Here is a 72,089-nt window from a genome sequence, read left to right as displayed (position 1 = left end):
ATTTAGTAAAGTGAATGATACAAAAACAGAAACCGCTACAGCTGTAATTCCACTTTGTATGACTCATCTGTTCAGTTATTCGACTTCACACTGAAATCGGATCCCAAACGCATTTTTAATTACCTAAATTACAATTTTGTTCGTCAGAACGTCGTCTATTTATTTAATTGTTACACTCCACACCCTAATCCGAAACTAATTGATCTCTGATTCCGTGAGAACATTAGTTCAAATAATATCGTCATTCCTTCACAACCTTTCCTATCCACACTACCTATTCTGCTCTATTGAAAGTCTCACAATTTATTCTTATCTCAAATCAATAACACCCATTTACCATTATAGTTCAACAAAAACAATAACAACAATATCAAAAAACAATAACGTCTACACTATACTGCCAGTCGGAAATAAGCTACGATAAAAAAAATTGACGTTAAAAGATCAGTTCGTAAAGACGGAATCATAAGTACTGAGAATGATGTGAAGTCGTGGCCAAAAAACTAATAGTCTTGAATTCTTACGCCTTTAAAAGATCTACACAACTAAATAGATATCTACATGTGGGTATACAAAATATAGTCACTTTTAAGAAAACTTTTTAAGTTGACTGTTATAAATAGAATGCAATATTTTGGGACTAACGGAATATGTAGAAATCATGGGGTGTGACAGTTGTGGTGATAGTACGCAATATTCATTTTAACAAGCCTGAATTGAAATAAGTAGTAGTCAAATTGAGATATGAATGATTGTTTCAAGTATTATTTAAATTCATAAATATTCACAAATGTAGTATTATATATTTTCTCTACATATATGTATATAGAAAATAATATTATGTACACAAAAAAAACTATATATGTGTATACATATATACAAATATAAATCTTGTTAGCATTTGTTTCAAAAAACAGAATAATGTTCGCTTTATAAGAATAAGATTTGAGTTCCATAACAAGTAATATAGATAACAATTTTCTATTACAAATAGAGAACAAAGTAGCTCAAATATAAAAGTTTATTGTTAATGTTTGTATGAAATTGTTTGTTATTCAAAAGTATAAACAAATAAAAAACATAAACAAATCGATTTGGTAAGCTAAAGTACATTTTGTTTAACGATCCGCTACAAAATAAAATAGTAATGCACACAATTCTGCTGTCAGAAATTATTTATACATAAATAAGTATCTAGAACTATGTATCTAATATGAGTATAAAATATACATATGAACATTGTGATATCTACTAAAAAGGGAATAGAAAGCGAGATAAAACACTATGTGTTATTTTAGGGTATAATATTTGAGTTTTGTGTTTATTTTTAATTTATTTTATGAAAATTTTTGACTTCAGAATTGCATTAAAACGTTTTTAGTTTCACGTGAAAAATACAAAAAAATTATTTTTGGTTTCTCTCTCTCTCTCTTAAAGAATAACTAATATCAAAAGTACATTTAAACCATTCAATATTTATATTTGTAGTAATATATTAGCATTCAGTATGCGCTAATTTAATTTTTTAAATTTTTCCTTTCTAAAGTGAATATCTGCCAAACTATAAATTTTCTGTTCTGAAAAACATTAATGAACCTTCAGTAGGAATTAGTAACTAAATACAGATTAGTAGATAGTTATAGTTTACTAATGAAAGAAGAGTACAATACAATACGCTTAGATATTAAGCATTGAGTGCAATATAATGGAGTTGACTATGAATCTTAAAGTTTTTTATGGATAATATTTAGTTTAATATAATGAAATAAGTCAATGCTATAGCAATTATAATATTTAATTATATTTCCATATAACAATTGCTTAATAGGACATATTTAATGTATCCATATGTGCTTTATTTAAACAACTTTCAATATATTTTTATTTCTAAAATGCTAGATTTCGTAAAAATTACTTAAACTTTAAAAAGTCTAGTCTCTAGCCTCTAAAATATCTTAAAATTCTTGGTGGAGTTAACCTACTTCTAAACTGTCGTTCAACTTTAAAATTAAAACTCAAATATTCTTATGTTGACTTAACTTGATGATTGATAAATGACTTCGAGTAACCAAAGCACCTTTTCACACTTCAACAAAGTGCAGTCAGTGTACAGCGTAGAAAGTTGGTGAATGTATTGCTCTTATCGCATGTCGAATAGTGACACTCCCATACCACAAATTCAATCATATTTTCTTCAGGTTTGTAACATGAAACTGAATAGTTATTAACCTTAACTCAAATATTATTCATTGGCATTCGTTATCAAAATAAACTAAAACTCAACTACTATTTACTTGACTATGCTGAGCAAGGGTCTTCAAAGGTAACTTTTTGGTATCAAAAATGGATTAGTACATACTGTACCTGACACAAAATTATTGATTGATATGTAGGTACTTAGGCCATTAAGTTGATTGCTATGTTTAAAGTGAAATTCGAGTTGATGAATGGAGTTTTTGATAATTGAAGTAAATTACTCAAATATGTTATTAACTTTAAATTAATACCTTTGAAATAAATTCCACCTCAGTTTTAGTTATAGTTTAAGCAGTTTTTAAGGGCTTATATTAAAACAATAAAATTTAAAAGTTAGTAAAATTTAAAATTAATATATAAAAGATTTTAGATAAAATGATTATTTATTGTTTAAATAAGCATTTCATTATAAAAATAATAAATATTTTTTAATTTATTATTTTTTATAAAGAGGTTTTTCGAACAGTATTGAACTACAACAAATATTCATTTTATATTATTTTAATTAATTGAATTTTTGGCTGATCATACAAGTGCTTCAAGTATTGCCAAATACCCATTATCAATGGTTTTGGAATTATTTCTTATAAATGAATATTCGTAAATAATTTTTTGAGACTGGAAATACCAGGAATCGAACTCGTGCCCTGCCAAATTTGAAGCTCAGAGTCAGCGCCCCTTAACCAACTGGCCCAAAGCCGTACTTGACTATTATATTCGCACATTATTCTTGAGTTTTGTTACTTTACTGTGAAAGTTTTATTAAAAATCCACTTGCTGTGTTTATATTAGAACGAAATCATAAACCAGCTGTACAATAATTGAATTAATTAATTATATTTTTATTATTTTTAGTTGAAAAAATAAAAAATTTTGTTTTTTAGTTGTTTGAAGAAATGAAACAAAAATCACATGAGAGGTTCCATTTTCATTATTTACGGAAAGAGTAACAAAAATTATTAAAAAAACTTGTTGATGCGGAAGGTCTTTGATATACATTCACACACTCTTAACTCTTTATGTATATCATCATATATACATATGAATAATACATAGGAGCTTTTACGGAGTTTCCATTTAATTATTTACTGAGTAGCAGCATATCAAAAAAAAGTCTAAATGAAAAAAACTTTAAAAAGTCTAAATATTTCTTAAAGATAGTTTTTCTAAGCAGTTGAAATGATTAATTTAATTTTAAATCCATTAAATACTAAGTACCAAAATGATATTTACTAAAAAAAGTGATTAATTTAAATCAAAACTTTTGTACATTTTTATTTATTTTATTTTAAGAAAACTGTTTTTGGAAAGTATTTCCCATCTATAAAACACTGTTTTCTAAAAGCAGGGTTTAAATTATCTATTTGTTTCTATTGGTAATCATAGGTATACTGACTGGCCACGATCTATTAGTGGTATCTATTAGTGCTACATACCATTTCTCGCACAAATGTAAGAAGTGCAAAGACCAAGGACTAAAAATGAGTTTAGAACATCTCTTCTGTTTATGTTAAGCGTTGTTTGAAAAGGTAAAACACATTTCAAGTATTAATATTGAAGTACTCTTTAGATTTGAAATAAGCGCCAGCACTCTACATAATACCTTCCATACTAGAGCAAAAATCATCAAATTGCTAAAAAGTAAATCGATCTAATCCAGAATAGAATTTATCGAAACCAAAGGATAGTTTTAGAAAAATCAATAATAAAGAAACTCACAAGTATGTAGCGTTATTAGATTAAAATAAATCTTACTACATAAAAAATAGTTTAAGTTCTGGAGATACTGGCTTTATAAATTAAACATATAAAATCAACTAAATGAACTGTTATAAACTTAATTTCTTTGATTAAATCTATGAATTTTAACACGTTTGTTTTCATACTTATTTTTATATTTCACACATATTTACTTATTTGATTAAACTAGATTTAATAATCAAATAATCACGACCGTGAACTGTTTTTAGCTCATCTTACACAAAAGTCATATATATAAAACCAGATAAAAATACAAATAAATAGCAGTTAATAACCAACAAACAATGATATTCTCTTTTCAAATTGCTAACAAAAGCAAAATGAGTACACATAATAAACCCAATTTAAAGCAATTTACTTTTGGTGACATAAATCCGAAATGTCGCTATGCAAATATTGTATCTCATGTCTGGTCGAAATCTGTAAAGACACCAACGCACCCACCAAACAATGAGTCACTTTGAAATTTCACTTTAACAAGAAAGTCAAAAGACTTTATTTTATTAATCTCCATCTCCGAAAGACTACGGACAGACCTGAACGGAAAACCAGTTAGACCAGCAATTTTGTTTGTCTGCGGACATAAATTATTTGAGCAGCTGAACCAAATCCATACAATAACAGCTGTGAACATATGATTTAAAAAGATACAAGTATTGTGCTGCCGATAGAGCGGATGACGATTGGATAGGTAAATTTTATTTTTTGGTAATTCAAGAAAATCGTAATAGGAAGAAAAGGGATGTTTACAACATGATTTTTTTTTATATTTGAAGTTTAATTATATATCATAGAATGTGTCACTATAACTAAATTAAGAATATGATAACCTTTATAATCTTTATTATGTTTTTATCAGTTTTTATAATTAGACGTATGTTAAAAATTGTTTAATTTACTCATTGACTCATTTACTCATTTTATGTAAAAGATACAATTTTAAACCCTCTCTTATCTTAAAACTATTTCTGACATATTTTTAGTCTGATATTGCCACTAAACTTAATATGTAATAATTTGATAAAAATATGTGAAACAAAATTTTAAATATTATTAAATCAGATATGTATTTGTATTTTATTAAAGTAAAAATACTTTATAGCGAACATTTATCTTCAGTCAGTTCAGTCGTTTAAGAGGGTTATCCGGTGCCAAGAAGACTTAAATTGTTCGAAATAAATTGATTGTGGAGAGTTTTCACTGTATTACAGCCACTGCCGATCTAATATGTTAAAAAGTTTTGATATAAAAAAGAAAATCAATGAGGCCATATAGGACATTATACATAATGTTTTTATACATATGTATTTGACGTGCTCTCATTCTGAAAATTGAAATGTAAATTATCTTTCTTATTCTGATTGACCCATCACCAAAAAGAATGTTGCAATAATGAATCCTGTTTAAATAGACCGGCATGTGAGCCAGTATAAGCCACTATATCAGGAACTAAAGATTGAACAGAGCACAGGTTTATACTATTTGCGTAAAGTTGCTAAAATAAGCTCGATGACTGAGTACCTTAAGAACGAATTAAGAACGACTGAACCTTTACCTTACATTGATATAATCTAACGATTCTACATTCAGCGGCTTCGCTGGCTTGATCATGTCAAGAGAATGAATGATGATACTGCAGTGTAAAAGGGTATTTGAAGCAATAGAGGTAAACCATGTTTGGGATGGATTAATTAAATTGAGGGAGCACTAACCGTACTTGATATATGAATCTGGAACGGCGCACAAACAGCAGACTCGACTGGTTAGAAAAGGAGAAGAGTAGAAACGTCAGTCCAAAACCACATAACGAGTTGTTAAGACCATATAATACAATTAATGCAATGTAATTTATGTTTACCTAAAAGTTGCTGTTAAATCACTTTAAATGTACTAAAATTTAAGTAAAGTTGTGCACTGACTGCTTGCATTAGTGCAGAGAAGGGTTTTAGTGTTCTGCAAGTCTATATAAGTTAAAATAGTGAAACATACTGAATTAAAGTAGTAGTTAGTTTTTTTTTAAATCAGAAGATTATAATTGAGTTGCATATTAAATATATATATTTTAACTATTTACTATTACTATTTACTGTCATGAATGGTTAAACATCAGTGTAATGCTAGATATTGTAGTATGCTGATGACATTGGAAGGATATTATCTATTCTGAACTACCATCAACTGCCCAAGAGATTGATTTTGATATTTAAAAGTACTATTAGCAACAAATGGGCTTTAAATTTGAAAGCGAAAAATACAAATAGCGAAATTGATACATAAAAAAGATTTTGAGGTTAATTTATAGAAGAAGAGGTCCATTTATATTTTAGTCCATTAGAAGAAAATGACCGATTTTGCTCAATAAGTCTTTATATATCTACTCTATACTCTTAATAGCTTATAGCAATATTATATTTTGTTTCAATCTCTACAAAACTTTCTTACTAGCGTAGAACTGAACTCAAAAAAGAACTGTGAATAACTGCTATCTCCAAGACCTAAAACTCTACAATAAAGTAATAATTGTTCTCAGCGGAAAATGCTGTATGTCGAAATAAACAATAAAATTTATTTTAAAATTCATATTCAATTTATAATTAAAATTTAATGTAACCCGATACACCGCATAGTGTAAACGTTAAAATATTTAACTTAATTCAAAAAACTATTTATTTACATGTTAAAACAAATAAGAGCTAATTGTTTAAAATATTTAAGGTCATAAGTTCTGTAGAAACTGATTTTATTAAAAATGTTACATTTAATTGAACGTAAAAATAAAAGTAAAAAAGATTTTTGCGCAGCACGTGTAAATAAAATAAAACATTGAATACAACAACAAGCAAATAATAATTAAATGATTAAAGCTCAGATACAAAATGAAACGAGCTCAGTCGGAAGGAAGTACGGTACACATTCGTACATACCTAAAGGAACAGAACAATTCAACTGCTACTCGAGCAGAAAACAATAACAAAACATAATTTCAATTTAATTACTTCATTATTTACGTACATAAATATTGAACAAGCAGAAAGTATCTGAGATACATTACAAACAGTCGAGACCTACAAACACTTATGCTTTTGTATGGAAATATGAAGTCTTAATTTGAGATTTTTATTTAATCATTTTTCATTTGAACAATTGAATGCAAATTTAGCACAATAACAAAATATTTTTGAGAATATGTAACACATGAATTTGTTCAGATACGAGTATACATATATGGACGGATGTGTATATGGCCCAACCACATCTTAAGCTGCTGCCCTGTTGCCCTGCATTTCTGAAATTGTGGAAGCCAACAATGTGCCACCATGTGAAGGTAATTAGGCCTTATGGCATGCCAGCAGCTGAACAAAAAACTCAAACAGAAACTTACTTCAGAGGCAATAAAATGCAATTTCATGTTGCTGCATTTAAATTGGAAACCCATTTTCTGTTGCATGAGTTCCGAATGTGGAGAGCAGGGCGCATGTTGCACGGTAAGCTTTTGTGCCCAATTTCGTTCCTAGTACCAGTAACAGTACCAACGTAATTCATTTTACTAGCTTATAGGCAAATTGTGAACTTAATTATAAATTTTCCAGAAATTATACACATAAAACGAATTATTAATACTTTTTTAATAGCATTTTGAGAAAATGAGGTCTAAGGTGCCTGGAGTCACCTTTAATATCGAATTTTATGTTTGCTGCATTCGAAATGATGGCAATGCCTTAAATGACTTTCGAGAGCGCAAACTTTATGACACATATTGATATAATTTACTTGATGAAGTACAAGTACTCTTACCGGTACATCTTGATGACCGGTTTGGAAGAGAAAAGGAAGGGCTATTGATACTTATGATATGTAGAAATATACTATGATACCTCGATACTCACATGAATAAGTAGAAAAATTGTGTCAGATTTGTAAAATAAAAGTAGCGAAGGGTGTGGACTGTAGAAACATATTATAACTTGGTACTTATGTACCAGAATAAAAGCACATAAAAAAGTTACCGGAATATTAAAAAAATGTAAAGAAGGGTTAATTTATAAATGTAAAAGAATTTTATTATGTTTAAATTCAAATATAATTGACAATTTTCAAACTTATTTTGAAAATATTTAATACAATAAACACTGATGATGGAGACTTGACAGTATCCCTGTACGATTAGCCGTAGAAGTCATTTGATTAAAAATTAAATGTTTAGCTTTAAAAATATCCTCAATATCACCTCTTTAGTATAATCGAAATAAAATTCTTGTTATAGAACATAAATAAACAAAGAATCACTGCAATAAAAATATATTAAAATAATGTTTATATAATTTATATTGTTGAAGGTTTTTGTGCCGACGTTTTTATAGAAAAAACTATATAAAATATATATAAAATAAAAAAACCAACCATCAGTTTTTTATTTAGGTTCATAAGTCTTCATCAACTTTGGAAGACAATAAGTCTTCAAATTTATTATTTATATATTTCAATAAAAAAAATTTTTGTCGAATTTGTCAAGCCAATTTGTCATAGAATAGAATGAATGGTTAGGAGTCTTATAATATATAGCATAGTATAATTAAACTTTTATAATTTTCAAATAAAAGACCACTAATTTTAAATAATTTGAATACTTCAGAATTGTATTAAATTATATTATATAATTATGATTCTATAATTGTTATGTAGAATTATTGTTGTATTAAGTAATTTTTTCATTAATAATGAATTAACAAAGAAGGTACCACCACTGAATTCTATTCGAAAACAAAGTAAATGACATTTCTTTAGCGTCTAATATACGTATTATAAAAAAAATCGTTTTAACATCCAGCAAAATTATATGGCATACCGAGATTATATGTCCAAAATGGGAAATAATAAAAAATGTTCACCATATATGAAGGAAAATAGAAAAAGAGCTGTTATAATACACCGCCCTGAAGAAAAAGTCACATAAATCACGATACTTCAGTAATATTTATATTAAAAATAGCTATGAAAATACAAAAAGTCGTTCATAGTCAACTATATAGACAACTTATGGACCTAAAACAATTGAATACTCAAAAAGAATATTAAAAAGAATAGTAGAAAGTAAAAAAGACGACTTATTAATGTAAATCGGAATAGATCATTGTCTTAATATTTCATTTAATTCCACGTAGACCTTATATTGAATATATTTTAGATAAAAAATAAGGCCATAAACAATCGTATACAAAAGAAGACACCTTATACTATAATTGAATTGCTCATTGTCCGAACATTGTTCGATATACCTCTATAAAAAATATATTATAGTGAATATATTACACACAAAAAAATTAACTTAAAATAATCGAATAGAAAAGGAGAATCGAAATCGGACCTTATCTTCATCGGACTTTTAGAATATATTTTTTATCGACCATATTATAGACAAGGAAATGAACCTAAAAACAATCGAATAGAAAAGAAGATATCTTAAACTAAATTGGAATCTCAAATTTTTTTTAAAGTCCGACATTTTTCTTAAATAGACATTATATTGGTTGAAGAGACCATTTAGATCCATTACGATACCTGATCAGAGTCTTATTACAATTAAAACATAGTTGTATTTGAATTTTATCTTGAACATATATAATAAGATAATTCGATCAACTAAATTGATTAACGTCAGATCTAAACGGTTTATATATAGAATTAAGAGTAAAAACATAGTTGTTTCGTTTATTATTATAAATCGAAATAATTAGTTCGATATAACTAGTTCGAACATCTATTTCGAAAAATATGTTTCGTCATATTTTAAGTATATTATTATAAAAGTGAATTGATTAAAGTTAATAACACTATTATATAAAGAAACTAGATAACCCGGCAAACGGTGTTTTGCCGTATAAATTATTTCTACTGGTTATTTTTTTTTTAAATAAATTATAATGAATGTATTGTAGGTGTGTGGGGATGGGTTCTATGATAGAAAGAGGAATTGAACCACTCGTTTTCTTAGTTCAATGTATTACATTGATATTTTTGCTGGATATAGACACCCTAATCACTTTAGCGGTATGAAATATACTTTACGACCTATTCTCATACCTACCAAATATACACAAAAAGTTTCATGACAATTGGTCAAGCCGTTTCGGAGGAGTTTAAACACAAACACCGTGACACAAGATTTTTATATATAAGATGATATGAAATTCGACTCACCTGATTTGATAAAACAGCTGCGTCCACATTCGGATTAATTCAAACGTTGATATTTGCTACTTTTTTCCATGAAGAAGAAGAAAAACAGCGCGTTTAGTTTCCAACTAAATTCGAACTTAAAATTTGTTTTAATTTTTTTTTTTTTTAGTTTTTGTTTTATTTGAAGTAAACACAATTTACACTTTTTGCTTTGTGCGTTTTTAATATAAAATTAGTACAATGAATTCGTATAACCGTTTAATCCATTTAAATTTTATTAATTGCTTTTTTAGAGCAACAAACTAAAACTATTTAGAATTTTTATTTAAACAAGATCATTAATTAATTAATTAATTTTAATATAAATAAAAACCATTTTGATTTTTCAAATACAGCACAATAAGAAAATACCGAAAAAAAAAATAATAAAAATACAAAACAACAAATACACATTAAAATATATTCTGAACTGTTGCAGGCACCACCGCATACACTTTTAAGAAGTTAAAAACAAAAACAAAACATTTGCAACAACAAAACATAGAGCGGTAACCTTGCAGCTTCCAGTTATGCGTGGCTGTTTGTCTGCTTTTGTTGGTTTAGTTGAGCAAGATTGTAATGTGCGCGTATGTATGTGTGTGTGTTCTGCTTTTTTCCCTGAAAAGGAGTTTCCATACTCTCTTCTTCCTTTTCTATGCGTTGAAAACGAGAGAGAAATTTGTTTAACAGAATGAAAATTTTTGATATTCAAAATTTGTGATCGGCCGGTAACATAAATGTTTTCTGTTAAATTTTATAAAATCATAATTTCAAAAACAAAACAGAACAACTTTAAATTTATTTAAAGAATACAAAAGAAACTGCAGGAGCATAATATATAAAAGAAGAAAAGGAAACTAGAAGGTATCAAATCTGTACACAGCAGGAGACAAGCAATTCAAAAGATTTACGTGCGGCCACTGACACACACCCAAACTCGTGTAGTAAAAGAAAAATCAATTAATAAATATGTTTTCACTTATATTAAACTTATAATTTTTAATAACAAATAAAAAAACATAAACATATACATAATAAACATAAATTTATTCAATAAAGCAATAACTGCTTTTTATATATTTTTGCGGAGAACGCACAATAAATAAACATTTTTTTAAAACACTGGTATTAATTGTAAACAAATTTTACAACTCACATTTAAGCAATTCAAAAACAGTATTAATAATTTTCTTTCAAAAATTCTTGTTTTTTTCTTTGCCACAACAAAACAAAATATTTTCAACTCGACGTCCGCTCTCGTTCTTAACCGACGGCGAACAAAACCCACTCTGACAATATGAAAATGAAACAAACGCAGAAACAAGAAAACTTAACGCAAGCATTACCAACATCAAGTAATGCACAAATAATAAACTTATTATGATAAATGAATTGTGACATGTACTAGCAATTATTATACTCGAATTTTGCATTAAACGCATGTAATAATTTATTAAATATGTTTTTATATCTACTAAATAAGTCTGTTTATGGAATTAACAACATTTAATTTTTAAATTTCCTACAAGTATAAAAACTCAAATTGAAAAATGTATTTCAAACAAAAGACAAATTTTTTAATATTATCAAAAATTATTATCAAAATTAATACGTTTTCAGGTGTTTCAATAAATTTTATAATAAAACTTTATACAATTTATATCAAAATGTTTGGTGTTGCTTCGCTGTTTGACAATTAAGATTCCGTCATGTAAATACTAATTCTCAATTGTGCACTTATTAGTAATTAAAGTTCGCTAAATTTAAAATATAATAAGGTCCAATTATAATAAGGGTAATTAAAGTATAATCCCTACTTCTCAAATAAAGTAATACTTCTCACTTTTAATAGATGTTATATAAAAAACGTGTATTCCAAGTAACATACACATTTATATATAAAAAAATTCTGTGTTTTTTATATTATTATTATTTTATATATAATAACATTTAAATATTTAAATGACTAACATTTGCGACTTGCATATTTACCTCAAATCTCACAGCTAGGTGGCGCGACTAAATTTTTTATTTATTATTAACAACAGTCATTGGAATCGCTATGACCAAAGAGTACTTTCTGGAGTATTCTTTTATTGCAAACTATTTGATTCTTTAGAGGTTTATAATTGCAAATCGTATATTAAAAAATGATTAATTTTTAATATAAATTAAAGTTTTATTAAATTTAAATACATTGAAATATATATAATATATAAAACTCATAAAGAATTTTCAGTTTGTTATACATTTCTCGATTTAATGAAAAAAAGGTTGCTAATGTTCACAAATGAGCTTTAAAGCGAACATATGAAAGTTAATTAAATTTCATAATTTTGTTCAAAATTGAGTACTAATGTGGTCCATTTTTATGATAAACTAATATAGATCAATGAAGTCAGTTAGTAATAATTTATATATAAAAAAGAAAAGACGGTACAAACATATAGTCACTAAACGTATTCTGATATTAGGATTTGGATACAATTAATTTAATGGCGTATAAAAAATGTAAAAGAAAGTTTAGAAAAAAACAAACAGAAGAACTCATTCATATATTTACCAAATTTTTAGAATAAACAGTCTTAGCACAAGCTTTTTCCAATATAATAATTAACATATACATCTTAAATTAAAAAAAAATTTGATTGGAATTTACTTGTCCACAACACTGTTTTTTATTAAGGTCGTGTGCCAGTTTGAGTAAATTGAAGTAGAGTAAATTGAAATTTATGTAAATATTTATATAAATATTTATTTATTTTTTGCACTTATTTATTATTTTTGGTTAAAAGATGTCAAATTTATTTATTTATTAAACATCTTATAAAATTTTCATAATATAACACCTAATTTTCCTAATTTTTATCTAATTTAACCTACTCAAAATTCTGGTAAATACCAACATTCCCTGCCATACCGACATAATTTACTTAAGTTTAAATGTACAGAATATATAGAAATTTCTAATAACAGAAATCCTCATATTGCAGTAGACCAATACAGTGTTTATGTTGGAAAAGCTACACAAAAACTTTACTCAAAGTAGTGGTAAAGTTCTTATAAATGACATAAAGGCTTAAGAGAGACATCTTTGCTGATACTGCTGAGTAATATAAGACCAGAGAACCATGCTTCGACGTTGCTGTAAGTAAAAATGACCTCGCAAAAAATTACCGACAATCTCGAAAAATACCATTAAAAACTAATAAACAGCTTAAGATGGTTCTTCTAAGCTGGGACGATCAGAAATTAAATTGTATAATCTTTGACTAGTAGATCCATTTTCTCATGGAGTGCAAGCTTTAAATAAATTAAACTTCTCTTTTCATTTATATTTTCATTGTCATAAAACAAATTTATTTATTTTTTATTTGTTGTAAATTTTTTAAAATATTTTTTAATTGTAACACAAATATATATATTATTCTTATATATTTTAAATAATGAAAAATAAATTTTTTTTTCAAAAATAATAATGAAATAATTAGAATATTTATAGAAATTTTTTGGTACTTCCGAAACAACTTACATTTTTATCTTAATGCAATTAGAGATACTATTTACATAATATTTATATTTTCTATATATATGTATATATATTTGTGTGTGTATGAAAATTTTAAAAAGCTATATAATGCATCTTTTCATATATATATATGTGTGGTATATATATGCATAAAATAGTTAATCGCATAGTCTAAGGTACTAAATTAATAGCTTCGAATATTTTAATTGATGACAATTGCTCTTTAACATTATATGAATTTATTTAATTATATAATTAACGTATTTTTGGTTTATAATTATAATTTTTATAATTATTCATTTTTTATAAATTTCCTTTATAAATTAATTCAATTCAACATTTGTTGTATTTATTGTTGTTAAGAACTATTTCAATTGAATTGCATGTCCAATATTATTTTTATGTATATTAATTTTCAAAAATAAATTTCAACATTTTTTTAACTATATTATGTATCGAAATATTTTAGTATATACTACTATTGATAACTTGTATTTTTCATAGTTTCACTTGATATTTCCTTGTTATATGTGTACGGTTTATCCATAAGCTACAAAATAATAATATTAATATTTTTAAAGAAATCAATATTTAAATCAAATCATAACTATTTTAAATATTAGATTTCGAGCCTGATAAAAAAAATAAATAGAATATATTTTACTCCCTTGAATTACTAGCTCTTAATTAAATAATATATAATTAATTAATTCATTAGATTTAATTTAATTTTTGAAAATAATTTCTTTCATAAACGTATAATAACGTCGGTTTACTAGCAGTTACCACCACTAGCACAGTGCTGGTTTTAAAAACAAAAATAAAGAAACATTAAAAGCAAAGACTTTTATTTTGTTTTTTTTTAACACAAAATTCCATTTTTAATAATATTAATAACTATACACTAAAACAGACAATTATTTTATTAATAAAATATACAGTTATTTATTTAATTTTTTTGAATTAACAATTAAATTTGGTTTCGTTTTTATATTAAATATATTTTAAAATTAAAAACTTTAAATATTTAATATGTTTTAAAAAAATTTGAGTTTGCCTAAAATATTTTATTTCATTTAAAAAATATATTTATATATATGTGTGTATATATATATACTATGCTTTTCATGATATCACTTAAAAAATAATGCTAGACATAGATTTACTTAAATAGTTTAGCATAGATCACTACAAATTGCAAAATAAAGCTTAAGTTATTTTGTAACAATATTTTGTTTAACTGTTTTGTTTTATTTTTAAATATATATATTTGTTAGTATTAATAAGTTATACAATTCTCATATATTTTAGCAAATTATAAGCTTAAATTAATGGCAAATTACTGACATATATAAAAATGAGTAAATATATTAAAATTAATATATTATATTTTGGCATATAATTATATTGCCAGAAATGTGTCTTCTTAATGAAATTTTATTGAATCAACAACTAATATACTTTATAGTCTATTATTATTATGTAATGGAATAAAACTTTGAAAGACTAGTTCTGATACGTTAAATTTTATATATTAAATTTGTACTATTGAAAGTATTTGTAGCACTCTCCAAATAGACTAATATACTAACAAATGAGAATTGTATAACTTATTACTTTTATTTTTTTATAAAAATATTTTATCTTACAAATTTTTTTTTTGTTTAACTAAATACAAACATTAAATTTTGAGCTTTTATGCAAATTATAATAAAGTAAAGAAGTGTACTATCAAAGAATTATTACAATTTTTGGCAGTATTTTTAATGCGTTTAAAGCCTAATACAGAATACAGAATAAAATAGCAAGTTCTGGATGATCCATTAATTTTTTAACTTCTGATTTCTTATTTTAGTGTGCACCAATTGAAAAATGTGATAAAGGTTTTTAAACATTAATATCTTATATCAAATACAATTAATTTATTATTTTAATTGTTTACAAATATTATTAATAAAAAGTGTTAATGTACTCGTTTGCACCAATATATACACTTCATTTGTATGAAGCTTTTGTAAAAAAACAAAATACTTTTTTATATTACACATTTCTGTATTAGACTATAAATAATTTCTTTAAAATTATAATTAACGAAATAATAAAAAAACTAACAATGTGATGTTTGAGTTTGATTCCAAATAAAGATACTTAAAATACAAACATTTTTATATCTATAAAAATTTACCAAGCGGCCTTTTGCTGAACATTACTTCAGTATAACAAAATGCGCTTATAAATTTAAGATTTATATAAAATTTCCTTTTATAAAATGCTACCAATTTTTAATAATTAATTTTTAGAAAATACGCATTAATTCCTTTAAAATTAATTGATTGCTTATTAAAATGTTAGCAATTAGATTTTAAACTAACTGCTTTCAATTTAAAAACGATCTTATTGTCTATTTAATCTATTAGAAAATATTAAATATTTTATTAACAAAATCGTAAATTCAAATAAAGCATTTGGCAAGCACTTTAATTTAAAAAATAAACTTATAATATTAAAAAATAGAAATTATGTTTAATCGACTAATAGGACAATAAATTAAACAAATTTTAAATTACGTTGTACAAAATCAGTTGTTTAGTTCTTTTTCTTCTAATAAATATAAAATAACTACGGCATGTTTTTTGATTAACTGCACTTAATTAAACATAAATAAATCTTTGTGAATTAATAACTTACAATAAATTTACAATGTACACAATATTTTTGTTTTCGATATAAATAATATTTCGCTTAACAGGTTTTTTTTTGTATTTATACTTTTAGTTACTGAACTATTTAAATTTTGCAACTTTTTCTAATATTAATTAATACAAATTATAAAATATATCAATACATTTAGTTGGTAAATTAATATAAAACTAACAAGCCTATAAGATTTAGCAACTACAGCTGCGCCAAAGAATCTGCACGCATTAGTGGTGATAGAGGACTGGTTGTTTTATGCCCACCTTCAATTTCATACTGTACATCTACAGATGCTCCTACATAATGAAAAATTAAAACATATTTACATGTTCAAAATATATTCCATTTTTGTTTGTTTTTATTTTTCTTTTTTTTTATAAAAAATATTTTATTTATATTGTAGTTGAACTCATACTTTTCTTTTCGCTAGGTGCTCTACTTAGATTCACATCTTTGCCTCTACCATCTGGTATAAATATTGCCACTAATATCGCCAAAACGACCATTAATGCGCCAAATAGAAACGGTGGCCCTGGAACCAGTTGCGCAAACTTAACATTGTTAGACGTATGATTCTGATTTGGTTCCGCACCAGCTGTGTTAATTTGATCGGTATTAAGATCCACATTAAATAAGTAAAATATTACACCAAACATAGCTGGGCCTAGACCGTTGCATAGACCACGCATGCCTGTTACCATGCCTTGAACAGCACCTAAAATGTAAAAATAAAAATTCGTTAAAATTATATACTTTAATTAAAAGAATAAGTCCATTACAAATTAGTTAAAAAGTATATAAAAATGCAAAGCAAGTGGAGCTAATGACGGTATCTTCAATAACCAGATCAAAGTCAAGTAACCAAGAGGCACAATATATCAAACTGGTCGCGTGCATAAGAGCCTTAGTCTAAACCGAAACCCCCAAACACCATTTACATTACCAAGAGGCACGCAAGAATAAAAAAGGCACAGGACACATTTATAGCAATAGGATATACCTGTTGTGTGAACTCCGCAGCTTCCAAATGTATCAAATGCTCCTTGTAAAGGAGCATTACCTGTTACTGCTTAAAGCCCAACCTTCGGTTACCATATCAATTTCATTATTCTATTCCATTACTGACTTTCGTCACTGGCAAGAAGAGTAAACTAACTGAGCATACATCGAAAGATAACTCAGTCGATCACATGAGATTTAACTCCAACGTTGTTGAATATTTTTTTTTCCTAACACCATTATTAATATGACAATAAAATATACCGACTTTAAAATAAATATATGTATAGTACAGTAGGTGTTTATACGAAAACCTTATTACATAATCGTGACCTAAGCAAGGTTTAGTAGACTATTTAAAAGTTACTTTATGATATCTTGGAAGTATCTTGGAAGTAAAATTTCAATATTCTAACTTATTTCACTACGCTATTAGCCAATATAGCATGGTTGTTGAGATATTGGGCTTTAAACTTGAAAACTTATAACATTGAATACACGAACGAAAAAAAAAATAAATATACCTAAAAAATCGAAATAACATCGAAATTAGATATATATTCATACGTTATGGTTTTTAAGGTTTTAGGAATTATTTTTTGTAATTTTATTACAAAAAATTATTAAGAATAAAGCGGTAATGGGTTAGATGTAGAATTGAAAGACCTTCTTCAAGGACTCTTACCTTCTTCTTACCCTGATTTTCTAGAAATTATATATGCCCTATCAAAACGTAGTTTTGGTAGTTAATTAATTTTTAATTTATAAAATAGCAAATATTTAAGTGCGCTTCCTCATTCAATATTATTATTTACCTTGTCGGTCAGCATTTGAATGTATGGATACAAAAGCACTTATAGCTGGATATGTTATGGAACCGAGTGCAGCTAACACACCTGCCGCCCACATCATCCTAAAAAAATTAATATATTTTGTTAAAAATTTTTTTAAAATATTTCTAAAATATATTTACCATTTTACATTACCAAATCCGTACCAAACTAATTGCAACATTTCTAAAACTAAACCTAAAATAATAGTGCGCTTTGGTCCAATAACACTACACGCAAAAGAAAATATGTTCTCAATGAGCTGACATCATTCCATTGCTATTATTTACAACTTACCGCATTAAGTAGCCCAATGTCACTTGTATAAAAATGCTGAGTATGCCGACGACAGCTATAAAAATTGCTACTTCCATTGTATTGAAACCCATTTTTAGTTTCAGATACACAAATATGCATGAATACTGACCGGCCTCTGGCAAGTAGGACAACAAAACTGTAACACACTGCATCAGAACGGTATGATCTGTGCCAACTTTACGTAACGCCTGCAGAATGCAAAATATACATTTTAGAAAAACAAACCAACATTATTGAAATTATTGAAATATGCAAATGGAAGTATGGTAAATTATTCTTAATTAAATGAACACCTACTGCAAATGGGTCAGCTTGCTCCCAACTAATTGGCGCACCCCACGATGATGGCCGCACTTTCTCTGGCAAGCTTTCCGGCACAGCAACCAGTATAAAGAAAACATCAAGCACTGCAATTGCTGTGGCAAGTGCAACCACCAAAGTATCACCATACGATTCCATTAGTGCAGCACCCAAAGCTGGTGAAATTACCTGAAATAACAAAATAACAACAAATACATAATATTTTGATGATGCCAATATTTTAGTTTCATTTCCTACCAAACTTGCAGCAAATGTAGCTGACACCAAACCATAAGCTTTTGAGCGTTCCTCAATTGTTGTAACATCAGCGACATATGCAAATACCACCGAAAAGGTCACTGCGAAGATGCCACTTATTGAGATCATAGCAAAAAACCACCATGTATTTATTGTCATAAGTGGTATGGGAGCACAGGTAAAAAATACTGTTATTAGTAGAAAAAACTTCCGACCCCAAATATCAGACAAAGCACCAATCAATGGCGCACTTAAAAATGATAGAATGCCTTTAATGCCCATAACTAGACCATTCATTAGAAACGTATGATCCGGAAAGGTTTGATTTAGAACCTGAAAAGGATAGGTAAACATTAAAAATAAAAAAAAACTAACTATTGATATTATTGGTATAATTCCAATAATTATCTAAATTAATAAAAAATTTTGGTATTAATAAATAATTCAATAATATCTTACAGAAATGACGGGCATTGTGAGTAGACCCCACGCGAAAAATTCTAAAAATATCACAACCAAAGCATGGTACACACTAGGCTCTCCAATACCAGAACTCTGTAAATAATTTTAATTAAATTAGTTAAAATTTAATGTAATAATGAACTATTAACAATATTAAACATGTTACATGTGATAATTAAATTACACCAATTGCGTTAGCTATTAAGAGTTATTATATCTGGTATATTTAACTTTTATATATACATAATTCGCTATTACACATACATTCGTTTAATATGTATTCGATTACCTTAAAAGTCCTATTTCGTCTAATTGATTTTTATATTATTATTATTATTTTATTAAAATATTATATATTATAATATTAAATATATTATTTTATTAAAATATTATATATTATAATATTATATATTTTATTATATTTTTTATATTATAGAAGCATAATATAATTTTACAAAAGGTGGCACTAGCAGACATTAAACTTTTGAGCTATTTAATTTTTGCGGAAGAGCCACACGCCAACGTCGAGCAAATATTATCTATAACTCAAGCCAGCGTTGTGGTGTTATCAAAAAAGGCGATCCATGTATGTATCCAAAAACACAGAAACATACTTCTAGGAAGTATGAGTATATTGCAATAGAAATATTCACAATATTTAATTCTCAAGATGATCACTTATACAATTCGGTAGTCCAGCACAGATACAATCGAATGTGTGGATTTTAGCGGTTATCTTCATCTATAAAATCTAAAAGGATAAGCCAATAACATAATTTTATTGACTTTCTTATTTATTAACTTTCTTTTATTAAGGAATGGTACATCTATTCTAAACAATTTATATAATTCTAGCAATTAGATAAAAATGTTTATGTAAAGAAATCTGTGTTAAAAACCAGATTAACTTTGTATTATTGTATAACCATATGGTGGGGTACTTTATGTTAAGTTAGTTGATGTATTATGATACTACGTGTATACCTATCGCTATTTGAGAAACCATTCAACAAAGCTAATAATTGTTTAGAGAGAGATACAATTAAAAGTTTAGTGAAGTGGAAGGAGATCGAAGTTCTCTCAGGAAGACCGCTAGGAAGCGGTTTTGATACCACATTCCTCCTAACCGAACCTTTTTCAATATTACAGTCTTAGAATCACGCGGTCCCACTGATGATTTCAAATATTTATTTAATATCTTTGTTGGAGAAATGGTGCAGTGAGTTATGGAATGGGCGCTTATATATGCTTAGGTTTAGATCTAAATAATCCTGTGTAATTAAACAACAGACATCTTCCGGTGCAGAAATTTTGAATATGCTATTCCTGTCATGACTGCAAGTCGTTATATTGTTCAGGATGTTTTGAAAATCCTTATGTTATATATTTCCAATTTGTATGGATTAAGTCAGTTAAGTATTACTTGACTATTGAACTATTATTGAAATAGGAACCTGGTTTTATTATTTCCTCTCAATATATAATATAAATTTATTATATTTTACATTGTTAATATATAAAAAATAATCCAAAAAACTAATCAGCTTGTATCATGTGATAAAATTAAACCAACAGCGTCACTGTTCCTCACTTAAAAAGCAAACTAATAAAACTGATTGCTTAAATTGGTTCAATATCACTGCCATCACATCCCAACTGAATAAAAATTTTTATTAAATTTTATTGAAAAAAGTTATTTTTAGTAATGTAAAAATATATATTCACTTTTAAGTGAACATTTCAAATTGATTTGAGCGTCAAAATCAAATTAAACGGAATAGAGATAGGCTCGAGCCAGACGCTCGGCAAAATCTGTAAATCAATTTTGGCTGAAGTACTCAGTGCAACATTTCATGGTGCATTGTCAACTGAGTAATTGCATTTTATTTGCATTGCATCATTTAGTTGCATTAGTGTAATTTATGCAAATTTTAAATTTCATTGGAACGTTTTAAGAAAATATTTAGAACAGATAACAGATAAAAGCAGTTATGAGATATATTAAGTTGAATCTTAAGTGATGATTATGTTGATGTGAAGCTCACATATGCGCGTAGAGCTTCAAACACAAATAATAATATGAGAATGTTCTATTCCTATACTGTATTAGAATACTCTAGTAATTAAGGAGAAAAAGAACTATATTCAAGAAATCTCATTAAATGTGAAATTAGTATATAAACATTTAGTCTTATTATTAGACTCGAATGTTAGAGTTCAATATACTAAAAAGTATGTTGTATACATAACTTAATAAAATCATGGTGCCTTTAGACACCTTTAATTCCATATATCCACAGACATAAGGACTGAAAATTATATATTTTATTGCAATAGTAAATCACTGTAAAGCAACACTTTCTAACATATAGATAATATTCCGAATATTCTACTACTTGAGATCAGAAACCTTTTATTTTTTTTTTTCACACATAGTTTTAAATTTTATCAGTATTTATTAAATATAGAAGGCATTCTACTTATAACATATAAGACACACTGGGTATTTAATTTTTACATGTACCACCTCAGAAGTATTTGATTATACAAGTATTTTTCGCCACCTCATAAGAGATTTGATGAGGAAACGATTACTTTATTATTATAATTATAAGAAAAAACAATGGTATTCCAAGATCAATGAAATTTATTGTTATCGCTGTAAAAATTCTTCTATTCTAACTCGGATAAATCTTAATGCATTGATAAATTTTATAATAGTCTATTTTTTAGATTAGAATACTGTATTTGTCATTTTCTGACAATCAATGAAAATTAATCCATTTTATATGATGTATTTTAGTCAATATTTCATAAAATCTATTGATATCATCAACCTCTTATTCCATCTTTGAAAAGCGGTAGTTAAAGGAAGTATAATAACATAAGAAACTAGTAGTTCATCTAAGTTCAGATGTATTGTGACTAATTGAAACTGGATACTATTTACTTAGGTCTTTCATATTTTCTTCTTCTTAGAATGAACTCTTTGAATTTCGTATTGGAGGAATGAACTGTTTTGGAATGAACCGGTTTGGAAACAGTTCAAAATTGATTATCTGTAAGTATAGCTGTTTAAATGTAGATCCACTTTGATAAGTGCAGATCTCTAAGAGAGGTTTGGTACCTATGAAAGGAGTTTTGCCAGGCTGATTTGCAAATGTCGAATGTCTTGTGTTAAGATATCTTGATAAGAAACGATAACATATAATTTGTGTTAGTCAACACAGGTTTGAAAGTCTTACAACTTCAAATTAAATTAAATTTAGTAATACAATATGGATTAATTATTTTATAGTTTTCTTCCAATATATCTATCCGAACAAATAATAATGCTAATATATTTATATTTAAAAGTAACATATCTAAAAGTAACATATCTATATGCCTCCGAGTGGAAGTGCTGACAATGGTCAGCACGCGCCTTTCGAACCTAACCTAACATATCTGACGATTTTTTCAAGTTTTATATCATTTGAAGCTAGGTAGGCGTACTCAAAATGGCGGTGAAGATGTGTTTGAGTCGTGACAACGTTAGAAAAACTATTTCTTTCGTATGAGCCCGGAGCAATAAAATCGTAATGTTGTAATAATTATAACTGTAACATCGTAATAATTATAATTATAATATGGTAAATACCATATTACACATATGATAATAATAATTATATTAAATCACGTAGTTGTAGGCTTACAATGGAATATAGCGATCATAGTAGAGATCAGCTCAGTCTGAGATCAGCATACAATATGAAATACTTAATATGGCTATCAGAATTTTAGTAAAGTAAGTTTTGATGTATTAAAATTCTGGATTTAGTTCTTCGAAATGAATTTAAACAAATAACTGAATATTTGAATATTAGTAACAGATATGATTTAAAAATGAAAAATTATTCATAATGTTTAATACGTATTATTTTTCTATGTATTTATAAAGCATAATTTCGTATAATGGCGATATAAGTTTAACAGATACGATAATACAATAATTATTAATTTATTTTATGGAACATTTCGTGTTGGACTCATAGGTTAATGTTAAACAAACGTTAAGCTAAAAAGTTATAACTGTAAAAGTAATTCAAAACAACTACTTTATCTGCTTTCCAATGCGATGTAATAAAAGAAAGTTTCTCTAACATCCTTGTAATGTTTCTTTTATTATTTTGCTGTTCATTAAATAAGAAAATTAACTGCAAAATATAATTGAGGGCCCATGTGGGAAAAACAAATAAGAAAAAATATAATTTACTAGTTTACGTATGCATATATTTGTATGCCTATATCTATATACGAATGTATCTACATATATGTGTGTATCTAAACAGTTTATTAAGATAGAAGCCATGTGGCCTACCACGTGTTGCTTGTTATATTAACTTCATAAGCAAATAAGCACATATGTATGTACATATATGCTGGTATAGATACCAGGGCAGATATGCTATATGAATAAAGAAAATTAGCTTGCTTGTATCTATTAGAGTAATTTTTTTTTTTTTGATTAAACCCTTGCCAAGTAACTTAGGTATAAATGGAGTGTTTCATGTGGTTTAATTAACATAATTAATTTGACAATACTCTTGCAACTACTAGTACATCTGTAAAATGTGTGAGATAATAAATTCACTTTTTAGATAAAAAACTTATCCTTAATAAAAACTAATTTATACTACATCATCTCTACGCTATTTTAAGGTAAAAGTTTATGATTTAAAGTACGAGAAGCTTGGATTCAGTGTACCCTAAAGATGACTATAGACTATACTATAAACTAGAATATAATTTTAATTTTTTTTCTGTCTTTATGAGATTGGAAAGTTAACAGACACGATTTTAGAAATGAAGAGGTTGAACATAGACATTCTTGGAATAAGCGAAACATGTTGGCCAGATTCCGGTGAAGTCATACCATGAAATTGTAACAAATTTAAGTTAAATATAGAGCAAAGTCAAAATATTTATTTAATTATATGATCATCGCCTACATTCGAAATCGAATTGGCGAATAAAGAAGAAGAAGAAGACATTATAATTTAAAAAGTTGTATATTATTTGAACAATAGAACAATTGACCCGTTTCAAAAATAAAAATAATAAAGTTATGTGGTTAATAAATATTCCTTGTAAAATATTATAAAATATATTAAAATGAATATTCACCTTAAATAATCTAGAAACATTTTGTAGCCAAGTAAATACAACATTTGTTGCTTGCAAGGTCTGCACTGAAGGTAACGATGCGGGATGTTGAGAACCAATAGAACGATAAGATGACGAAGATAAGTTGCGTTTATGTTTAGAAGATGAACCACTTCCTTCATCACTTCCAGTACGCGGGATATCCGATTGAAAGATCGCCGCTGTTGGATGTGAGTTAGCGAGTCTCTTCGCAACACGCGGACTAACCGATGGAATATTATCGATATCGATTTCAGTTGTTTCAGTCGCAATGGAACCAGATATATTGTCTTCAGTAATTGAACCGCCAGCAATATTTAATTGTATTTTGCTATTTTGTAGAGGCGAAAGGCGTTTAGCTTTTTGCGTTGTTAACGCCGATACAGCTGATAAGTCCGCAACATCAGCCGTTGTTGGCGTTGATGAACCCGTATCTGAGTCAATTGATGCATCTGTCGATTCATCAGGTTCATGATCTCTTATTGAAACGAATGGTACATTATAGGAACGTATTTTGTCGCCAGCTGTTTCACTGTTTGCTGAACGCATATAAAGTATCGTCGTGGTGGGGGCGGCAACACTTGTTTCAGTTATATTATCTGTTTCGCCTACAGCCAATGCACCTGCATGGGTTGTAGGCGTATTTGTTATGTTATTTGTCTTCGAACTGACATGAACAATGGGCAGAACATCGATAACTTCCTCATCTTCGGGCTCATCAATTTCAAAACTGGTATCACCATCATCTGCATATGAAGTTGTTGTTGGTTCTTCATCATTTGTGTTAATAATAATTTTATTATCGGACGGCGTGTTTGTGTTTGTAGTATTTTCTTCATTGGCTGTTGTATTAGGTTTCGTGGACATACCGTTGCAAAGGAAACGTTTCAAAAATGATTTGCTTTTTTGTGTACCAATAAGCTTTGATCTATTTTAGAATTTATTATAAGTTTTATATTTAACTAGCTTCTAATTTAATATACATCTAATAGGTTTCTGTTTCAATATTTCTAGAATTTCAATTTTTATGTTTAATTGCACACATTTGCTAACTTGATTTATCACATCACACTTTATATTACTCTTCTCTTATATCATATTTCTTACATTTAAGTTTATATAAATACATATTTTAGGTATTTTTTTTTTGTTTTTCTGTTTTTGTTTGGTAATGGTAACGTTTGAAACGGGAACTCGGTTGACTTTCTATTAAGCAATCACAGTTAAGGTAAGAAGCTTATTTTCCACTAAATTACGGTTCGCTGCAAAACGAGCAAAATATGTAATAAATTGGCTGGAATTTAGAATTTAACTTTGGTTTTATTGTATCTTTTTCGTAAGTACTTCGCATTTATGTTCTTGAATCAGTGACATATTTAATTTTCATTTTTAGCTATATGTATCTATGCTCTATTATTATTGTTGAATCATTAAGTAGTTAGGCACTTTCTAGATGTATGTTTGCTTGTGTACATATGTCATTCTTCATTTAAGTTTAAGTTTAAGTTTAAAAAGTAAAGCACGTTTAGCAATTATAAATGTTTATCAACTTTTTATCTGCTCTTAGCTCTTTTATCTGCTCTTAGAAAAAAAAACAATAGATACTTAGTTCACTTTTATTTAGCAAAGCAACAAACAATTAAACTTTAATTTTATTTTTATGTATGTGTGTGTGTTTATGTGTTGTTTATTTATTTAATTTGATGAGAATGAAATTGTTGAATATTAAATACAATTTTGAAGAATTAAATTCTTATCTCATTTCAATGACACAGTTCTTGTCTTTCAAACTATACTACTTCATGGTCAGTACCCTCGTTCGTGCTTGGAAAATCATTTTGTGTGGGTACGAAAGGATAAAGCATGAAGAAACGAAAAACGGAAGGCAATACTTAGACATGTTTGTAGGCTGGGCTGATATGGCTATGACACAGACATGTGTGTTGACTTAACATGGGTTCACTAAAACATCTACCATCCCAACCCCACTTTAAATAACCTTGACAGAAACTTATTTGAGCTACCTCAATCCTTTAAGAAACTTTTCATCCATTTTAATAAAAAATTTTCAACAGCATCTACTAAAGTAATTAAGTTGAACATTGAAAATTGATTCAAGTTCAAACAAAATAAATCAAATTCGTCTTCAAACTTGTATTAAATGTAAAATTTACAATTACAGTTGTTTTAAATTCTTATTAGATAGTTTTAAATGAAAACAAAGAGATTTACTTTATACGAACTTGAGATTCACTTGCATGCATACTTGAACAGTGATATATGCATATACAGTAATCCCCCCTATTATAACGCGGAACCAATCTAGCGCGTCATAGGGGTATTACCATATACGGGATATACACACGTGCAAAGGTACGCGAAGCTAATTATGAACTGTACAAATCCCCGCGTTATATGGGAGAATTCCCGCGTTATACGAAGGATTAAAATCGCGTAATATGAAAACGCGTTATAAGGGCACCGCGTTATAGGGGGATTACTTTATATTACAATAATAGTAAAAAGAAAATTAGGAAAACTAAGCACAAAAAGGTATAGAAGAAAAAAGTGTGAAAAAAAAACATTAGAAGAATAACGGATAAGAAAAAAATAGAAGAGAAAAGTAGAAGAAAAAAGAAGAAAAAAGAAAAAAAAAAAGAAGAAGAAATAAGAAGAAAAAAAAGAAGAAAAAAAATTAGAAGAAAAAGAAGATGAAAGTAGAAGAAAAAGAAAATAAAAATAGAAGAAAACGAATATAAAAGTAGAAGAAAAAGAAGAAAAAAGTAGAAGAAAAAGAAGAAAAAAGTAGAAGAAAAAGAAGAAAAAAGTAGATGATAAAAGTTAAACAAAAAGTAGAAGAAATGACGCTAAACAAAAAGAAGAAAAAAATAGATGAAATTAGTTTAATAAAAAGTAGAAGAAAACACGCTGAACAAAAAGAAGCAGTACAAAAAGAAGCCGAACAGAAAAAGTAGAAGAAAAAAGTAAAATAAAAACAGTAGAATACAAAAAGTAGAAGAAAAAAGTAGGTGAATTATAAAAGTACAGTTGAAACTACTATATATAAAAAGAGCTAATATATTTATATAACTGAAGTCAACAATAAGAATAGATCAAAGGTTTAAACTGCTGTGCGAAGTAGACCATGTTTGTTCGATTTGTTAAATTCCCTAGATTGCTATGGAACACACATATGATTAGATTGAAAAGATAAACTAAAAGAAAGTAACAGCTAATTTTTAAAGCGCATTTATACCATATAACAGAAAATAACGAAATCAAATATGACATAAAAACATCTAAGCAGATGGCATTAGAAATTGGAGATATTATAAATAAAAAAGCAGACAAAGCTCGTTTTGCTTTGATAATAAAAAATTAAATATAAAAATAAACAAAATATATATTGTTTAGATAATCTTCCTTACATGATTTTTAATTATAGAAGCTATAGGCGTGGCTTCGTCTACTATTCTGCAGAAAATTATTGAGGACAATAAAGTAGTGTTCATTCATCGCCTTTAAGTTGCAACTTTTGAAAAAACGATAAAATTGCTCGGGTAAAAACTACAGTCGTAGTTTCGTATGAAAGGGAGTCTAATATTTTTATATATAACTTATATAATTAATTTAATTAATTAATTAATTTAAGGTTTTGTACTATTTCTCTTAGTTTTCAAATTTTACTTTCATCAAATAAAAATGGGACATGAGTTAGATATGAATTGCGATCCCGAAAAACTAGAATCCAAATATCATATACGAAGATATAAGGTACCGAAGAACAGTTTTGGAACAAAAAAAATATAGTTATTGCTAGGTCTAGATTCTAATAAAATCTGTCAAAAAGAAGGTGGCCCTATTTGTGTGTATTACATTATTAATTTTGTTTACAAAAACTATTTTCAATTATAGTAAAACTGATAGCTGTCAACTATGAGTGCAATGTATTGTATAATTATTGAAGTAAACAAAAATGCATTAAATTTTATGACTCAGTTTTAATACCGTGCAATAGAGTAAAAATTTTTAAGGTATTCCCATTAATAGAAAACGTTTTAATGATGCATGATTCACACTACTAAGTGATTTCAATACTATTATAATGATTTAATATATAATGAAACTTTGATGATATTATTTGAAAGATATTTTAATAATTTTTGTTAGAAAATATGATATTGCTGTAATTTTGCTTTACTTTAAGTAAAACATAAAAAATTAATATCTTTTGTACTTTGATAAGTTAACGTTTTTGGAAAATCAAAATTATGGAAACATTGGCCAAAAGCCAAAATGCCACTTTGTTTTGCTCATTACTTTTATGATGGTCGAAATATTAAATATTTATGGATTATGTGAGTGCAAATTATTACACTTACGAGCACTATAAATATATTATTTATTTCTTGCGAAAAAAAATTACTACCAAAATTATTGATGAAATGAGTTTTGCCAACGTGAGCAACGACATCGACAACCCATCACACCCATCACATCCATCCAACAATTCAACCATCCAACCATCATTATCATTACCGCACCACAGAATTATCGAACACAAACACATGCCGCCACACGCAACTGTAATGTTCTGCAAAGAAGCGATTTTCACGATTTTCACGATTTCCACAATTTTCACGCCATAACAGTTTCTGCATGTATTCAATGCTCCCAAGGACATGGCAAGGACTGAAGGTGGACACGAAATTCGAGACTTTATGGGCGTTTCGTATATGCAAAATATTAAAATAATACAAGACGAAAGCGAAAGGTACGAATAAACTGCATGAGTTTATTCTGAAAATGAAAGTTCATCATATTGTTGACACGTAGTTTCGTTTCAATGAATAAAAATACTGACAAAAGTTAATTAAAGGATAAGTTTATGGCGAAAAGATTAAAGGATTTTAATGTTGATGGGCTTAATATTTTAACACTTTAAGCAAAGGACATTTAAAATTGATTCTCTGAAATTAATAATAATTAAAATGTATTCGATTTATATTATATACATAGGTTAGGTTAGGTTATAGCGGCGATCTGTAGTGGATCCACTAAGGCTATTATATACATAAATTAAGTATGTTGATGGGCTTAATATTTTGACACTTTAAGCAAAGGACATTTAAAATGGATTCCTTGAAATTAATAATAATTGAAATATATTCGATTTATATTATATACATAGGTTAGGTTAGGTTATAGCGGCGATCTCTAGTAGATCCACTTAGGCTATTATATACATAAATTAAGTAAATAAAAAAGTAGTTTTAGCTATAAAATCGTGCTATCTGTTTTCTAACATTTCGAAAGAGTTTAAATATTTAGATATACACAAATCATTCAATTAATCTGAATTAATCGTATGCGCCAAAAAATTCGAGTTCTAAACAAATCCAGATTATTCGGTTTTTTTACTATATGAAAAACTATATGAATTATTTATGCCGAACAGTTCGAAGAAATTAATATAGTCAACACTACTATATAAACACTACTATTTATAAAAGTAATTCTACATGAAAAGTTTGACCAAAGGTTGGAGCAACATGGAAAGATTCACAGTAATCGTAGATTAAATGTGGAGAATATACGATTCTTATGAAAATGTGAACGTGACGAGTACATTATTTCAAACTAATTATTTATAGATAATGATAAACTGTCATTGCACTTCATGCATTTAGAAGGAGGCTCTTACTTGCTTTATAGTTCGTTACTATTCATATAAGTTCTATTTTAATTTCTATTCTATTCTACTGTTCTATCAATAAAATAGAATAGAATAAAATTGACTTCTTTTAAACTATAATTAAAATTTAATTAAATTATTAATTAAACTATTTAAATATGAATTCTTAATTTGTGACTAATACGCTATATATTATATATTATACTTTTTTTGTTGTCTACTGATAGCCATACTACAGTAAACAATCTAATAGACTATGCTACATTTTTTATCGTAGGTTGTTAAAATGTGAGAAATGCTGAAGTGACACAAATTTCACTTTGGCATATGGGTGTACTGACTATTGTATACTACAGAGATTTTCAATGAAGCAAACACGTGAATGATATGCATTTGTAAATTGTTGTAATGTATAAACCGTAAAGTAAATTATTTTCAAAAATTTTGTGAATAAATTATAGTACAAAATTCGAAAACTCATAATTAATTTTCATAGCAAAATAATTTGCTAGCTTAATTTGTTTTCCTATTATACAATCACGCACAAGTAATTGTTTGTATTAAACGCATGACATAGTCAATATGAGGGAATAGCAAACGAATGAATATAGAATGAGTAAATGCTTACATCTAAACATGTGTTAAAAATTTGTCAGACATTTGGAGTGAATCAAATTTACACAAAAAACGATGTGATCAACGATACATTATATTCGTCCAAACAAGAACCTAGTGATACACACGTTGTAGAATAGAGTCATGTAGAATAACAGAATATTATTATAGATAATATCTATTTTATAATAATAATAATATAGAATAGATTGTGCATAACATAGAATTGTTAGTGTTTAGTTTACACAATCAATAATGCACGACTATCTTTGTTTTTCTTTCGGCACAGGAAATCTCTAGAACCGCACACTATCCACACGCAACATGATCTGTTGTTAATAGATATCGTTGTTTACTTTACAGTATAGTACTGACTATATCGATTTTTAAAATTTTGAATATTATTTATATATGATAATTTGGTGTAGTAAACTTCAATAGAGAACTAAATCAAAGTTAACATAAATAAGTTCAATCAAATGGATTGCAGTTTTAAATTTGAAGAGAATAGTTGCCTTCAAAATTGTTTATTGTTTAATTAAACATAAAAATTGAAAAACTAAAAAATCTTTTCACTATTAAAAGTTGATTTAAAATATGCTTACTACCTTAGAGATTAATTTTCAAAAGTTCTTTAACAGATTAAACAGTTTTATTGGAATTTGCTGAGTACTTGCGGGTCACTAATATGCTTGATACTTGCATTTCCGTGAACGTATATTTTGTTCTGTACAGCACGTACATTTGCTTAATTTTATTTCACACTTCAATTTGGATTAATTTTGTTAAAATTGATTACTAAATTACTAAACGATTGAAAAATTATAAATAATTTTGCACTAACTTTGGAATATGCCAGATTTGCCAAGGGAAAAGTTTTACATATCACTTTTTTTTCTACGAGTAAAGAAAAATTAAAAACTTTTTTAAGCATAATTATCGTGGCAATCTTCTCTAATTTGAACGTAGTTAAATTTTTAAACATTTCCAAATGAACATTTTTTTTTATAAAACCAATTTTATATCTACATTTTTGTGCAGAAGAGCTAAACGTACGCTCCGCGCCGGCTTTACCAGAGACACTGAAGAAACTGCTTGGAACGACATCGTGCCAATTGGCAACGCTACACTGAAATTACTACGTTGACAAATGCTAGGAAAAAATTAAATAAACAAATACGAGCACATTTTTACGTAAAAACACAAATGTCAGCAAAAAAAATCTCATAAATAATAAACAAACAATGAAAACAATAATAAAAATAAAATGAAAATATAAAATTATATTTATAAAGTTGGCTTCAAAGTCGAGATTTTCGCCCATGCAAGTAGAAAATATGAAACTTTTCATAGTGAAGAGCGGATCGAGTTGAAATGAAGGTAAAAGTATGAATGAGTCCCATATTGGCAAAGCAGCGTATGCCCCAGTAGCGCTGATACTCTTCCGGCACTCTTCTGCTAGATGTGATGAGAGTATATGATAACACAATACGATACAACTAAGATATGAACAGCAAATCGCTTCCAAGACAATTATTGCTGAGATATATTAATTCAGATAACATTTTCAATCTATACATAATAATGCATAGATAGCATAAAATAAGATCTCGTTGAGATATATGAATTTTGATATACATATTTTGAGCAAATTATATAAAGTGCTTATGACACTGCCAGATAACATCTTCAATTTTGCATAATTTTGCATAGACAGTATAAGATAAGATCTTGCTGATATATATGAATTTTGTAATACATATCTTGAGCAATTCATAAAAAGTGTTTATCTGAGATAACATCCTCACTCATCTGCAAGATGAGATCGTGTACATAAAACTCCTACAAAAAGTTATGCAAAGAAAAGTCACGAGAGTTTTTTAAATATTATTAGTGCTGCAAAATGTTCAAAGATTGTGATGTTCGAATAGATTGGGTATATTTATGACTTATTAGAAAAATCAAAAACTTTAAATACTCGCAAACTTCTGAGCTGTTTGAATAGAGATGTTAACGTCTGTTTATTCATTGTATTGGGTAACAGTTACCCTAGCCCAACCTACCCTACCCTAACCTAGAAAGGAGAATCAGAAACTAAGCTAATAAATAGTGCAGACACCAAGAAAATGCGATGAAAAAGTTGAGGTCTAGATGCCGATCTTTTATGCCAACATAAAAGAAACCCTTCTCGAAGTAATGTGAAAGCGGTTCCGAGGAGAAATAATTCTCGCCGACGAAAAGATGTTTTAATCTGTATACTACATATTATTGTTAACGAGTCGAGCACACGATTCCGCCAACGGTCGATCTGACAGCACATAAGGCATTCCATCTGCTCACCACAAAAAAAATTTCATTATCCATACATTCTCCATATGACAGGCTGACACTAGCATCTATCTAACTCTTTATTGCATTTCACAAAAATATTTTGTTTCCATAATTTATAATCACATCATACTCGTGTTAGCAGCATTAGTGCTATAGGGTAAGTGCTTAGCATTATTGTTAGCCAATTATATATTATATATAATGTTAAACAGTTTATTTTGCAATTTCTATAGCTTTTACTGTAAAAACTCTTGCATCTTAATATTTTGTTAATATCACCTCAATACAGTGACAATAATTTACTCTCAGAGAAAATGCAAACAATCAATCAACTTTTTATAAATATAATATAATCACTTAAATAATTTTTATTTTAATTTTAGAAAGCATTCAGACACTATAATTAAAACAGTAAATATAATAATAAAACATGTAAATTAAATTAAGTAGAAATAGTTTATCGAACAAATAATTTAAACAAAAATAATTACTCGTTGAAAAAACAAACGGGTTTACTTAAAAAAAATAAAAAATTGATTAGTATTTAATCAATCGATAAAAAATTGATTAATATAATTAAAGTATAAGAAATTGCTAAGTCATTTTACTGATCAATACCTGTTATGATTTATTTGATTAGAGTAACATTTGGATCATATCAAAGCTTATAGGGAACCTAGGAAACCATTTAACTAAAGGTTAAATAATAAAATGTATATTACTACAACGATATATATAAAATATAGTACATTCTTTTAAGAGCTGGGGCCAACAGGGTGACAACTGCACATGGATTATGCCAATAATGTGTTCGCCACATGTCAAGACCTCCTGAATCGATAAAAGCTAACTTTAAAGTACATGGTTTAGATCAGTTAGCTTTATTAGTCCAAAGTAGAAAACACTAGCTGGTTATAAACGAAGAAATACCTAATAATATAACATAGGAATAATCCAAGATAATCACGCAGTATTCTTTCAACCCCACATTATATATAGCTTGAAATAATACAAACTTTGGCTTTCTTGAAAATCACATGTTTCGGTTCATTTCGACGATTTTAGTGCATTGCGCCAAAATTGCTACGGACACAGCGGAAATTCAGGACACAGAACAAAATTATGTCTTATCGGATTTTAATACAATCGAATAAAACATGAGAACTATTGGGATGAAAAACTAGGGAGCCTCAGGAAATAATAAATGCACATTGAAGAAAATTATAGAAGAGCTTAGAATATATCATAATGATGAAATCCAATATAAATAAATCTTACTCCTTTTATTTATAGATTTCCGTATAATAGAAAATAAAATAATCCAATAATAGAAAATAAAAAAAGGTATGTTCATCAAAACAGAAGCTATAATAGTACCCATACATTTCTCATTTTTTATAGAATTATTATTTTTATACTCCATTTTTTTATAAATAAAGTATATATTAATTTTGTTTGAATGTTTGTACCACTGTGAAAGATATATTGTGAATTCTTGATAAAAGACATAGTGGACCATATAATCATCTTTACCTATGGTGAATATCTACGTTATCAACAAATGTAAATGCCAATGTTCCCTTTTGTTCATAGACATCGTAGACCAAATACTCAGACGGAAATACTCAGACATATCCATACAAACAACATATACACTTTAACATTCCAAGGAACTACCGACGTAAATAATTAACTATTGATAACCTCATTGAAAATAACTTTTTAAAAAAAATTACGTTTATTTACGTTAGAATTTGGTTTGTACGTTACTCCCAATTCTGTCTATTAAGGCACAAGTATGTCCTTCAATTTCTTCAAACTATAAATAAAGTGTTTCCAGTTTCTCTTCTTTCTTTGGGCTATATCACTGTACCGATTTATCAGATAGCCCTCGTAATTAAGAATACTGTTCAAGAATGTTATCTTTAAATTTTAAACAAAAATTTTATTTGTTTATGTTAACTAAAGTTGGATTATTATATATTTAAATACTTAAATTAGTGATTTAGTGACTAATAAGTAACTAACAACCACTACGAAAAATATCTTAAGAGCAGAGTGCAAAATAAGTTACTAATGTAAATAAATATAAAATAAAATGTTTAATACGTCTATTAAATAATTATCTATTCATAAATTTAAATAATAGTTTTATTTTAGTAAATTTAAAATATTTAGCAATATTTTTGAATAATAAAACAAATCAATCATAAATTAATATTATATATTTTCTAGTGAGTTTTATAACATTTTTTTATATAAACTATTTATATTATATATTTTTCTCAATATATTCCAAACTATTATCGGAATATGTTGCATTATTTCTGTGAGTATCTTTTTTCAACAATTTATTAATAAAACTTAATTTGTGATAATTACTAGTATAATTAATATGAGGTGCTTCAACTCTGTGTTTATCTCCAGTTAATAGGTATTATGTATATATTTACTAGTTTCAAGTGCTCGTATTTCACTGAACAGAAGTAAAATAAATTTTATCGAATTGTTAACATATTTACCCATATTACAAAGCATTTCGAAAATTTCATTATCGCACTTCAGATTGTTTGTAATTGTTTAAACAAAATAATTAAATGCACACAGACGAGTGCATTTCAAGTCATTTTATACCGGCATTGTTCAGTAGATAATTTTAATGAATGTATTTAAATTATACTGAGTACCATTATTTAGATACATTAGAGAATACACATTATACATTCCACATTACTGCCTTTAATCACAGAAAGTGATGACATTTTCGCAATGAAATGTTATATTTCTGACTATTCTGACTACACTTAAAGCTAAAATCATAACTAATTGGGCGTGAAGTCATACTATAGTTAAACTATACTTAAACAGTAATGTAATATATATAAAGAGTGAATAAATAAGATCTATACAATTTTTATCTTCTCACATGACACCTATGTTAGGCATATTGCACCATCTTGTAAGAACTATATATTATCCAAGTTGGAATCACCATCATGTTAAAACTACATATTATCCAAGTTTAAAATTTCTAATTCAAGCCAAACTAAAATTCAGAAATCATATTTATGTCTCACTCTCTACTCATGTTCGAATATATACGATTCAATTAAATCTTCTGAACACACTCGAACTTTTATTTTTTTTGCTTGTAAACATAATCTGTAAGTGGGTTTCTTTATACCAAATACTATAATTGTTTATGAAGCTATTTAACTCGAAGTGAGCGGTACGCAGATTTTAGATCAATCATTGAATAATCACGATGATTATCAGTAATACTCAAATTAGTCAGTGAGATGGGCAGGACTCTGCAGAATCCCCACAGCTATCATAGAGTAAAAGTGCCCAGATCACTAACTCGGAAAAGGCTTAACATATTATAACATTCCTAAAGTTGACTTTTCCATAATATAATGGATTTGCTTCGAATTGATGTAAAGCTCGTTTTGCAAAATTGTAAGTAATAAATAGTCGTTTGGTTGAAGTTCTTGGGTCAACTGAATCTTATACACCTTCAAATACTAATATTTTGGAAGAATATTTTATGTTAATGGACTTTTCATAGGAATATCGATGCTCTTAAGAATGACGCTTAATTGATTCTTCTCCATTTATATAAACACTTTGGTTCATACTCTTATCATCGTTATTTTCAGCAGCACATTCACGTTTTTGACGAATTGGATTTATAATATAATAAATCCCAATTTATCATTATAAAAGGTATGCTATATACGGCACAACAATGATATTTTTCATTATATAGTAGGTTATTTAGCATCGGATTGGATTTTTAATATAACAAACCCTAACTTAATATAAGAAAGTCCAATTTTTGAGAATAATCTCTCATGAATTGTACTCAATTTTAATTAACACTTTCGTTTACGTTTTTGATAGGTAAGATTTTAAATAACAAATTTCAATTTTTTAACAAGATTAAGCAGAGTAAGCCATATAGCCCATAAGGATTTCAGCACCTTAAATCGATCAGATTTATTATTTTTTATAATAAATGTTATTAATGCCTACATTCTGTGCAATTTTGTGTTTTTCTTAGACGATTTGCAGAACAATACTGAATAAAAACGAAAATTTGGGTAGGGTTTTGAAAAAATGGTCGCTAAGACGATTAAATAATATATTTTAAGTAGGGACACCGCGAACTATGGAATCTATTGTGCTATCATCAAACAATTATTTGATCACCCTGTCTATGCATGTATATACCAAATCATCGGCAGTAAATAAATAAATATAAATATATATGTCTATGTCTATTGCATACTATACGTACATATATACTATATAAAATGTGTAGAAATCAGTACAGTACGAAATAGTTAACTGAGAATAATTGCATTTTATGGCATTGCAATTTTAGAAAAATAAGTTCTCTTTGATGTCATGCACGAGCAGCTACTCATATTTCTAAGATATGCGTTTAAATAATGACTGATGCATTGTTCGGGGGGTAAGTTACGAACTGAGCTGCTAAACAAAGATATAAGATTTATTATAAATAAATTTAATTTTTTTTTGCATGCTGGTAATGCATCACTGAGTCAGCGTTTTGAAAACATGAAACAATTTTTCAACTACACTTCTGTTCGCAGTAATAATTTAAATAATTGCTTTTAGCTTTCAGTTTTTCCGTGCAATTGAAATACAAAAGCTTAGAAGGCACCTAACGTTTGCAGCTTCCTTAAAAAAAAACTAACAATATTCACGTATACAATGAAATGCAGTACGTGAAAAAGAAAAAAGTTGAATGCACGAGTTGAATTTTGAATAGACTTCCTTGCCACATACTCGGCTAAACATGCAATTCTGTGACTACAAAGGCAACAATTAATTGTAGTTTTCCACGCACGAATGACAAAATATAGTTTCAAGATTGCAGTCCCTTTGCCTCTCCTTTCATTATTAAGTTCCTATTCCTAAACTGTGCTTGTAAAGCATTATGACCTTTAGGGTCACAAAATTGTTAATGTTATTTACATGTAAGTAAATTATGAATCTTAATTTAAGATAAAGTAACTTAAAACTTTAACATCTAAAATAAACTTTTTATACGACAATTATAGACCTAGCGATACTCTACATAATGTTAATTTACATAAAGATAATAGAATTTGGGTGAGGTATATAAGTGATTATGAGTAGTATCAGTACGTGAAGAAAGAAAGAGTAATAATATAAGAGATTATAATATAAAAATACTAGAAGACACGCCACAATACTATGCTTTCACTAACACAGTAGTAGAGAGCAAACATAAATACGATAAATATATGTAGTGAACAATGGGTTCTAAAGAACAGGGGTCAACAATTGAAACTGAATAGTAAATGCTGTAACTTAGGAAGTTGTTCACTTAGAGAGAATTAGGATCATTTAGATGGAAGAAAATAAAATCTAGTTCATGAAGTCAAAAGCATAGAATACTATGTACAAATACAGGCAATATAAAATATCTGATAACACTGTTTCTAAAATTGGAACGCTGAATTTTCTTTTAATTGGCAACGGCCCTCTCTCTTCGTAAATTGTTATATTTTTTCCGTTGATAATCATAACATCTTAGTTGGTTTGTGTGAGGCTCAACCTAATTTGTAATTTCTAACTTATTACAGAGTTAAAGCTCATGACTTATATTCTTCTTTTTCCATAGCGTGAATAGTCTCGCTGGTTTTATTTATAATTTTTCTCTATATCGACCGGTTCAGTTTTTTAGCCTTATAGCTTTAATCGTAAATATTCCTTAAATTAGTTTTAAATACATGTAATTAACCATTTTTCAGATGACTCACTTTTCAGGCTTTGCAGCATTGTAGGTATTTTAAGATTATTTTTAATGTGTTATCATTATTTGCATATATGATGTGTTTCAACCATTTCAAGTATTGTGATATTACAAAACATATAACTGTAATATGGTTGATAGGTTCTGCAAACTGTGTAACTTCTATGTTTTCATAAATAATACTATATTGCATACTATATTGTATTTGGTATATTTCTTGATATTTGTACTGAAGGATATCTAATATATTTAAGCAATATTAAATTTAAAATTTTCTTCTACTAAATATTTTAACTCACACTTTTTATTGATAACAATTTATTATTCTTATATATGAAAATATTTTTCACATATAATGAAACAGAAACAAAAAAAATTCCATACATTCACTTGATTTCCTCCATGCTTAAAATAATTTTTGCATATCTCAATACTGAGATTTTCTTTCCTCGTTCCTATAAACAGAATCTTGCTACACATCATTGACTTTTCTGTGAACTGATAAGAATTTCAAGCATCTGCAATCAGGAAAAGCGGAAAACTTAATAACAAAGAAGAGAAAAAGAAGCAACTAAAGCTGTTATTCCATTTTTCAGCCACAACTGAATAAAAATATCCTTTTTGCGTCATAATTGAATGAGGCATCTAGAAAATGTGCGAAATCTAATAGAAGACATGAACTCATTTTAAATAATGTCAAGTTAGTTAGACATCCTTCACAAACGGCGTAGTAGAGCTGGAAGCATAATATGCGACGAACATTTATGGGTAATGTTCCACTTTAGCCATTAGCTTTTATTAGGTTTCCTTTCAGTGGAAGAAATAATGGAATAATGAAATGCAAACGCGAGCAAAAATACGAATTTCCGCAATGAATTAATAATTAAAATAATTTCATGCGCTTGTTTATAAATCTAAAGTCATAATTAAAATAATAACTGAACTCAGACCATGGAAGAGTTCGCCCATATGGTACGGGCGCAACTCTGGGTGTGTTTTCGGATTTTCGCTGGGTTTGTGTGCTTAAGGTCAAGTTCAAATTTGGGCATTTTTAATATTGCATTTAAATGGTTGGCACTTTACTTAAAATAAAAAATTTATAGAATTTAGGGTCATAATGAACGAAAGTAAACAAAATAAATAAAAAAAGATAAAATAAGGATTCGTCGTAAACATTGGTTGTTACAAAGGATTGCATGCATATGTCCTACATGATTTTAACACAAGAACGGAAGTGAAATAACACAAACTAATAAATAATTGAAATTTTTGGCAAGATTTGTATTATAATGAATGCAGATTGCTTTTTATACTATATACTTTTGCATTAAAGTTTTGTTTAACAAACAAAATAATTACATATTTATATTTTAAAATATATATGTCAATAAATAAATAAAATATAATCAAATAAATCATAGTAACTTTTATTAGAAATTGTTAATAATAGTTGAAACATTAAGAAAAAAAAAGGAAAAATTGGCTTGAAAGTCTGTGAACCTTGAAATACTCTTCATATAGATAATACAAAACGATTAGATACGGGATTTAACATTAAAAATCTTTATGTAGAGATTTTCTGTAGACGTTGTTAGTGTTTTTATTTTCTGTTTTTAGTGAAGTTAGTTTACACTTTTTTATTCTCTTTTTAGCTTTTATGGTGCTGTTAGTTGTCTCTTTGACTTTCGTTTTCGTTTCAACTGTGCAGTATATATATTATGTATATATCAGTATCATTATATATGTCAGTATCATATATATGTATATATGCAGTATCATTAAGAGAAGTATATTTGATAACTTCGTAATTGCAATTATAATATATTGTAAATATATGTACAAATACTTGTTTAATAATTGACTAAACTACTTCACTAAATGACTTTGATGAATTTTAAACACATATTCTTAACCTATATTTTCAAATTTCTTTATTGAAATGAAATGTACAACTTATATAACATATATAGAATATGATCAGAAAGTAACAACTTTATGAGCAATTTATATTGTTTATTTAGTTAAGTGTTTCTTTGTGTATTGGTTGCACTACCAAAAACGTATGTATTAACTATAAAAAGTTTGCGATGCTTAGTTTGTGCTTATCCAGCGAAGAAGTAAGACACACATCAGTGTATTGACAATTTTTATCAAATTTTTTATCTCGACTCAAAGAATTTGTGTGACCGTTTTTATCAAAAACAAAATTTAATCCAATGAAGCATTCAAAATATTGAAAAAAGTCATTTAATAAGATCTTTTACGAAGATAATGAAGACTATGTGAGGTCTTAGCATGAGGTCTTATGAGAACTAATGAAAAAATTAAATCGGTTATGTTTTACAAGTACAAGTTAATTATTATTCAGATTGCTAAAGAATGTGAAATGTCGTAGGGTTTATGCTAAGTGGCTTTTAAGAATGTCTTATACATAATCCCAGTAACAGATATAATACATTCAAAAAATGTGTTGCTTTTCCAACAGTTTATAGCCAAAAATTATATTACTCTTAATTAATAATGCCACAAATATTCTATTATACACATATAGTACCGAGAGCTCTTTTTACTATTTTTCACACTCGAAAAGGCACTCATAGTATAACTTTTAAAACAATTTGTGACATAAAGATGAAGGGCTATAACTAAGTTCCATTAGTGTTCCATGAAGACACATTGATATAAATGCATAATTTTAAAGGTAGACTATTTGTAGGGAATAAAATAAATATTTAAGATAGTGTTCATTACTTATTGATTACACTTTGTTTGTGTAGGCTTGAAATGAGATGTAGTCAACCAATTCTACTAATTTATCGACTTTATGTGACTGGGTTTACAGTACCTGTATGTAACTGATGAACTAGCGCATAGGCCAACAGATAAACTATATGCATGGTTTATATGCGTTACGATGTCTTCTTCATTGCATTATATATATTTTGATAAATGTAATATATTTTTTTCTTAGTAATAAACAAACTAGTTTATACTTAATAAAACTAAATTAAAATTTCTAAATTTAAAATACATTTAACACATCGTAGTTTTCTTGCTTCAAGGTCAAATTTCTAGGTGTTCATTATTGGATAGTAAATTTCAAGGTTAATTCTTTTTCAAACAACATTTTAAAGTCTAAAAATTCAAGGTTTTAATGTAACCAACCAATATTTTATTTTTATACCTAAAAGTATCAATCCTTTCAACCAGTCAACTAACTAACGTACATGAAAGCAAGAACGAAAAGTAAACAGCAAATACAAGGATCAGGAAATATTTAAGTATCCTTTCAATGCAAGACACCCACCTTTTGGTGTTCACCTACGTATACTTAATGCTATTGTTGTGCGGTTGAATGGTTTGCATGTAAAATATTTTTTTTTTTATTATTTTGATAGAAAAAAGCTACGAATAATAGATAAATCGACATTAAGTAGGGCAGACTACAGTTCCGAAGGTTGAGTTTGTAAACAAACATTTTCAATGTAATTCAATGGTAAAATAAATAAATGCTCATAAATCATATCAGAATTTTAGTACTGCCGTTGTCCAGATACGACTTGATATACTTTGTTACCAACTAAAATAAATTATTTTAATTCCTTTTAATAATGTTTTTGAGATTTTATGTTTTTATAAAGATACTCTGAAGGACAAAATTTCCGAGAAATAAAAGTAATGCTAAGAGAGCTATGGAAAATTACGAGAAATATAAATTGGAAAGATATTGAAAAAATAATTCATTATTTCTAAAATTCTAATAAATTGAAAAAATAATTATAAAAAATTATAAAAAATTATAAAAAATGTTAAATCATGTACTGCATTCACTATTAACTAGAAATACATGGTCAAGTGATTTCCAGTAGAGTATTTAGACAACTCAACTATAGCAAACGAAATTCTTAATTTCTCGTATTGCACTTTTTAATCATTATATTACTTTACTTAACTTCATGTATGAAATAAAACAACTTCATACAATAAAAAATATAACACAAGTCAAATTTTAATATAAGTATTTTATCTATTTTTTATTTTTATTTTATCAAATTTTAATATAAGTATTTTATCTACATCCGTGTGTTTATACTTCTATCTACTAATGCACCTATAGTATAACTTAACTGACAACAGTTGTGGTGAAGTTCCAGAATTTAACGTGGATATCTGGTATGAAGGCTCAACACCACGGTATTCTTCACACACGCATCGGTATATTGCGCCGATTAATACCCCATAGGAACTCTGACGATTTCCGCCGGTATAAGTTGAATTTGTATGTTTGGGCATAACTTCCTCCTTAGTGAAGAACGAGGCCTACTAACACCTATGCTGATATTTGAGTCATAGCACTCGGTTGGAAAATGGAACTTCACATCGAATGATTGTAAATGTATACAATCATTCTACCCGTTGCGGACCCTGACCTCCAAGGTACCAGATTTTCACCTCCGGTCGGGTGTCGTTAGTGATTCACAGTTATCGTGATCCGCTCTCAATGGAAATCCATAATTTCGTAATTGTAGTTATTACTGAACCTATAGTACTACATATATAATGCAACCTACGTAATTGTTATTTTATCGACTATTGTACCTGCATCAGTGCTTAGGGAGCACCCAGCACTGATGCACAAGCCGAAAAAATATCTAGGAAGTTATTTCATGGATCATAAGGATCCAAGACTAGGAACGATAGACTCTATACTGTATTAAAGAAATTGGACTTGGAGCGCACTATCCCTTCTTTTCAATAATAATAATAAATTCAAATTATAGGGTTAAGTTTAAATATTTAATTATTTTTTACAATTAATGTAATGTACTATTCGGTCTACTCAAATCTAAATTTATCAGAAACTAACCTAATTTTTTATATATGTAATAGAAATTCGTTCAAATTGTCTTTTAAAATGCAATGTTTATAGTAAAATCTATTATTTTTAATGTTTCAATTATTGGCAATGAATTTGAATGCCGTCAATTAATTATTATTTCCTTTTAATGAAATAATAATTAAGCTTAAAAATCAGAAGAAAAAATAATTTCGAATGTATAAAAGAAATGAAATTTGAAATGATTGGATCGGAAAGGAAAGGAAAGGAAAGAAAAGCAGCCAATCATGAAAAATAAATAGACGTAAAAACAATTCAATCTAAATACAGCTGTAAAAATAAATATATACTATATCAGATATACCACCAGTATGAGTACGTATCCGTGGATGTAAAACTTAGAAATGCACGAATTGTGTGCAACTCAAGGTTGAGTAGGTGCCAATGAGCTGAAGAGCTTTTTGTATTGGAAAATTTTTCTGTCAAATTCAACGATAGATAAACAATTTTTTCTTCATTTTTCCAATAAGTTTAATGATGGATACTTTGCATTTGACATTTCGAGCACGTTTGCTAACAAACTCGTATTTGTATTACGAATTTTTATTGATATTGACTAGTTTTTGTTGTAGTAAAGAAATACACTATTAATCTAAGCTATTCAATCATGCTCGAGCCAATAAAATGAAACCAAAAATAATAATTTTATGTAAATGTAATAAATTGGAATTATTTTAAAATACCACAGAAATATACTGCAGAGCTTTAAGTTCAAGGTGTTATGAAAAACCAAATCATTTCTGTGAATTCTGTGAAGGTAACGAAAAAGATATAATATTAAGGGCTAAGGTTTTTTACAAAAAATTGTAGTGAAATTATTGTATCTTTCCATTTCTTAGTGCTGTTTAATCGCACTTTTTAATGTTCAAAACATATATATAGAAGTATTCCACAGTAAATTAGTGAGATTATTCTTCTGTTATTTAATTTTGTTAACTGGTAGTTCTCAACATTATACAGAAGTTTAATATAACTTTGTTTTTCATATATTATATTTTGTTGCATTGATATCGCTTTTTGTTTTTGCCGAACAGCTTGACTTTTCCTTATATTAATACATATGAACGCAGTTGACCTTTACCAGTGTACATTATATAAAATGAATTTACGTAAATTAAATAAAAATTAATTTAATTTTTGTAGTAGGGGTTTTTTTTAACTGGATTTCATAACAACATTGAAGAAAAGACCAAAACAATATATTACAATAAAAATTTGATCGAAATCTCAGTCATATTTACTTTTGCAACTATCTTTAATATCCCCGGATATACATAGTTGTGCATAGACAATAGATAGAAAGGTAGAAAAGCTATTAACAAATATTTTTATAATATTTATTTATTTATAAAGAATACAGACTGAATTACTAGAGATGGTGAACCGATAAAGACTAGAATTCTTCTGGCAAACTTTAAGGCATCCAAAAAACTACTGTCTGCTTAAATTGTTTAAAGAAGGCAGAATAATTCTTTGGAGAAAAAAAATATGCTGGTAAGAATATACCATAATAATTGAAGGAAAGTATTCTCCTTGCGAGAAAAAAATATGATTTCTTAAGAATGTATGATAAAAATTGAAGCAGATAGAATAATTGAAGGAAACCGCTGTTCTTGGAAGAATAAAAATATGTTGCCTTAAGAATCTGCGATAATAATTTAAGAAGGCAAAACGCTGTCACTTGGAAAAAAGAAATACGGTAACTTAAGAATATATGTCAAAAATTGAAGAATAATTGAATAATTGAAGAAATAATTGAAAGAAACCGGAAGAATAATAATTCAAGGAAACCGCTGTTCTTGGAAGAAAAGAATGGTGTCTTAAGAATTTACGATAATAATTTAAGAAGGCAAAATATTGAAGCAAAACGATGTCCTTTCGAAAAAAAAAGCTCATAATGGCTTAAGAATCTGAGATGATGGATTGCTAAATGCCATATCGTATTCGTGTTAGTAAATGGTGGGAGCGAACAAAGCACTTGTAAGAATGAGATATTTAATTAAAAATATTAATCAAATATAATATAATTTTTTAATATTTTTTTTTTGAGAACATATTTTTATAATTAGTCATAAATGTACAAGTGTTATATTTTTGATCAAATTTAATATTAATATTTGACAAATTTAAAAAAAAATATCTATAAAACTAATTCAGACTATAAAATACTTATAAATAATATCACTTGATAATATATTACTAATTTATTAAGTTTTATTTCAAGCACTTTTGTGATTAGTCATAACACTAATCGTACGATATATTGACATATTTATCGTATCATTTTATGTGGGGTTTATCTCGAATCGTAAATTTTATAAGTTGACAGATATTTCATAAGCACATTCAGCTTATTCATGGCTATCAAAGCTTATCAAATAAAAATTTTATGCAGGTTGCTGAATATGCGCTGATAAGAATCTATACAGACCTATAAACATATTGAAGAAATAGAAAAAAAAAAAAAATACCGTCACGCAAATATGTTATTAGGTTGCCCGCAGGTGTTGCTACCCTTTTCCATGTTGCAGTAATAAAGCTGAACATGTTGCATTTGGTAAATTGGATTTACAACTTACAGTGTTGCATGCGGGGTTTGCGGGTTGTGAAGTGTGTAGGATGTAGGATGTGTACACATAAATTCAGAATAATTTAGTAGGTAAACATGACATATTTGCAATAACGCTAACTTATGCTTTTGAGTACTTTTTGGCAGTAAACTACAGAATGCCAAGTTACAAGATAAAAGTAAACAAGCTGCAAGGACCAACTTGGGTCCTGTCTCGTTGCAAGCACATTGTGTTTTGCCACTGTCACTTGCAACAAAAATAGAAAGAAAGCTAAAAAGCTAAAAAGTTTAAAAGTTTAAAAATGTAAAACAGAAAATAAATGACATCAAAACAAACGTATTTTTTTTAACATAAAACAAAAGTCAGTTGCGAAATGTCAATGGGAAAAATGTTGGCTTAAAGCACTTGTCAGTAGCGGCACGTGTTAGCACAAGTGCAAGGTTGTCGTGTAAATGTGAGTACGTCTGTGGGAACTGAGCACAGATACACACATCGCTTTTTTCTTTATTTTTTTTTTAAAAATTTCAACTGAACACTGTTTTCGCAAGAAATACTTGGAGAATTTTCTAAAGAAACAAGATACAAGTATGCTAAAGTTTTCGCAAAAACATCTCATTTCAGCACAAGCTGATGTGGGTGAAAGCAGACCAATTCAAGCATTTTTTGCGGTGACTCTTCTCACAAAAATGTTTACTTTTTGCGCTACAGCAGTTGAGTTGTGAAATTTGTTTAGGTTTATTGTACAAATGATGCTGGTTTTTGAATTCATGTATTTCATGCCACATGATACGATGTCTTTTAAATCAGATAAAGAGAAAAACTAGACTTTTTAGTTAAATTATAAAAAATAAAAGCAATTTCATGAAGTAGAGATACATATTTCCAAGGATTTTATTTATTAAAAATGCACCAATTTTATAATATATCATCAAGGATTGTTAAAAAACTCTTAGATAGTACATTTAATATACTTATTGCACAAATCAGAACAGTAACGAACTTTTAACTACTTTTTCAAATATTTTTTCTTTTAATATATTTTGGGGACAAATGTATTTAAACATTAAAGATTGTTAGATTAGATTGCTGAACTATTAAGTTGTTCTTCTAAACATTTTATAGTTAAAAACATTTTATTATACTACAATTTTAGCAAAAATTGCTAAACATTTCAATTCTTACATTTTTATTTACATACGTCTACAAATTATCTAACAACTTTTTATTTCCGATTACATGAGAAAAGTACGGCAGCGAAAAAAGAATAGAGAGAAAATTATTAGGGACAATGACATCATATAATAAAGAATTAAAGCATACCTACATCAAAGAAATCATAATTCACATAAATTTTATTACTAATTTCAGTTAATTTCAATTACAAAGTAAACCTCTTCACTCCATTTACACAAGCAATCAATGCTGAACTTAATCGCATACCGCACACTTCAACTACATCAGTTCTTTAAAGTAGCTAACCATTCTTAGTGCAGTCCAATTATATATACTACATATACATTAGCTATAGTCGACTGTACTGATTGTTACATAATCGTGTATTTGGCATAACTCATAGATAAACAAACATATCACCTACATTTACGCCACCTCTGAGGCAGCGTGCTCCCAGGTATTCCAGCAACTAATATAACACCCTTTTTATTATGTTGGGAGATTTACACTGCTACTTGAATAACTATTGTGCCTATACATAGATTTAGAGTGTATGGATTTAGGATTTAGTATTGAACCTACATAACAAAATTGTATATCTTCATGTTATAATAGATGATCATTGAGCAGCTACTAAAATTTCGTTAATATCATTAATTTAAGTAAGTAATTTATATATTGAAAATGTTATATATTGAAAATGTCGTTTTACTAAAGTGTATTATAAGAATTTACATAAGCTCATGCAAGTAGTCAGTGCTCTACTACTTTCATATACGTATTGTATATGTAGTTAAATGATTTAAATTTAAAATAAATCAAGCTAGAAATTGAATAGGTATTCAATATTTTACTCAGCTAACTTGAACATAGTAAAATAAGTAACAGCCAAAGTGCCAGCTCACAGCAAAAAAACTTAAAAATCAAGTACAAAAGGCGCAAAGGCAAAATGAAAACATTAATTGCACAAAAACAGCACTAAAAATTTGAAAATAAGTGACATTATACTTTAAAGTTTTTAAATAAACCTATTTCTAAACTGCACTTGATACACTTTATACATTATATATATTTTCAATAAATATTATTTTATATATAATTAAATATTATCAGAAAAAAATGCTTATATTGGTTTCTGAGTAATTCTTTTAATATCAATTATCCTAACTTTTATTATAATTTTTTTTTTTGCAAAATTATTTTTATTACATTAAAAATAAATTTTGAGCAAAGCGGTAATGCAATTTTAAAAACTATTTTACAATTTTAGTGCTACATTAAAGACATAAATTATAATTAAATGACAAATGTTGCTAGCAATTTTTTGGCACAATATGTATTTTATATACTTGAACTTGTCTCTGTTTGACACTAGTCATTTCATTACCTAACCACCTATCCCATCCAACTTACAGAATGAGCAATATTTTTACCACGGATTTCCTTAACCTTTATTTAAGTGGGTCTTATATTTACATAAACTGTTATATAAATTTATATTTACTTATAGACAACTTATACACTAAGTATTGCACAACAATGCTGCAGTAGAACATGGCAGGAAATCAAGAGTACATATTGAATTTTATTCCTAATGAAAGGCCTACATGAAAGGAATATTGTACAACCGAAAATAATTTCAATAAATTTATTTTCATTCCGTTTTACTTTTTTCTGAGAATTTCTTTTTTCAATTTAGTGGGACAATTGCCAAATTTTTGTAATCATCAAAACTAAACCGAAAACCAATTTAAACAAAAGCAATAAACAAACGTACATTATTAAATATGTGACGATGTAACAACAGCACACCGCATAAGCGAAGCTACCGGGAGGTATATGCTTCTCTATAGGTCAATAATAGATGGTAATACCAGTGGCGCCGCTAGCATAGCATGTACCTGGTGCTTCATGGCTTTTTGGCGTTCGCTTCTTACTGCGAGTGATGCTTGGGGTGCAATAGACCCTCATTGGCTCTAGTACCTACGCCACTGTATATCACTAGAGCCATATGTTGCAACCACACATTGCAATATGAACGCATACGATAACATATAAATAGGACAAAAGTGTGCAAAATCGAATGACGTGAATGCAAATGTACGCCATTTTCAGGGATATGCGGTATTGGTTGAGTGGCTGCAATAAAAAAAATTTACTACTTTCATAATGTGACGAAAATTCATTTCGATTATATGATGATTCCGTATACAAAACAAAAAGAACTGAGGTACTGTATACACTGTATAGACTGTGTACACTGTATTGTAAAACCAACGCACATATGTGGTTCAACCTTTGTGCAATAAAAAATGTACTAAAGCAAAAAGATTGTAAACTTAAAGTTCCGTGAATTTTATGGACGAATTCGTGTTTATTCAAAATTTTTTGTTTTTGCAAGACATGCTGCTGTTGCTGTTAAGTGCTGCATTTAATTAAGTTCAGCGTTGGAGTTTAGCAGCTAATAAATTTCGAAAAATAGGACGAACATAAACCTTGCCAAACTCTGAATCATTAGAATGCAAACGATAAAAAAATTTAGCTCACATAAAAGTAGTCTCAAAACAAGCAAATTTTTTATTAACAGTTAAAATTAAATATATTAAAAGCACAAATTGTCATAGCTAAATGTTTGTAAAGAGGTCAAGTCAATATAATACCCTATACGATTAGTTCCTAAAATAACGCAAAATTTTTTTCGAATTTTAATTTAAAAAAATCAATAACTTGCAAAAAGAGACATATTCAGTCTTTTTTTGCTTGCTTAGATATAAACTCACTGCTACCGATAAAATCTCAGTGGGTGACTACTAGAATTCTTGCTGGATTTATGACTCTGCCTGCCATTGACTTTGGCAACTTTTATGCGTTATAACTTTTACTTCAACTAAAAATCTGCTATAAATAAAAATGCCATAACATAAAAATGTCTATCATATTATTGTACGAACATGGTGTAAACATATGAAGACATTTTATGCGTTGTTTTCTATTGATTTTATTTCATTTTTCTAACTCAAACATAAACATACAAATTTTTCCTTTAATAATTTTTAGACAAGTATTTCATCTTCATCTGCTGTTTTCATAGCACATTGAACTTTCACTAATGAAGCAGCAATAAATTAATTGACAAAAAAGTAATGAATTGACTAATGGCGCATTCAATAGACAATTTGTCAATAAGCACATAATTACACGACATTAGCGCAAAGACAGCACTTAACTCTTCATCCCGGACCACAGTACGTATGAGTAACTATTTTGCTAACGATTTTAATTATTACTCATACGTACCGTTTAACGTCTAACGTTGAACGCTTGTGATAGATAATTTGAAGCAAATCGAATTAAGTGTAAATAAATACAACAACTAATGACGTCAAACTAAAATATATCGTATTACTTTTGTGCAAACAAATCATTTATTTAACGTTTTTTGTAAATTATAAATAAATTTTGTTAAATTAAATTAAATTAAATTAAATGTCCAATACTTTACACTATTGCGGTGCACATAAAAATCTTTAAATAGTGCAAAGGTTAGTTGGTCTTAACGGTACCAGTGTGTTGACAGTGTTAAAGTGCAGCGAATGCAACAAGTTACATTGCTAACTTTTTATGTAAAAAATTAAACACATTGTGCAACATTTTAGAACCGTAAATAATGCGCCTAATGCGGGTATATTGCGGTTTTATAGGTTTCTGTCTGAAGTGCATTAAAAGAGATAACGACTTTTTTTACGACATTTCTCCTCTTTTTCTACTTTTCTGGTGAACGCATTATGTGCATAACTGCATAAGCTTTATAAGATACATTTTAACGAATGCATGTCAACAAAGTCAATGAATGGATGAAATGCAATCATAAAAGCGCCATAAAACAAACGGGTAATAAAAGTAGATTTTTAATTTAATAATAATTGTTTTATTTTTTTTTTTACAGATAAAAATATTATAGTAATCTCCACACGTGTAAAAGATATGTTTAATATGCATTTATTATTGCTCAGAGTACGTAATTTTGTTATCAATTGTTAAAATTGCACTGTGGAATAATTGTTTAAAAAAATAATTGCTTAATACGTTAATAAGTTTTAATATAAGCTTTACTTAGAGGATCAACATTTCTATTAAATCAGAAACTATACTGTAAAAAATTAGTATATCATAAAGATATTCGGTAACTCGAATAGTTGATAAAGTGAATATTGCGAACCCACCTTTCTCAATTACTTTTCGGTAAGATTCTAAAACTGTTAAATAAAAGCAATAAAATGCTTTCTTTTTACTTTTTATAATATAATGAGATTTATACGTTTGATGACTTCAAACATGACCCTGATGACTTCAATGGCATAGTTTTTGATTTTTATCATTTTTTTAAAAAAGAATTGAATGAGAATTATAATTAGAACAAGATGCATAAACCTGAACGATTGTATTATGATAAAGTTGGATGATTATATTAAAAAACATATGAAGCATATAATATTTTACTACATTTTATGAACATAAATTATTTAACGAACAAGTTTTTTTAGTTTCATTCACGATCTTCTTCAAAAAAAAAACTTAAATTATACTGAAAGATATATAATCACTATTTGAAAAAATATCGAGAGTATAATTACAGGCAATATATTTGAGTTTGACAAGATATGATATTATCAATGATAACAAGATATTATCAATGATTACATACAAATCATAGCTTAGTTAGATCCTACTTGAAAAGTGAACAGTATACATTTTGTATCATATGTAGAAGTTTTAACTAACCAGTACTGCATGATTTGTGTATAGTTTTAATTTATGCCAGAATTAGATTAGGAAACTTTCTCTATAAATAACGATAAGGATCCAATTGCTTTTATAGTACGAATAGTTTCTTCTTATTTCAACAATTTATAACCTACGTGGCTTGCGACTCCTATGAACTATGGAATTTCAAGGGGAGGTTTGAACAGCATTTCATGCATCGAAATGACCATTTCGGAAGTAATAAACGGTCGCGTTTGCAACCATTTGTTGTCAATTTAAATTGCATTTTATCATAGTAATAGATTTCATGAATAATTTTCATTCTTTAATTTGCGTTACAGTCTTCTCCTCTTAAAGTATCTTTGAAATTATTGCTGAAATTTATTGTTGATTGAAAATGTATCAATAGAGTAAATTTTTTAATTGCCTTGGTACATCCACACAAAGGACATGCTAAGAGACCTTAGAATAGACCCGGTCAAAAAATACATTAGGGACAGAGCGCTGAAGCTATTCGCGAAAACCGACAGGCTGCCCTACTTAGCACATTCTAATCTCAGAATAATCTTTAGCCGCACGAGGCGGTACGCAGATCTTAGATCAGTCATCGAATAATCATGAAGATTTGAGAAATACTCAAATTAGTCAGTGAGATGGGTGGGACTCTGCAGAAACCCCTCAGCTATCATAGAGTAAAAGTGCCCAGATACATTAACTCGGAAAAGGCTCAACATAAGATCAATGTTGGATATTCTCTAGTGCCACCAGATATGTAAGATTCTTAGTAGATATTGGTTAATAAAGGTCATAATTTTGAATTGGATTGAAGTGGTACGGTTTAATGTTTCACTTCCATAAAATAAAAACTTCTTTATGTTAGTATTGAATATGAAAATATGAAAAGGTTATAGAACCACAGTTCCATATCTTTTAAAGTTCAATAATCACATTAAATCGATTTTTACGAGTCACAAACTGACGCAATATTTATTATTTATTTATGCCAATTTCTTGTAAAAATAGTTTCAGTCTAAATATTGGCGATACATTTTGATTTACTTTTGTAAATAATACGTTTTCGTACGTAAAGAAATAAAAATAAATATTGCAAAATGGAATTACATGGACTTGTTTTTTTTTAACCTTAATTAACACTGACGGCATATCATTTTACCACACTGTTAATTTTATATTAAGTTATATTTTATAAATATTTTTGCCCATTATGACGCCAACTTACAGGTTATTTAAAATATGAAATGTGTTGGTAAATATTAAAAATATATTCACACTTTCCCATTACAGTCCATGACAATCAAAGCAAGTGTTCAGAACCGCCTACGTTCATACCGCATCCTTTCATTGGGATGCAACATGCACAACAGAAAGAAGTGAAGGCTGTATTCAACCTCCGGCATAAAAGAAAAATAATTGATCAATAAAACTTTTCAAATACCCGTACACACACCACCTTATATGGAAGTGGGCGATTGTCAATGACTTCTCCATTTTTTACTACTTTTTACTACTAAAAGGCATTAAGCAGTTTTTTATATTCCGTATTGCGTTTCAACTACTTGAACTTAATTACCATAAATACTCTAGTAAAAAAATGTTCACTTTGTATTAGAACATAAATTTAAGAAAAAATTGCTATTTCTACTTTATGCTCTATGTGTATGCTTGGTCAACTTTATGGCAGATACTCGTTAATTTCGAAAAGGACAGACATTTGTCATTCCACTAACTTATGGTTTTTTTTCTTATAGTTCGAGTGCACAGAGTCGTCTTTAGTTCTCTTGTAAGCTGGCATTAGTACTTATGAATAATGACCTTATTTCTTTAACAATTCTTTACTCAAACTTAATACCCACAATCATTCTTACAAATTCATGGTTTCGTTCTGTTGTTGATAATAGGAAAATGATGACAATGCAAAAGTACATGAGTAGGAGGATTAGGGCAGTAGGAATATGAAGTGAAGCGAACCAAACTGCTACTTCAACGTGCTCCAAATAATTTTTTGTAAAATATTTTTATGAAATGTACTTGAGAATGGGAATATTGAATTTGTTTCCATTATCAAAAATCTTTTGATAAGAAACTAATTACTTGAAATATTTATACTGTATTGTATATAAATGTGTACTGCCTATAAATGTATATATATTTTTTATATTCACATTTAAGTTTTATTATTAAGAACAAAAAAAAAATTAATGCAAAATTGTTGTTGCTTTGCTAAGGTGAGATCTGGACATATAATACATAAATTGTATATATATAACATATATATAAATTGTAAGATATTTATACATGTATATTATTTAACTAAACAAACATATATATTTTATAATTATTTTTAAAGTATTTTTTCAATAAGTTTTGTTAGTCTTCTTTAGTTTCTTATTTACTTTGTCACGCAGACTTACTTTACCAGTTCGAAGCCTTGTGCTTTCATTAATTTCACTAATTATTTTATAATTAACACTTTTTATGAGTTTTTTAATTTTTTGTTTTTGTAAACAAAACATAATGTTTCATGTTAGATTTGTTTATGTTTTTTAATATTAAATTTTTTGGCTATTCCGAAGACTTACAATTGCACACATTCACGTTTCGCACAAAACTAAAGGAAACGTTAAAAAACAATACTCCAAATGATGTAATAAATTTGAAATAAAATTTATTTAATTAAATTTTTTTAATTCTTTTCAGCATATTAGCACGTTCAAAACAAAAACAGCTGCGAGTTAATTATTTTGTTATAAATTTTATGTAATTAACAAAATTCTGTCGGCGCCGTAATTACATTTACGCTCGCGTCTGCACATGTTTTATTTTCCATTTGGAAAAACTGTCTGGGAAAAATTTTCTGTGTGCAATTTTTCCTTTCAGTTTTCATTAAAGCTTTCGACACAGTCAAAATAAAAGGAAAACATAAAAAGCTTTTCTTTCTAAACCTCTCAATGGACACGAACTCGGATGCGGATATTGGCCAAAAGCCAAAGAGTTCGTTTGATTGAAACAATTGAAGAAGAAAATTTAATACAGAATTTGTTGCGAATATAAGAATTGAAAGAATTTCAAATATATAACAAAAACAAAAAAAAATTAAAATGAAAATTATAATACACAGTGGGAATTTTTCGGGAAATTTTCAATCAAGTTTCATTTTACGAAATGCTTATGTGATAATGGGGAAAATTTAAAAACATAAATAATTTGCTTATAATTCATACTAGAAAAAATATTTTCACTATTATTTTACGACTGATTCCTTTACGTATGAGAAGGAAACTTTATTCTACCTCATGTGTCAGTGCCCATCATTACGTAGAAGATTTAAAATCTTGGGTCCGTTTTTTTACCTACCTACAGAGTTGTCATCCTATAAAATTAGGGGCTTGGCCAAATTTATGGACATGTCAAGTTAGTTCACTTTCACTTGAATAGGGAAGTTGGGCCTTACGACGTTGTTCATACGCTGACCTCGAGTCCACTCTTTTAATATTCCTATATTATAAAAAACGATTAATCAGATGTATTCTAGATATAATTACTAGTTACAATATTACTGATCAGTTTAACATTATTTTATCACAATATCGAGCTTTCGTTCTTTTTGACCAGGAAAAATTATTGTTTCTTTTTGTTCTTAACTGAATTTACTGAAAAACAAAACTTCAAAGGAAGCTTTAACTAAAAAAAACATGCAGTTATATTATATCTCCATTTAGTTTAATTCAATAAAACAAATAAATAAAAAAAAAAATAAAATAAAAATAATAAAAAAATTCAATAAAACTTCAAAGGAAGCTTTAACTAAAAAAAACATGCAGTTATATTATATCTCCATTTAGTTTAATTCAATAAAAACAGGTTCATACATCTTTGTCATTAAATGGAATCGAAAATTGCAGTATTTCATGTTTTTGCCGGTATAAACCATATCCATGGCAATGATATCCACTTCTGTTATGATGTGTGCTCTCACTTATGGCATCGATACATATCTAGCGGTTCCTATACGTAGATTCAGTCAAACAGTTTCAGTTACGTATCTACGTAACTTTTTTTGTTTTGTGCGCCGAGGAACAAAATGCCTTACGCACAGACCATAATCCAATGCCCCAAAAAGTGAGAGCCCTATTCTCACGAAATAAACCCCCACACCCCCTTAGTCCTGGAGACCTTGTCCTACTATAGCTATATGATAATAATAATTTTATAATAATAATAATAACCTAAACACAAAATATATTTTACATTTACATACGTTTTATTACTCAAACCATGTGTTGCAGATGATATAGTAAAGCAATTTTTTGTTAAAATGTGAATTAAATTGTGCTTATATATTAAGTTTAAATTTTAATATATTCGAAATCAAGATAATTCAACCGAAATCATTAAAAAGTTTTGAGCAAAATACAATTTCCTAAATTTTTTTATTTTATTAAAATTAAAATATATAACGCAATTAAGAAACTTTTTAATTGATATCGCATTTTTAAATATTAATTAAATTAAATTTTCTCAAAATGAATTGCAATGTATAAATTAAGTAAAACAACTGTAAACAAAATATTTCCCATTATAATTTTTTTGCATAAGTAGCTTTCGGTTTTTACTTTCACTCTCGTCGCTCAATAAATTCTGCTAAACAAGAGCCAATTATAAAACTCCTAGTAAACTTATTTCACTTTCATGCAATGTTTATGTCCCATATACCTACATTAAACATAAACAAAACCTCAAAAATTTCCTCTTGAAAGCACAAAGTCTCCTTACTCGAGGAAAATGTCAAACACAAACTTTCGCAGCGCCTCAAACCTACCACAAGCGAAACGGAATGCAGTGTGCTTATAAGCAAATAGCCCAGCGAGAAATCAGTAGACCACTCAAAGTGTCACACAATTCAAGTTGTTTGGTTTGTGTGCGCATTGATGGCAATAGCCCAACAAGAAAAGAGTAGACCACTCAAAGTGTCACATTGTTTAAGTTGTTTCTTTCATGTTTGCAGTGACATTTTGTACTGCGTTTGCGTTGTTGAGTGCGTCTTTGGTGCAAATGTACCCGGCATTGAGTAAAAATTTATTAAAAACGCTTAAAAGCTCAAGCGTCATGTTGAAAATATATACGAAAAAAGAAAAGAGAATTAGTTTGTGCGACTGTGCGAAAATTCAAATTTATGAATGAAATTCTTTACAAATGCCAACGTAAGTGTTGGAAAAGGTTGTTAGAAAATAATAGAGGGATATTTTCATTTTTACACTGAATAAATGTATGACTTGAATTGCAATAAACGCAATAATTCATTTAATCTAATTTGTTTGATTGTATATAGAAATAAATTAGAAATAAAAAAAAAACAAAAATTATATATTATTTTTATTAAATATCATTTTATAAATCAAAATGAAAACCTGGAAGATCTATTTCAAAACACATTGATATTTCGATTTATTATAATAAGTCAATGACAGTTTAAGGGTATTATAACCAGTTATTAATAATAACTGTTGTTCTTTGTTAACTAGTTTGAAATAATCACACTATATTGATATTAAATGTAATTATTAATACGGTTACTAACTGATACATTGGTGATTTAATGATAACTAGTTTGAAATAATCATTATTAAATCACCAATGTATCAGTTAGTAACCGTATTAATAATTACATTTAATATCAATATAGTGTGATTGCTTCCTGTTTTTTTGTCACATTTAATACTTTTGTTGATAAATCTATGAATAAAAGTTTTTTAACGTTTAAATAAAGAGTTAATTTCAGCATTAAATATTTCATTGTAACAAGTGTTTTGCGGATTAGCTGAGTACAAAAGTCAACTAGAATTTTGTTCCACATGTACATTTTTAAACAAGTGGATATACATTACAAGGCCATAGCGACGCCTGACTCAACTATTCATGATATGAAATATAAAATAATATTCAAACTTGAAAAAGACAATGAATCATGCTTAGGCATTCCCGCATTTATTTACAAAATATGAATATTTTCTACAGGTGGATCGAAAGTCAAATTAATTTTGGAAAATTTGTGAATAATTCATGCACTTGAATATGAGAAAATAATTTACATAACGCACCAATTTTCTAGTATATATTCTTTCTTCTTACACATGCTACACTTTCTTCTTAAAACCCTATGTAAAAACACTTCTTCCTATTACAATAGTACGTATAAACAAAATGATATGTGAATAGTAAGCAAACGAATGCATTTCGAATAAATGAATGTTAGGATCTAAAATATTTCCAGTTTAATATTTATAATACACATAACATAATACAGAAGAAGCAGTTGTTGTTAGTGTCATGTTTTTCTCCTTGATATTGTTCAATACACGATGCTTATAACATGAAGGAGTTATTTTATGCATTTAATAATTTATGATTAAATGACACTATTCATGAGTTATTTTATGACTCTATCACTCTAATAATAAATATGCATTGAAGATATCAAAGATAATATTAGCGCAATTTGCCAGGCTACGGATATTCTCTAAAACATTTTTTAATGTTACATATATAGAAAATTTTTGATAAATGAATTTAATTCAAGTTAAATGGGCCGAACAATTGATTCCCAACAATTTACATAAGAAAGACTGACACTATTGATGTACGTTAAACTAAGGAGGGATTTCAATTTAAGGTATCTGTTTTCCTGCCCCAACGCACACACCAAACTGAGTTTAATCGACTTTTGACCCCACCACATAAAAATGAATAGATTTTTATGTCTTGATCCTGGTTGACTTTAATTTAAATCCCATCCAATCTTCATTCTATTTTATTTTCAAAATTATCCCCTTCCCTCTCTCACAACCTATATCTATTCATATCCCAATCCATCTTGTTATTTTCGTCTTGTAATTCCTTTCATGCTATTACAGAAATTAACTGAAAGACTAATATGGATTAAATGAAATTTTGATTTTGGTTTTTAGCTTTTAATTGGAAAGTCAACTCTAACTTTAAAAATGTGAAATTTCGATATAGTTTTTAGATTTTTATTCAAGGGTTAAAGCTATCAGTTAATGATCTTCACTAAATCTTGCGGAAAACACTGGATAACGGATCATTCGCAACTAATTAACAACATTAGAAAGACTTCTTGAGATATATGACACTTGAAGTCCTAATTTTAAAGTAGTAATGATTGTTGTTTTGAAGATTGTGATTATTTGAGAACTATTAAGTTTAATTCTAGGGTAAGATATATAAAAATGTTATTTTTCTAATATCAGTAATAGCCATTAGTAGTAAAAATAGCTAAAGAGAACCATTCTATATACTAGAAAGGAAATCAATTTACGTTGGAAATATTACCTAAAATTCAAAATAATAACAAAACGAAAGTCACATTAATAAAATATAAAATCACGATAAAATTACTAAATTTATTTATCTGTAATAATCACTAAACCTGTGTGAATGGAAGGTTCATTAATTTATTGTGAAGTGGGGAGGCATGTTATGACATGGAATGATGTATTCGCTGTTAAATTCGTCGTAAGAAGTGCGCGTCTCATCAATATTTCATGCCTTAATAACCCAGAATGCCCAGAATGCGAGCAACTGGCAACTGACAACTGGCAACCGGCAGCAAACAACAATAACACACGAAAAAGTCAACAACATGTGGTAAATAAACTTTAACTTATTGTCAACCAAGTGTGTTTCTAACTGTTAAAGTTGATTTGTGATTGTTGTTGTTGTTGTTGGCGTTGCTGTTGTTATTGTTGGTTTGGCTATGATTGTTGCGGTTTGTCGTTATAAATAATGACAAAGTTGCACGCAATCAAATTAGCAGCGTAATAGGAACTTTTTGCCAAACTCAGATTTTGTATATTTACTTTAATTATTTAAAAGCCAAACTAAGTTAGTGAGTATTTGAAATAAAATTGTGCGAATAACAAAAAGTTAGTTACAGCTTTCGGAAAGGGAAATATAAGGCAGCTGTGAAGGTGTAACAAGTAAATTACGATTCATGGCGCTGTTTAGCACACCCAAAATTGTGTCAGCTTTGAAGGATTTACAATAGATTAATTTGCATACTCAAATAGATATTAGATAAGGTACGAAAGATGGGTGATGTACACCATCTATGCGTATTAAGAAATTGTTATTGATTTCTAGATTTCTTTGTGACGTTATTTGTTAAAAATAAGCTTGTGTAAGTGAAAATAAACAATCAACTTTTTACTCATAAGACAATGTCTTTCAAGGGACACACCTATATGACATCTTCTGGATGACACTTTTTAGCAAGAAATTCAGCACAAAATAAAAATTAATTGTCTGACACAGAAGATGGTATACATAAGTAGTAGAATAAATGAAGCCGGTTGTAATGGTTTTTCCCACATATTTCTATATTTTCGTTTACCATGTCTATTAACACTATGTGAAATATATTCTTGCTTATAAAAGATTGCTGCTCTCGAAGTATGCTTACTTTCCACATATGTGGACGTCGCAATAAAATATCAACAAGTAAAGTAATCCAAAACTGTTGCATCTGTCGATCCATATCTGCTTATCATAAATACATCGATAATTATTGCAACAGGGGCTCCATATTTACAGTCGACTATAGAAGACTTTTAGTCACTGATGCATTATTCTCTGAGATACAATATCTTCATAGCAATTTCATCACCAAAAAAAACGCCGTCTCTCTCATCTCCCAGTGTTATGACCTAGCTAGGATTGTTAAGGTTAAACTCATTTGGGTTCATGGTCACAGGGATATCCCGGGGAATTGTAAGGCAGACGACCCCGCCAAGACAGGCGCTCTTCTCCCTACCATTAACTTCTCAGATATAGGCGTTCCAGTTGCTACAGTTAAACAAAAATACCTGAGCATAGCCAAGCAATACTGGGCTGACGAATCTCAATGTCAAATTTTTAGATTGACTTAGTCTAATTTAGACAAGAAACGAACTAGTTAGCTACTACCACTAAGGCGGACCCTGCTTAGCACCACGGTATCTGTGCTAACGGAAAACTGCGAAATAGGAAGGCATGCTATGCGACTGGGGCTACCCTATAATGATTTTTAGCGACGTTGTGGCTCTGAGGGTGAGGAGGATACCGTGCTCCATCTCATGTGTCAGTGACTTCCTTAGCTAAAAGAAGATTAAAGACCTTTGGATCCCTTTTTCTCACTGATCTGACTGAGCTGTCATCCTGTAATGTTATAACCCTTTTTGGCCGAACATCGATCTTCAACGAACCAAATTTGGATAAAGATAAGTGTTTGTTTCAGAGAATCTATTCATGATACACTGAAAACTCTCTTCGGCGAATACCCACCATTTGTTACTCAACATTTGTTCGTTGAAGAGCGGTTTCCGACCAATAGGAGTTCCATTGCTCCAAAGTTTAACTATTTTTTAAATAAATTTAAAGAGTAGTAATGTTATAAGTACTTTTCATTTCATTATTGAGCTTATATAAAGTTGATAACTAATTTATTCCAACTAGTTCTTAATGGAAGATTTAATTTGTTTTAAATTGAATTACATCAAATTAATAAAAACTTCAAGTCAATTAATTAGTTACACATGATTATATTGTTATCAAGTATTGTTATCCATGATATATAGTCACAGCTTTCTTAGAATCTTATCTATTTTTACAATTTTGAGAATACATTCTTTTCGGTATATGTTTCAATAAATTAAACTATAGTAATTACTTAGTTTCTGTCTCTTTCATATATAATTTTCTTAATTATTTTTCACAAAAGTAAATATTTAATATATAAACGTTCATTGGTTAATGGCAAAAATAAACTACGTAAATCACAAGGTCAGTTTAATGTGAAATTAAGTATTAGTTCTACACCATTTGTCACTGATTCATTACTCTATAATTAATGTCATTTTCATTTCCTTAAATAATATTCAATAAACCATAAAAACCACAAGCTACCAATGCATTAAAAGTAATGTTGGCCTCTGAAAATGGGTGGTTATTATTTAAATCTTTATTAATCAAAGCATAGCTTGAAACTCCAAGTTCAATGACCGAAAATGAGTTTTCAATAAAACAATCAGAAACAAATTAAAAACAGAAAATAAACAAAATACAATAAATAAATATTTCATCGAAAACGAAAGTCTCTCGCAGATACTAAAAAATTGTTAATCGCATGAGATACAAAACAAAAAAAATTAATATCAAAACAAACATTAAAAATGGTAAAGCATTGTATCTCGACTCGAAGAGATACTACTTAACAATTTCAAGTTCAAAAGAACATGATAAATGGTAAAAGTAACTAATAGAATATGTCATGCATATGCATGAGATATTTTTTGTTTAGAAGATTACTAAATTACTTCATATTCGAGTCAAATTATGTTTGATAATGAGATGAACCAGGTAGCATGCGAAATCAGATACTATTTTAATTTTGAAAATAGTATTTTTTTTTGTTTCTGGATTTACAACTCTTTATATTTGCTTAACCATCTCTAGATCTTATTCAGTAACTTTATTTTTTGCAAGATCATCAGATATGTACGAGATAATTTCTGTGTATATCTTATCACATTTTCCACTTCTACTACTTTTTGCAATACTTTCAACTTAACAAATTTAATCATATCATAGTTTAATAATAAAATTATTATTTATTTTATTTAACTACAAATAATAAGTCTCTGCTGAACATAGAAATAAACCAGAGATATTTATTTCTACTACAATCAGATAATCATAAGTGCCACTAAAATATAGTGCAATATAAAACTAAATAAGTCTATTGCTCAACATAGAAATAAAAAGAGCAAACTTGGTATATATAACCTCTAATTAAAAACTCTTACCAAACTGAATGGTTTGCGGCTCCTCATAAACAATTTTGAGAATAAATACTAACTATATGTTTAACAATATAGTACTAGAATGAACAATCAAGCGGTGTTTAGTATTCCTTTTTATTATTAATTGTCCTTTATCAATATTAAAAAAAGTTTTACAAAAAGTTCCAGAACACATTGAAATTTAATAATAATGTAGTAATATACATATATAGTAATATAGTAATATACAATATAAAGCACCTTTGGTACAATATACCAAAGCTGCGAACCACATAAATTTCTGAAGTAGTTTAGTTCAGTAGTCTGATGCTCTAAACCGTTAGGTTTAAATAGGCTAGGTTTAAAAGCCTATTTATCTTACCTACGTACCTGTGTTTCCAGGCTACAATGATTTGATACGATTTAAAAAAAGTCGAAGAATTCGATATAGTAAAAATGGTTTGGCTTAGAACTGATTATCAATCTCATATGTTACCGGCACAAATACAAAATTAGTTATTCAATATTGTTTAATACACCATTAGAATAAGTGACCATCAGTAAATATTCAAAATGAGCACCCCGCAACTTTTTTTGTTCCCTACATTTAATAAAATTTATAAACAAAATTTTTTTCAGAGAGGAACCATATATTTAAGAAATTAGGAAGACTGAAAGATATGCAGAGATTCCATATGCAAGTTGGCACCCTTCAACGAAGACAAAAAATTTTACTTTTTTGAGAATCTTTGCCAGCACAAGAACCTCACTTCAAAGAACATTGTTGGGTTTACTAAATGCTTAATATAGTTTTTAAACCTCTTATATGGTAACACAATGGGCCAATAAACCAATAGATCGCCAGTATAGCTTTACCTAACATAAAATTAACTCAACATGTTTTTTGGAAGATATACTCTACTCTATTCTGTTGGTGGACTTAACAAATTAATTTTCTTTAGTTACAAATATCTATTATTAGTTAGCAACAAATATCTAATATTATATATCGAATTTTGTTCAAACATTTATATTCATAATATCAGTTATGTTGCTCACCAACCAAATTAATTGAAAATACATATCAGATAATGTAGTAATTATATCAAAACGGAATCGAATCCAATGTGATAATAGCTGTGTTTCAGCAAACATGATCCGCTCAATTTTACATGCAAAACAAAAACAATGGGGTGAACCAGCAATTGATCTAGTTCACTTTCTGGTTCAATGTGGAATGTGTGTAAAAGATAAAAGTGGAACGTATTTTAATGCAAATGAGGTTGGCAATGCGATGCAACGGTGCAGTAAAATTATAAACAAATCTACATTTATATTTATTTATTATTGATTTTATTTATTTATTATTTATTTTATGTACTTATTTATTTAATATGTCGTTATTATTTATTTCTTTGTTTAAAATAATGTTTTAACTATTACTATAATTAAAATTATTACCTTATTTATTTACGTTTTATTACTATTGAAAAAGTGTTGTTTGATAATTTATTAAAATCAATTAATTTGAAATGAAATGAAATTAAGTTGAATACATTTATTTAATTAAAACAGAACAATACATAAGGATCCAGGCTCTCCAACATAAACGTTTATAAAAAAACCATTTTCATCGCAAACTATCTGCAAGATTAAGCTATAGTCATGCTTTCTTTTGAAATAAGCCTATTTGCTATGGTGTGGTGCATTTATTTTTACATGTGTACTGTCTATGCAACCAATTACGAACAGGATTTTTTTTGAAGTTTCCACTTTTGCATTATTAGCAAGTGCGTATTTAATAAATTAGTGTCCAATTGATATAAGCTAAACACTAGTTCTTTCAATTATCCTCCATACAGAAGCTCTTGGTATGCCAAAACAAATACCAAATTCGCAAAAAGTATTCATATTTGCCATATACCACAAAAATATGTAAATTTCCTTCATTGCTCTAGTTCAATTGTGACCTCCACGGTTATTTTGTATTTGCTAATTGGATTTTATTAACAAATCTATTAAAATATGAATCATAATTAATATATAGCAATTGTATTTGTTATGCGCAAATATCAATCAAATAATCTTTAACGGAACAATTATTGATCGTTTCCATAAAATTTCCACTTTATGCATGCTGATGCACTTCATCCCTTGAGCTTAATACACTTGGACTAGTGTTTAAAAAGAAAATGGAGGAGTCAGTTTTGCTCGATAATTCTAATAAAAATCTGCAATTTCCATTTATTTACTATAGAATTAAATTTAAGTTTTTAAGTAAATACTAAATAAAAACTTACATTTCGTACTTCAGACATTTCAACAGATTTTATTTATTTTCCAAGTTTTAGATTTTTTGTATTCAAAATTTTCTCACTTTATTTTTTTAGCGCCAAAATTATTCACATAAATCAAAAAATTTTGTACACAAACCCAACTGGCATATTTCATGCGTTGCCAATTATTTTCAAACGTGATCCGTATCGTTTCAGCAAAGATGATTCAGATCATTGAGCGGATCATGTTTGCTGAACGCCAGTCTATGACAGCTTTTCTTTTGATTTTTGTGAGATATATTTTGCACTAAAAATAAGTAAGAAATTTGTGAATAACAAAATCTAAAAATAGAAAAAATTAAACTGTTGAGCTGGTGAAGTATTAAATGTAATTTTTATTTAGTATTTACTTTTAAAACTTAAATTAATTCTATAGTTAATAATGAAAATTGCAAATTTTTATAGAATCATCAAGCGAAACTGACTCTTCCATTCCCTTTTTAAATACCTAGTTCAAGTGTATTATCAGGCATGGATATAGTGGAAGTTTTGTGGAAACGATCAATAATTCTTTCGTTAAAGATTATTTGATTGATATTTGCACATAAAAAATACAATTGCTATATATTAATTATGTTTCATATTTTAATAGATTTGTTAATAAATTCCAATCAGCAAATGCAAAATAACCGTGATGATCACAATCGGACGAGACCAATGAAGGAATTTTATATATATATGGCAAATATGAATACTTTTTGCGAATTTGGTATTTGTTTTGGCATACCAAAAGCTTCTGTATGGAGAATAAAAGAACTAGTGTTTAGCGTATATCAATTGGACACTAATTTATAAAATACGCACTTGCTAATAATGCAAAAGTGGAAACTTCGAAAAAATTCCCGTTAGTAATTGGTTGCATAGACAGTACACATGTAAAAATAAATGCACCACACCATAGCAAATAGGCTTATTTCAAAAGAAAGCATGACTATAGCTTAATATTGCAGGCAGTTTGCGATGAAAATGATTTTTTTATAAACGTTTATGTTGGAGAGCCTGGATCCTTATGTATTGTTCTGTTTTAATTAAATAAATGTATTCAACTTAATTTATATATATTCATTTCAAATTAATTGATTTTAATAAATTATCAAACAACACTTTTTCAATAATAATAAAACGTAAATAAATAAGGTAATAATTTTAATTATAGTAATAGTTAAAACATTATTTTAAACAAAGAAATAAATAATAACGACATATTAAATAAATAAGTACATAAAATAAATAATAAATAAATAAAATCAATAATAAATAAATATAAATGTAGATTTGTTTATAATTTTACTGCACCGTTGCATCGCATTGCCAACCTCATTTGCATTAAAATACGTTCCACTTTTATCTTTTACACACATTCCACATTGAACCAGAAAGTGAACCAGATCAATTGCTGGTTCACCCCATTGTTTTTGTTTTGCATGTAAAATTGAGCGGATCATGTTTGCTGAAACACAGCTAATGTTGTCAGAAATTATATATATATACGCGTGAACGCTAAAATGAACTTTACTTATAATTAAAAGTAATGGATTTATATACATATATAAACTATGTATATAAAAAATATACTATAAAAAATTATTATCAATTAATAAAACTATATTTTTTATAACATTACAATCAATCCGTTAATTAAAAATGATTTTCAAAAGTTTAAAAAAAAAGAGAACTAATAAAATATTTCAAAAAAAAAAAAAAGGGCTAATAAAATATCTAAAAATCAATGACGAATTTTTGAATAGTAAAATTATATTGTTTTTAATATGTGTGAACGCTCACAAGTTCATATATGAAAAGCTTACACTAAACTATATATGAAGATACAAATGTAACTACAATTACATTTATATAGAACAAATCGGCATGAAAATATGAATTTGAATTATTAAACTCATAAATATTCATAAACGAATAAATTTTAATTGCTTTATTTGAGCATACAGAATTCATGTGCTATTATATCAGCTTTTTAACAATTTAAATACATTGTTTGTTCTTTAACCTCTCCTCAAACCCTGCTCTACTCCCTCTTTATGGTATTTTTAACAAATTTTTCATTTGTGTTGTAAAATTTAATAAAGCATAAGTTTATTTGTGCTTTTATCAAATAATTTTTTCCAACAAATGCTCGTGCTTTATCATCAGATAAAATAAAAGTACTTAATTTTATCCAAATGCGAGTATTGGTCTACTGCAGTGTAAATTCATTTAAATAAATTTTAATAAGAATAAAATTTAGAAATATTCAGAAAAAAACACAAAAGAAAATTTTATCTGTTAGTTGTCAGGCGAGTGATAAGTTAAAAATAACAGAACTATTTTCATAAAATATTTTCAATAATTTTTGCATTAAAAGTATTCGCTGGTATTATCGCCATATATACGATGCTTTAGGTGGGCTGTAATGGTGATGACATGAATCAACTTAAGCATGTTGGACCATTGTATTAACGAAAAAATCTTGGACAGATTTTAACGCATAACAAAATTTTAATGTAAATAATTTAGTTATGGCCTTACAACTGGTTGAGATCCTCTAGAGAGTTAATCCCTAGCAAGTTCAAACTACGGTGCTCATACACTAGACCAGAATTTTTTAATGTTTGGCACTTCCATTATAATTTGTATGATTATTTCAGAATTGCATTGAATCGCAGGATTCCATATAATATATATAAACTCTAAATGAATTATTTATACAAAATTTAATGAATTATATTTATTGATTAAACCTTAATATTTATATTCAAATAATTAAAACTTGCAGTTATGCAAAATTAATTCTGATAAAATTTATCAGAATTTATTATATATTTTAATATAATATTTCACAAGAATTATATTACTATTATTTTTTTTAATGGGCACACTTTTCGGATTGCAATCACATATGCACTTGTAAAGTTTATTGCCATACGCTGTGTCATCGGATTATGTTACATTAGCTAATGTTTTATTTATTATAATTTTTGAATGTGTAGTAAAAATATACTACATTAAGTATTTAAGGATTGACGTGTAAAGATACTATAACGCAAAATATTTTGTTTTTCGCATTAAAAAATGGGATTTTTTGGAAAGATATTGGTACCGGTCCTACCGAAACGTATTAAACGTTTTTCCAGTTCCAATTTGGCTTAAAAAACAATACAATAGACAGTGATAAAACTTACAGCTGTTTTACTTACAGTGCTTTCGATGTATTATATCTCGATTTTCGATATTACAGGTGTTTCATATGGTTTCAATAGTCGCAACTCGAAAATTTTAATAATCAAGAAATTATACTTTAAGGCAAAACGGTACATTTACAGGAATGTTGAAAAAGTAATTGCCGTCCTTAACTGTGGTTCTGTTTTTATAGTTTGGGTAGAGTTTTTCAGTTTCAAGAAATGTTGTTTAATTTTCCTGCTGTGTAAACTGTGAGATTCCGAAGAAATTTATGGGTGAAACTTGGTCGTTGATAACAAGTGTTTATAGATAGATGATACGTCCGCTTCTAGATTCGGTTTTCAACTATAGTTTTTATTATTTATTATTATTATTATTATCTTGTGGTTATTTATTATTATTATATTTTTATTATTTTATATATAAAGACACATGTTTTATATATGGTATAATCCAAAATCATAGACAACGTAAGGTAATAGACGAAATAGGCAATATTATTTAATAATTTTTTTTTTGTGTATATAACTTCTTCATACAGAACAAAATTAAGCATTGTAATGTAAAATTTAACAACTTTAATATTAATATTATACACATGTGTACATAAAAATGTGATTACACCATAAAAAACAATCAATAAATAATAGCTAGAGATGTTAGATTACATTAGATTAGAGATTATCTTTCGCGCAATCAACTTTATATGAAATTTTAATAAAAAGTTAACTGAAAGTCCGATCAAATATCAAATAACGATTTATTTAGCAAAATTTGAAGCGAAAAGATAATTAGTACATTTTATGCTTAACGCAACTGGTGTGATTCATACACGAAATTTTATCTTTATGACTTGTCTTAGTAACTCAAAATTCTGAATTAATTTGAAAAACTTACCGTAATAACTACATCCTTAATGGTGTTGCGATTTCGTATGACCATGCCCGCCAATGGCTTTTTCATGTAAATTTTCGGCATCCTGTTTCGTAACTGTTCCGGCAACAGCCAGAACGCTTTACTTTATCCAAGAATTTCGACTGATGTGCTTCTTTGGATTAGGCGCTCTTTGAAATATCGATAAACAATGCAATCTTTTTTTATGTTTTATAAGTTTAATTAACGGCAGTCACATTGAATCAAAGGTTTCAATATTAATTCATTTATAAAATATATTAAATATATATAACCAACACGTATATGTTACACATAATTATTTACATATTTGAAGCTTATTAATTTCTCACTGTGAATGGTGAGTTTATTACTTATCAATATTTGATCGCTTCTTGCACATTTTTGTAAAACCCGTCTTTATAAAATAATTAACTTTTAAACATAAATTTTATAAAATATTTCTTATGTATTTTAAACATATTTAATAATTAATATAGAATAACGTTTCCGCTACGACTCAGAACAGAACACCACCAACAACAACTAACAACTGTCATCAAATGCATGTTTGACAGTTCAAATGGTAGTGTTGCAAAATGTTTTAAACTTAATGGAGGCGCACATTTTTATTCCGTATATGTCATAATAAACTATATGAATAAAGTTCAAACTTTTATATAATAATATAATGGAATCAATTTATAATTATAATACGAATATAAGTAAATATAATTATATATTACATTATATATTTTACTATTTAATTGGTGAATTAGTTTATATAATATTATTATGAAAATTAATATTAAATTCTATTTTAAAGTCTTTATATAGTTTGGGTGCGTAATACCAGTACAGGAATTACAATATATTGTATTTTGTTTTTGTATATATATATATATATATACAAAATTATCAAAGCTGTCAAAGACATTCATTTTCCAAGCCATTTAATCTATATCTTCCTTATTTACTTTAAAGTGTAATTATTTAACTTTATAGTTAAATCTTATCCATAACTGATAATAGGTAACAAAACACTAAGTTTAATAGCAAGATATATATTATGCCTGTAAATTGGAACTTTGTTTAAATCGTTAGATTTTTTTTACTTTGCATGCAGTTATATAGTAAAACATCTATACCCGATTTTTGAAAAATATCAAATTTGGGGACAACACCACATAATGACAAAAAATGTATTTATACACATACTCTGATTTAGCTTCAAGCTGGCCTTTAGCAATAAAAATCAAGACGTTGTCCAGACGTCTTCACTGTATGGTTGTTTCACCTTCAATAAATAGCTAAATGGACACTACAGGAACTTAAAAAATATCACTTAAAGGAAAATATTCAAATCTTTACATATGTATAAATCTTTCTATTAGAGCGTAAAATCTATGTAGCAAAAGATCTCAACAATTTATAAAAAGAAAAATTTTAGACGTAGGATAAAAGATCTACAGAATTCGTACTGCTATATTTATGAAAAAAATGGACCCACAATAAAAGATATGTACATTGCCACGTTCCTTCAGTGTAGATCAAATAAGGCACACCCAGATCAGGGAGTAAAAGCGTTAGCTGTTATCAACAACTCAAAGCTACATCCCTTTATTTCACAGTTTACTAAACAACTGTCCAGATTTATCATTTTATTAATGAATGATAAATGTCAGCAAAAAGTCTAAAAAGGAGTCTTGAAATATAGAAAAATGGATTATTTTTGATGAGAATAAAAGTTTATATGATTACTCGATATTTAAGCGTACAAATTGTAAGTTTAATATAAAATCTTAAATATTAAAAATTTTAAAATGTGTTTGCTTAATCGCTTTCATCGCCATCATCGCCTTCACCCTCTTCATCATCATCTTCTTCATTTTCGTCATCATCCTCATCGTCTTCATTGTCCTCATCATCATCTTCACCCGTTTCACTGCTACCGCCATCTTCCTCATCGTCATCATCATCATCTTCAATATCTTCCTCATCATCATCTTCTTCCTCATCTTCACCTTCATTTTCAGCATCATGCTCTGCATCTTCATCATCATCTTCCTCATCTTCATCTTCTTTTTTATCATCCTTCTTTAAGTCCCTGGCGGGTTTGTCTTCTTTCTTAGCTTTTTTGGCTGGAACTACTGTTTCTTCACCATCTT

The 72,089-nt window shown here is 27.9% G+C and overlaps 2 protein-coding genes across 3 annotated transcripts in view; both read right to left on the bottom strand.

The window, feature by feature from the left end:
- Positions 1 to 16,567: 16,567 nt before the first annotated feature.
- Positions 16,568 to 70,470, bottom strand: LOC119668911 (hippocampus abundant transcript 1 protein-like). Of its 2 annotated transcripts, XM_038078591.1 has the most exons (10): positions 31,729 to 32,032; positions 24,793 to 25,738; positions 19,624 to 19,719; positions 19,165 to 19,497; positions 18,904 to 19,095; positions 18,586 to 18,794; positions 18,432 to 18,518; positions 18,274 to 18,371; positions 16,875 to 17,174; positions 16,568 to 16,755 (listed from the first exon to the last, which is right to left on the bottom strand). In XM_038078591.1, the coding sequence occupies exons 2-10, from the start codon at positions 25,675 to 25,677 to the stop codon at positions 16,658 to 16,660; spliced, it is 2,298 nt and encodes a 765-aa protein (XP_037934519.1). In that variant the 5' UTR covers positions 25,678 to 25,738; positions 31,729 to 32,032; the 3' UTR covers positions 16,568 to 16,657. The 2 variants fall into 2 exon arrangements, with proteins under 2 accessions (XP_037934519.1, XP_037934526.1); XM_038078598.1 differs by lacking the exons at positions 24,793 to 25,738; positions 31,729 to 32,032 and adding an exon at positions 69,928 to 70,470 and having other exon boundaries at positions 16,571 to 16,755.
- A 1,284-nt stretch (positions 70,471 to 71,754) lies between these two features.
- LOC119677200 overlaps positions 71,755 to 72,089 on the bottom strand; it is a 34,457-nt gene continuing 34,122 nt past the window's right edge. Inside the window, exon 10 of the mRNA XM_038088474.1 lies at positions 71,755 to 72,089. This exon is cut by the window's right edge and continues 58 nt beyond it. Coding sequence (XP_037944402.1) covers positions 71,755 to 72,089 — 335 coding nt within the window.

This window comes from Teleopsis dalmanni, chromosome 1 (genome assembly GCF_002237135.1).
Source record: "Teleopsis dalmanni isolate 2A chromosome 1, ASM223713v2, whole genome shotgun sequence".
Classification (NCBI taxonomy): domain Eukaryota; kingdom Metazoa; phylum Arthropoda; class Insecta; order Diptera; family Diopsidae; genus Teleopsis; species Teleopsis dalmanni.
The sequence above is the reverse complement of the archived record's forward strand: the minus strand, read 5'-3'. Positions and strand labels throughout refer to the sequence as shown.

Coding starts and splice junctions, on each gene's coding strand:
- LOC119668911 (XM_038078591.1), bottom strand. CDS start 25,677: ATGTCCACGAAACCTAATACAACAGCCAATGAAGAAAATACTACAAAC. Junction 19,720..24,792: donor ATGTTTCTAGATTATTTAAG/GTGAATATTCAT, acceptor AATTATTTACAG/AGTTCTGGTATTGGAGAGCC. Junction 16,756..16,874: donor AGCACCTAGCGAAAAGAAAA/GTATGAGTTCAA, acceptor TTCATTATGTAG/GAGCATCTGTAGATGTACAG.